Raw genomic sequence first — 64,094 nt, 5'->3', positions numbered from 1 at the left:
TGGGCTGTAGTTTTCCCACCTCTGGTTTAGTATAACTCCCTGTGACTATGTGAACAAAGGAATCACTTATCGTGTTCCTCCAGCTCAAAGCAATTTCATAGCACTGTTGGTGTGTGAGCCTAACCCACTGGTGAGCACGTGTTACATGTCTCCCCCTATGCTTGACCCATGCAGGACAGGAGTCTCTTACAGCACCAGCTGGAGAGCCTTGGTTCTTTAGCTCAAACCACAGTGGCTCATGCTTTAGCTCTGCAAGTCCCCAGTTCAATTCCTGGTGGGCTGATCTAGAGGATGGCTGTCACATCGGTTCTGGGACCACAGGGCCAGGATGTGCATGTGTATCCCCTGCATTCTTTGCGAGCAAGGGTTTTGTGGAGCCAGGGGATGAATGTAGTCTCCAGATTCAATGGGTGCACTGTGCTAGGGAAGGGAGGGGGGCTGTGTGAGGGTTGGAGAGGGCTCTGTGGGGTTACTACCCTCCCTGCAGGAAATGGGGGAGGCTCAGTCCTGGATGCAACTGTGGGCTAATCCTAGTCCCACCTCCAGCTTTGTTGCTGGTTGGAGTGGTATCCTCAACCCCACTCCTCGTCTGGGCTCTTGGCCTGACAGGTCACCTCACGTCTGGCAGCAATGGGAGGATTCTGGGCCTTGCTGGGGCAGGCAAGTTACTCTCTCTGCACTATTGATAGTGAGTGCCAAACCTGAGTGGCATGGAGACTCTATTTGCTAGGTTGCAACCCGACCCACTGCAGGGCAAAACTTGAGTGGCATCACGTGTTCAGTGGGTGCAATTCAACCCCTGCTAAAGCTTCCTCTGCGTAGAGCTCTCCTTGTGATCCACCGCTCCACCCTGAATATACACAGGAGCGGTGAAAAGCAAAATAATCCATAAATTGTACCCAGGAAAGTCTAACAAGCTTAGAGCAAGAGGAAGACTATAGGAACCCTGTTCTTCATAGTCTAATGATTGCTTAGCCATGCAGCATGGAGATCATTCAGTCTCCAAGCAACTGAGCACAGTTTGCCATGACCCAAAAATCCACCTCTGCTTGAAGTCAATAGCATTCCACAGGACGCAGGGGAGGCAAAAGCCAGACCAACAGCTCTGCAACCTTTGCAAGGAACTGATTAAGCACGGAGTGGGCAATATAAAATATTATCTTTGGATATTTCTTTCCACCATAAGAGGCTAGTCACATTATGTGTGTCTAACAAACACTCAGTGCCTACGCCCGATTACAAAACGCAAAGTACAACTGTAGGTTTAATTATTCAGCTAGAATGAATGATGACAGATTAAAGAACAGAGCACATGCTGCAGTGGACTCGTGTTAAATAAGAACAGGTGATCCATACCAGCTCGCTTTAAATTTCCTATATAGCCCTGTCTTTGCCATTGTTGTTCTAACTTTCCCGTCTAGAGGTGTGAATGCTGTACATCCACATGTACCCAAACTGTCATGCAATATAACCATTGTTTGCTTTGAAATGGATATTATTCCTCTGTGGTCATGCTTGCAACGAAAAGGGGTTTGTAACTGACTCACCTGCTGCAGTACCTGGCCATCCTGTTTTTCTGGTCAGTGGACACAACTCAGGGGATGCAGTCTGAGGGGTTTATTACAAATCTGCTGCTCACATGAAGAGAGGAAACAAATCCAAAGTGGCTACATTAGAGATGGAGGCAGAGAAGAGATTCATTTTAATTAGGCTTCCTCCTCGCACTGTCACTTGCCTTCTTCTCTTCTTCGAATGCATGTGGGACAGAAATAAATAATATCTAGTTCTTATATAGCACTTTTCATCTGGAGCTCTCAAAGTGCTTTACAAAGGAGTTCACTACCATTATCCCCATTTACCGGGGCGGGGGGGAGGAAGCTGAGGCACAGAGAGGAAATGACTAGAGCCCTGCAAACGTGCAGCTATCCGCTTTATAGCCACAGACCATGTTTGGGGATTACAGATCAGATGCGGATACAAATTTTGTAACCAAGAGGGCTCTAGAAAGGACTCTCTCAAGGGTACCCAGCATATAACGGAGGTGTCCTAACTGCCCCCTCCCCCCCGCCCCGACATGCTGCCTCCTGTGCATATGTAGCCGGCCCCCACCCCTTTGTGAGTTTGTTTACTAGGACTGGTTGACAGGTTTTTTTGCTGAAATTTTTTTGGGATGAAATATGTTCTTTTTGGACTAAACAGAAGTTTTTAAAGGAGGTTTCTGGTTTTGTCAATTTTTTTACCGAAAAAACTCCAAAATAGGCTCTCTCCAGTTGTCATTAAAAGGAAAAATTCAAGAACAAAAAAAACCACGAACAAAACTTTTCCCCCATGGGAAATAAGATACAAGTCCTGACCAGCTCTGGTATTTATAGTGGTGTTAACCAGGAGTGGTGATCTATTGATGTCAAGGGAGTTAAATTGGTGCAAGGTGAGAAGCAGAAACGTGGAGTAGGAATGGCCTGATTTTGAGGGCATTTTATCTAATTTTTTTTCTCACAACTTTTCAGAGAGGAAAAACTACTTACATCCGTGTTAGGAACCCAGGCCCAGATCTTCAAAAGGCATTTAGGTACCTAACTCCCACTGAAATCATTTCAATGGGAGTTAGGCACCTTAATACTTTTGAGGCTCTGGCCCCAAGTTCTTACAGTATCCCCACTTAAGCAGCAGCACAGTGCTATGAGGCTGTTAGCATCTCCATGCGTTTCAGTGAATGTTATGACCCTGGTCTTGCAAGGAATCTGTGTGGGCCTAGCCCTTTGCAGACATGAGGCCTGGGGGGCATGGGAGTACATTGCTCACACAGTTTTTCTTTTAATTCAAAATTGCTCATGCAAATTGAGTACTTTAAAAGTTGCCCGATCAGAGTGTGGTGCACACTGTCCCCAGGGCAGGGACACGGCGGCACAAGCAGTGAGGGTGCAAGCTTCTACTACGCCGTCTTAGCAACATGCCTAAACCTGGACCTAGACTGGCCACTTCTAATATTGAGATAGCAGCTCATCTCATTATAACAACAGACCTGAGCTGCATCTGAAGTGATGAACAAAACCCATTACCTCCACTCTGAGCAACCCAGTGCCTTGAAAAACAACCACCTCACAACTCACAGCTTATCGGTAAGGGTTAAGATTTTGTCATGGTTATTGTTAGTAAAAGTCAGGGACAGGTCATGGGCAATAAACAAACATTCATGGAAGCCTGTGACCTATCCCTGACTTTTGCTAAAATAACTGTGACAAAATGGGACTGAGGGGGAGATGAGAGCCCGAGCCCTGCTGTAGGAGGGGAAAGGGGTGGGGGGGACAGCTTTCACTGTGACTGACAACTCTGGGTTTCCACTGCAGTGTCTTGGAGCTCCAGGTCCTCTCACCCACCGTGTCGACTGAGAGCTGTGGGGGCCCCTGCCAGCTCCAGCCCTGCTTGCCCAGGGCTGAAGCAGAAAATGTCACAGATTCCGTGATTGCGAGACCTGTGTGACATAATCTTATCCTTACTTATTAGGCCTGGTCTACGCTGGTGCCAATATATAGGGTATGTGTAGCTACATGGCACAGTGTGGTGTGTAGCTACATGTGGCAGTGAAAGGCTCCCACTGCCTCCCCTCTACCAGAGACTTCCCCCACTGCTGGAGCCTTTTCCTGTAGCAGAGAAAGGTTCCAGCAGTGATGAGGCAATGGGACACACTACACTGCTAAAAACAGCAGTGGAGACAGGGGGGCACTGCTTGGGTGTGTAGAGAGCCGGGTAGGGTACCTACCCTAAGGTTCCGGAGTATCTTTACTCACCTAACCAGTGCCCCACCGTCTACACTGCTATTTATACCACTGAAAGGGTGTGTGCTGTGTATATACTGTACAAATTGCCATAAATGTAGACATAGCCTTAGACATGCGACTACTCCTGGGAATCACTTTCATTTAGAAATAATTTGATTAACATCGTTTGTGCTGTGTCCTTCTTCCCCATTTTTTACTACTCTTGTACTTTAAATTAGGAGTTCATCTGTTCTGGCTTATTTCCCATCTTACAATCTTCCATGCTATTAGTTGTTTGCTGAAGAAATGATTAGGACATTTCAAAAATCACGACTATAATTTCACGTATACAATGAACACTGGCACCAGATGTGACTCAAGATTCAGAGATCTTCCGGGAAGTATTCCCAGAAGTTTGGATTAAAATAAAATCAATAAATTCCCCTAGAAACATTACATAAAACCCAGATTATTTCTAAACAGGATGGTCCTAAGGGTGGTACATGTGGAACTCTTTGTAGAAGGGACCTCATGGTATCAGATATTAATATAAATTTGATTTTAAAACTACCTGGTAAATCACAGTAGAAAGGGATTCATTCCACCAGGGATGCAACAGAGTCAACTCTAGTCTTTTACACTTTAGAGTCATCGTGGACTGTGGACTGGGTAACTTGCAGATTAATTGATACTGAGCCATTCACTTCTCTATGACAACAGCAGGGAAGGTATAAATTCCAAGGGTGAAATTCTGATCCCATTGTAGTCAATGGCAAAACTCCTTTTAACATCAAAAGGGCCAAGATTTCACTCTTAGGCTACCAGGCCACAACAGCTCAGCCACTGAGAAAACTATTTGACAGAGGAGGGATAGCTCAGTGGTTTGAGCATTGGCCTGCTAAACTCAGGGTTGTGAGTTCAATCCTTCAGGGGGCCATTTAGTTTTCGGGGGTTGGACTAGATGACCTCCTGAGGTCCCTTCCAACCCTGAGATTCTATGATTCTATAAGAGAGAGAATTTTGGGCCAGAGTCTCAGCTGAAATATACTGCGCTAGCTCCACTGAAGTCAGTTGGCCCTTCCTACTCCACTGTCTAAAATATGGGGGTCCAGGAGAAATATTTCCTCATGTTTTCAGAAATAAACATTTTTCCATGAAAATGCATTGAAGAAAAATGAGGTCTGCAACCTAGGAGGAAGGAAAACACCAGCTGAGATAGCATTACACTATTCAGCCCGGTAAAACAGCCTTGGACAGTTACCAGCCAAGGAACAAAATCTACTAGTATGATTTAGGAGAATACAATCTGGTTAGGAGTTTTCATTAGTTTTACTTACCCGTCCAAAAAGTTTACTCACTCGTGGCAAGGAGAATTGTGCAAAGATGTGCTATGAAACAGCCTGGCCCCAAATCAAGAAATAGACAATGACAAATGGACACAGGGACAAATGCAAATAGGCAAGTTGGTGGAGCCCCATCACGGGCACATCCTTATGTTTCGTACAAGTATCTACAGCTTTCAGATAACCAGGGTTTCTGGCTTTCAAGCTTTGGTAACATTTTTATAGCTGGCCATGCCAAATAAGGTATAACCGAATAGAATTGAATACAGCCTGGGCTGGTGACAAATGAACATTTTGTTACTCTTACAGGTGCTTGGCAGCCCATGCTGAATGAGCTGGTGGTCTCAGTCCGGTGGACGACTGTCCATTCTATTAAAAAAGAAACCCCACCACAATTAGCAGTGAGAGAGGCCAAGGACTGAATGGATATTTCAATTCCTCCCTCAATCTGAAGGATGGTCTCTCAGGCCTAAGGTCAACACTTCTGTGAGGTGATGGAAGGCAGCTTGAATACCTGCACCTGCTCTGAGGGTCCGACATCTTTCATCACCACGCTGTCAATGGCTCACTAAAGTCATGGAGGGACAAACCCCACTTGAGTCAACAGCAAAAGTCTGAAACGATGTCAAAGGCAACAGGAACTAACCGAAGGTGGTAGGAAGGAAAAAAGAATAAGGAGATGGAGCCAATCCTCCTGAACTGAGAACTTGGATGGGGAGAACAAACCAATTAGCCATCTCCATATTGTGCAGTTACTGGTTTTGCAGGGAAAGGCAAGGGAGATTCCAAGAGCTACTTGGAATCCAAGGGCTGCTTTACATACACTTGGAAAGAGGCATGCAGCACCTATGTCTGTTCCTCTAAATAAATCAGTGCAGGTTTGTCTTAAAAAAACCCAAGCCCGTTCCTTCCATTTGTAAATTACTTTAATTTAAATATTTTGAGGTTAACAAAATACCTTTTGAATCAGACATGCCCCCAAAATACAAAAACAGAAACAGAACCTCCTCACAGAGGGTAACCCCCCGCCCGTTCTTTCGACATTGGAGTTTATGGACTGTGAGCTGGCTGCCCTCCAGGGTCTGACACAAGGTCTGGAGTGCGGAGAGCAGCTGGAATTCATTTTCTTTCTTCAAATCGATGCACTCTCATGTGAAGCTGCGTTTTGGCATCTCCGTTTAAGAGAGAGTTCAGTGCAAAAGGAACTAATCCGAGCCGGGTTTCTTTCCGACCCAGTGCTCACTGAGGGAAAAAAAAAAAAAAAGTCCTTCCCCTTCCCCCACACATACACACTCGACTGACTGTACCAAACAAAGGGTCATTCACGGCTGCTAGAAGTGGGTCACATGGAGAAATGTTTGCAGATAAAACCAACACTTTAAACCCCCCCCCACACTTTTTAAAACAAACACCAAGGAGCTGGGGATTGTTGACCTCTGAGAGTCCTGGTCCTGGATATTCCCTCCTCCTCGCCACGCTTGCAATCCACTCTGCACCGCACGCAAACCAGGCCAAGCTCTAGCAGTTTGGCCGCCGCTCAAGTATGTCAGCGAGTCCAACCCCCCCTTGGCAAGTTCCTCGGTGTAAGGTCCACTGTTAGAAGCGTTACGGTGCAGTTAGGTGGTACAGTGCATCTCGTTAGTGCTTTTTTAGTTCACATTAGGTCAGGCGGGGGTGCCAAGAGCCCCCAGGTCACAAAATCACACACTGCAGTTTGTGGGAGCCGGTCGCTCTGTCTCCTCGCCATTTGGTCTTCTTCTTCTTCTGGCTTTTCTCTGGGATCTGTTGCCTGTTTGGAGGAAAGAAAGAAGCAAACCTAGTGAACCATCCCTACTGTTTAGACTTATGGGTAGATAGACGAGGATCTCTAGAGCGCTAGGAATCAGTCAGAAGAGGCCCCACTCACTGACCCCTACAACAGGTGAACCTCTCTTCTTCCCTCCTGCACAAGGAGACACGGGGCCAAAAGAAAGAAAGAACAAAAGGGACAGGACTCTGTCGGTGAGAATTTAAATAGCTGCGCTGTTAAAAAAGCCAGCACCCTGGCACAGCTCCTACTTACGCTGCCATAAAGAGAGAGCGAGCGAGAATTTGTTCAGGAACAAACTGTTTTTCCTGGGCTCAGACCAGCAGGCGCTGCATTTATCCAGGGCTCCCTCGCCGTGTTTCTGACCAGTTTCTTAGACTGCTAGTTCTTTGAGTCAGGGACAGTGTCCTCCTGGGTGCATGAGCAGCACCGAACCCACGGTAGGCCCTCCTGGTACTCGAGAATAGTAATCATGCACCAGATCACTGCCAGCTGCCCCATTAGCGTTAAGGAGCTGAAGTTAATGAAGTTAGGAGTGAAGAACAGCCATCCATCTGGGATGGGGGGAAGGGAAGCCTCTGCAGCAGCAGCTGCTAGGAAGAAGGAAGGGAAGTATTGTGGCTACAGCAAAGGTTACAAAAGGGGGCTAGGGTGACGTTGCCATGGCAGTGGATTGCAGAGCCACATTTGCGAGGAGATTTGCTGTTCTTACTCCTTCTGCTAGAGGGAGTGTGACCGCTACTCACCCTGCCCCCACCAGATGATTTACCATGGTGAGTAGTTAGCTAGTGTTCAAGGCATAGGGGAGAGGAGCATGCACAACATATTAATGCTAATGGGAGTTATAATGGCTGAAGTGAGAAGGCAATATACTGGGTCCTGGTTAAAACACAACCCTTCCGTCTGCCCCTAATGGCAGGCTGGGCCCCCGTCATCTGGTAAATATGGTTACCCTAGAAGCAGCAAAGAATCCTATGGCACCTTATAGACTAACAGATGTTTTTGCAGCATGAGCTTTCGTGGGTGAATACCCACTTCTTCGGATGCAAGATTCTTTGCTGCTTCTACAGAACCAGACTAACACGGCTACCCCTCTGATGGTTACCCTAGTGTTCTGACATGCTGCATTATAGCTTACTCCACCACTGGGGAAACTGAGTTCTGAGCAAGAGACTACAGAGAAACAGAAATCAGGGGAGAACGAAAGCCTGTTAAAGATTTACATCTGGCTGGAATTTCCCCCTAGACAAATGAACTGATTTGGAATCAATTAGCACTGGGTTTTTTTAAACCTGCTGTTCAAATGGGTTCTGCCCTGGGCTGATAAATAAAACATTTTCCAATCTAAAGTGCTGAGTGGTTCAGAAGGAGAAAGTGCTCTGGGTCATCACCAGCCCTTAAGGAGGACACTCCAGGCAGCATGAAATCAAAGCAATCAGAAATGCACAGCTGGGATTCCCTCACTGCTGTATGCCACTGCAGCCCTCAATCACTTCATTCAGCAACTTCTGGGGGTGTTGGATGAGCAATATCTTTAATGCTCCTACAATTCCATTCGATTTACATTTCTGTGTCACTGAGGGCCTCCCAAATTCTCTAGGTTACACACTATCCAGAGTCACGTCATTTAGAAAAGGGGACTGGCTGCTAAACAGTGCCAGATCCTCAGCTGGTATAAACGGACATAGCTCTGTCAACCACTAGATAGTTTTCCCTTAACACTAATGGGAGTTTACACCAGCTGAAGATCTCATCCAGAGTTGCAGAATAAATAGGAGAAGGGAAGGCTGCGTAGTTAAATGCAGGACTAGGAGTCAGTGGGTTTGATTGCACAGACTGGCTGTGTGTCCTTGGCAACTCACAAAGGGCCGAACCATAGTCTCAGGAATAAATCAAATCTGTGTGTTGGGGATCTCCTTTAACCATCTCCTCAGCTTGTTGCATACTGAGGGCTGAACAGAAAGGACGAGCTGACCACACCAGATATGGGACGCAGCCAGTGTTGCCAACTCTTGTGATTTGATCGTGAGCCTTGAGATATTTGGTGTTTCTTTCCCCCTCAAAGCCCCAGCTCCTGGAGTTCTGTTACTTATGTGAGAATCTTAGCTTGGATTTGTTTTTAAAAATGCTACTAGCTCTTATGGTTGCAGAGAAAAGCATAAAAATGAGATCCTGAAGGGCTCAAAGGCTAGAAAGCAAAAAAATTCATTCAAAAACCAAACACACAAAAATATTAAGCCAATCTTATGATGTGTGGAGCCTGATTCATGATTTTGGAATGCTTGAGGTTGCCAGTACTGCATAGCTAAAGATAAGTGATTGGTCCTTGACTTCTTCCCCTCACCTCCTACCACAGACTATTGAGATAAAATATTGAAAGACATGTTTAGTGAGTTCTTTCCAGACAGGTAAATCTTCAGAGAACGGACCAAACCTAAATCTATTGTTTAGAAGTATTATTGTAACATTAGCAGCATTATACAAAGCTGATTTCTGGAAGATGATCCCAGAGACAGAGAATTACCCCCTGCCCTGTGTTACAGTGGAAGAATGCTCCACGGCGAATTTACAGCAGAACAGAGGGCAGATCAGGAAGATCCTGATAGATCTACCTACCAGTTAGCTGCTGGTACCACCAACTATATGGATTGCCCCAGGCTCCTTCCAGCCAATCCCAGCACTTGGAAGAAAAATTGGGAATCAACCAAAGGCAGCTCTACTCAGAAGGTGCACAACCATTGGCTGACAGTTGCCACGGTATCCATCAGAGTATGACTCATGCCCCAGGTCCTGTCAAGAGCTAGCCCCTTACGTTCGTGAAGCAATTTGGAGATAGGTGCAGAGCATTAGGAAGTTTTAAATGACATTTTCCTGACTACAGCTGAGCTAACAATTTGTGATAAAAAATTTAACAGATGATTTTATCCTATTTCTGATTGTGGCTAATCCTTGATAGTCTTTCAACAGTCTTCTCAAAACAGTTCAGCAAAATGTAGTTAGTTTCAATTGGCCAGCTAAGTCATGTGGCATCATTTCTATTCTTTAATTGAATGAATGCACACTTTTTTTTTTTTGATACTGAAGGCAACAAGACTGAACAGGTGTCTAATTTGGCTGGTGGAACCTTTATAACAACTACTGATGCACACGAAGGAAAGAACCCAAACATGACTGTAAGGCTCTGGGGTCCATTTGGAGGGCTGGCATATACAGAATATACATTTTCAAATTTAACTTGCTAACTGAGAACATTTGACCTGGAGTCACTGAGAAACAATATATAGGGAGACCCACCACACCAATTATTTTGTAGTGATTTTTCAGAATAGCATTGGATAGTGATAAGAGCTCAATGTAATAAATACTAATGCTTAGCCTACTAATTACATGGTACAGAATAGTTCAGAAAACATCCAGGGACATTGCCAACATATATCTGTAACCCTCCAATAATTATCCGCCCACACCCTCCGTCTGCCAGCTTGACAGGATTTTGGAAGAGTGGGTAGTACCATCTGCTTTCGATGGATGCTGACTCGAAGCTGTGGTAAGATAAACACTAACAGAGAGGCACCTGTGCATAAATGCCTAACAAGTTTCATTGCTGGAGAAGCCAGTTCTTCCACCTCATATGGAAAAACTATAGGTTCACCTGATAGCATTAGTTATTAACCTAATAGGTTTCTTTGACAGAGTAACAAGCCTTGTGGTTGGGGGGTAGAAGAGGTAGATGTGGTATAACTTGACTTTGGTAAGGCTTTTGATTCTGTTTTGCATGACCTTCTCATAAACAAACTATGGAAATACAACCTAGATGGAGCTACTACAATGTGGGTGCATAACTCATTGGAAAACTGTTACCAGTGGTTATCAATGGTTCGCAATCAACCTGGAAGGGCATATTAAGTGGGGTCCCAGAGGGATCGGTTCTGGGTCCAGGTCTGTTCAATATCTTCATCAATGATTTAGAGGATGGCATAGAGTGTACACTTATAAAGTTACGTACGATACCAAGCTGGGAGGGGTTGCAAGTGCTTTGGAGGATAGGATTAAAATTCAAAATCGTCTGGAGAAACTAGTGAAATGGTCTGAAGTAAATAGGATGAAATTCAATAAAGGACAAACACAAAGTACTCCACTTAGGAAGGAACAATAAGTTGTACGCATACAAAATGGGAAATGACTGCCTAGAAAGGAATACTGCGGAAAGGGACCTGGGGGTCACAGTGGATCACAAGCTAAATATAAGTCAACATGTAACACTGTTGCAAAAAAAAAAAAAAAAAAAAAAAAAAAAGCCAACATCATTCTCGGATGTATTAGCAGGAGTACTGTAGGCAAGACACGAGAAGGAATTTTTCTGCTCTACTCCGCACTGATTAGGTCTCAGCTGGAGTATTGTGTCCAGTTTTGTGCACCACATTTCAGGAAGGATGTGGACAAATTGGAGAAGGTCCAGAGAAGAGCAACAAACATGATTAAAGGTCTGGAAAATATGACCTATGAGGGAAAATTGAAAAAACTGGTTTATTTAATCTGGAGAAGAGTAGACTGAGATAACAGTTTTCAAGTACATAAAAAGTTATTACAAGGAGGAGGGGGAAGAATTGTTCTTCTTAACCTCTGAGGACAGGACAAGAAGCAATGGGCTTAAATTGCAGCAAGGGCAGTTGAGGTTGGACAAACACCTGTTAGGAAAATGTCTACACAATACTTAGTTCTGCCTTGAGTGAACTAGATGACCTCTCAAGATCCCTTCCAATCCTACGATTATAGAAGAAAACTGTTTGCAGAAATACAGGTCACTGACATAGGAAAAAAAACCACACTCAAACCTAAGGCCTTTAAAGATTCTGCAAGTGGCACAATTGGTGTCATAAAAAGAAGACAGAGACCAAATATTTTACAGAAGTTATCAGTGTTGGAGGTGGAAAACATACAAAGGTCCATATTCCAGATTGAGCAACTGAAGAACAGGGGTGAAATCCTGGTGGAATTTTGCCCAGGATTTCACCCAGAGTGAAACTGATTTGTCAAAGGCCACAGATGGAGTTTGTGACAAGACTGGAAACAAAACCCTGCTCTCCAAGATGGAAGACCCATGGCTTATCCAGTAGATCTCATTGTTTCTCATACAAAGTGGGTTACATTTCACTACTTAGTGGGTAGAAAAAGTGAAATGTCACCTTCAGAATAGAAAATAGCCAATTCCTTCAAGTTTTGGCCACAAGAAAACCACCAGACGTAATCAAAATGACAGTGTAATGGAAATCCAAACAGTGCCATCCTCATTCACAGACTTACACTGATTCAGGAAGTCAGCAAACAAAAGCAGGGTGCAAATAGCTTTAAGACTCTTCTGTACAGTACAATAGTTTATCTGCCTCTACAGTAATTTTGCTCAGCAAATGCCAGATGCTGTTATCTGTATCGTGTTTTGGACTATAAGTGAAATGGGGGCCTTCATGACAGTTGAAGGTCCCCCTGCACTTCTCAGAGTAGGTGCATTCTTACCAAAACCCTAGTGTTTTTGTCTGTTTGTGATTAAATTCTACCTAATGAAAATTCATCCTGGAGTTTCAGTTGGGTTACTCACCTCCCCTACTTAAAAAGCTGCTGTTTGACATGCATGTGTGCTGCCAAACAGAAACAAAACACCCCAAAGCCCCCTGCCACAACAAAAGGTGGCTGCATTTCAGTGATGGTATATAATACACACACACACACACACACACCCTGTATTTTTATATTACAGCCCTCATGAGGTCAACTGAAACCAATGATATACACAAATGTGTGTCAGATTCCAGTGGATTAGGTCATATACAGGACTAAACGCTGCTTGCAGACCAGTCAGTCTGTAACTCTGGTGTTCATATCTTTGAGGTTCTACTGTAATATTATTCACGCCACTGTCTAAAGTACTTTGGAGTACTGCCCTATAAGCAATGCTATGTATTAAATACAATGGGACCCTGGTTATCTAACTGGGAGGGGCCAGATCAGATAACCGAAAATCCAGATAAACCAGAGAATGGGTGGCAGGGCTCTGGCTGTCAGCCCTGGAGACTGGGACTCCTGCTGTTAACTTATATTACTTCAAAATTAAAAAACTCTCTCTGTGTTGGAAGTCACATCTTAAACTGGGTGAAAGATGTAGTGGAGTTATGGAAATCAAAAGATTCCAAGCCTTAAAACAAGAAGGATACGTGGGAGAACCATGAGCAAAATTTCAAAGACAGGTGTGAGCCACACTCTAAAGATTACTGGCATCAAAACAGAGGTCAGAGTTAAGGATGTCTGGATGTGACCCGTGATGTATGTGGAAGATTGGGTAGGGGAAACGAACAGTATGTCTGTGATTATCTGCAGGAGAAGGTTATACATGTAGATATACTGTTTTAAATTTTATTTTCTGATTTTTGCTCTGGTGTTCCATCTGACTTTCAGGAATACAATATTACGCCAGATACATAGTGTCAATTGGTATAACTCCATGGACTTCAATGGAGTTATGCTGATTTACATTAGCGGAGGATCTGGCCCACAGTTTTCGTATGCCAATACTGCATGTTGTTATTGATCACTAACGTAGTGTCTGGATATATTGTAGGTGAATCCACTAGATTTTTAATATGCAGTTAGATCTCAAAATGTTTAGCACTGACAATGAAGATTTTATACATTAAAAGATAATTACATTTTGATAGCGACAAAGAGTCCTGTGGCACCTTATAGACTAACAGAAGTATTGGAGCATAAGCTTTCGTGGGTGAATGCCCGTGTCTGACTCTTTGTCGCTTTTTACAGATCCAGGCCAACACAGCTACCCTTCTGATACTTGACACATTTTGATAGTTGTGTGCAGGTATGGAACAAGCAGCCCTAATAAAGAATAAAAGATCAGGCTCTTGGTTCCATGTGTTATAATGATTCATGAGCCTCCTGACAATGGAGGTTAATAGATGGCTGAGTAAAGTGTTTTATGGCTTACCTGATTACTCTAACAAGATCATGGAAGGCTTTATCAACATTCAGAGGTGGGTCCTTCGCACTAGTTTCTATGTACGGGATCTGAAAGACAAAAGCCCAGCATAATAAATACTAGTGACATCTTACATGTGGACAATGAACCTATCTCAAGTGACAACCCAAAGGACTAGATGGAAAACAGAGAGTTGTCCTAGAATGACTAATGCAGAAAGACTGTACTGAATATATTTGGGGACACTTTCAGGTAGTCTCTTAGAACAACAAACTCTTTAATAAGGGTGTTCTCAACCACGGAATTCCTTGCCCCATTGAAGTCAATGGGAGCTTTGCCACTGGTTTTAATGGAGCCAAGATTTCACCTTACATATAGACATCACTTCACTCACCACTGAAATGAGCAAAGGGTGGAATGTAGCCTCTGGCTTTGGCTACACTTACACTTAAAAGCGCTGCCGCGGCAGCGCTTTTAAGCGCTAAGTGTAGTCAAAGCGCCAGCGCTGGGAGAAAGCTCTCCCAGCGCTGTCTGTACTCCACCTCCCTGTGGGGAATAACGGACAGCGCTGGGAGCCTTTGACCACACTGGCGCTTTGCAGCGCCGCAATTTGCAGCGCTGGAGAGGGTGTGTTTTCACACCCTGCTGCAGCGCTGCAAATTTGTAAGTGTAGCCAAGCCCTTCGTGTAACAACGTACAGCTGTGCTACACTGGAGTTTGGGGCACAAAGTGAAAGTTATATTCAAATGAAACTGCCAGGAGAAAGGCAGGTAAGTGAAATGTTGCTATGATATCAAGGTTAATTGGCAGAAAGGACACAAAAACACTACAAAAGATCACCCCATCCTATAAAATGTGCAACATACAAAACAGCTGGAAGCATAAAGTTCTAGATTTTGGGGGGGGTAGGGGGAGAAAGAGTAATTGCAGAGTTTATTAGGAGAGATATTCTTTTTCCCTGAGATGTACTTGAGGACATGAAGACCACACAAACAAAGACAAACTATCTACCATGCCTGCCAGAAGTTTGTTGGAGATTGCTGAAAAACTAACACCTGCCAAAGATTACTTCCTTGCTACACTGCATTTTAAGGTCCTTGAATGAAGATTTCTAGAGTTACCTTTCAGGCTTAGAAAACCTGTTCAGCTGACAGAGAAGGTCATTTTCTATTGGCAGCCAAATGGACTTTTGTGGTCACTTGTAGCGTACATACCTAGCAAAGAGCCATATTTGTAACCCTGGCTTCTGAGACTGAATGTGAAAATTCTGCATTTGCACATACAGCACCTTCCACACCACTGAAACTGAGCACAGCACAGGAGCTGTGTGTTCTGTTCTTGTTTAGGTTGACTGGCTCTCTGCTCTTCCACAAAAGCTTCTTTACAGGGGTGGGAATAAATATACCCTGAATAATTCACATTATGTTGTCTTTAAAAGTCCATTGGGGTGCGGCAAGTTCCATTAAGTCTTTTCCATGACTGTAGGCATTTAGAAGTGATTAACCTAGAATAATGGTGATTATAATCTTACTTGGGAGCCATTTCTGGAGCCAAACTGCAGTAAGGATAACAGGGAACTGAGATATTGGGTCTGATTTATATGGGTTTTACACTCATGTAATTCCATTATCATTAATGGACTTACTCCTGGTTGACAACCGTCCGAGATCAGAATCAGGCCCTGTGTATCTCTAACTACCTTTTCTGCATTTTTATTTGGAGTGCATTCTGCCCATTTTACACGCACATTTCACCCACCTGCAAATAACTTGCATTACATGACTTTATGATCATGTGTGCAGTGTAGCTGTAGCCATGAGGGTCCCAAGATATTAGAGAGGTCAGGTGGGTGGGTGAGGTAATATCTTTTATTGCACCAACTTCTGCCCGTGAGAGAGACCGGCTTTTGAGAAGTGTGTGTGTGTGTGTGTGTGTGTGTGTGTGTCCTTTTCCAGACCTGAAGAGCTTGTCTCTCTCGCCAACAGTAATTGGTCCAATAAAAGATATTACCTCACCCACCTTATCTCTCTAATGACTTTCTTATCATCAAACTCTGCAATAGTATGGTGTACAAAACTGGCCCCACTGGAAGTAACCTCTCTCTCTGCTACTTTCTTTGCCTTTTATTTGAAAATGTAATTGCAAGTATTTAATTATAAGATAAGTGATCCAATTAAACTCCAAATGCGGAATGAATCCCATTCTGAATGCCTGTAATGGAACTTAAAAGCAGTGCAACTGCCAGAACAACATGCAAACAAAGAAACACCCACAAACTTACGTTATGTTTAGTTGCCATTTCTCTTCCTTGTTCCCGAGTGATTTTCCGCAAATGCATTAGATCAACTTTGTTGGCCACCAATATCATTGGAAAAGACTCTCTGCAAGAAAGCAATAGGAGGAGACTTTCAGTGTAAAGTGTTCAGCGTAAGCTTCCTTTTCAAAGACTACCACCATCTAGCATTTTCAGCTAGAAAGATGCAGCATGTAGGCATTTAGCAGATTAGTTATAATTAGGCTTGGAAGGATTAGATTTTTAAAATCAGTAAATATTGGTAAACATAGATTTCATTGTACACACAAACTGATGAAAAACACTTCATCTGTATATTTTGATCATCATCAATGAAAAACACTGCCTGAGAATTTATTAGAGCCAAAATCCAGGGATTTAGATTTTTGGATTACACACATAACAAATGGACTAGTGAATGAATAGCGAAAAAACAGATATGATTTGCTGATTTAAGAATATTTACTTTGTACCTTTTGATATGTGATATTGACAATTTGTGTTAACTTTTGAATCTCAATGTCTACGGTCATTAAATAATTATCAGCCCCTCCACCCCCTAATTTCCTGCAACTGTTAAAATTGAAAATCAATTAAAAACAAGAAAAAATGCTTAAAACCCAAAACTTCATGGAATTGTGAAAATTGATAATCTTAAAAAAAATAAGCTTAAAAATAAACATCAATATTATCTTTTGAAATTATAAAAGATAAAAATCAAATTCTGCCAAGCCTAGTTATAATTACTAGCAGGATCAAGCAATCATACATTATCACAAAAGCAGGACTATTTATACATTACCTAGGCAAGATATTTTCCTTGGTAGTTAGTACATTACAAGTTGTACACATAAACAGCTGATGTGCCTGTAAGTGATCAAAGCTGCTGTTTTCTTATAGTTTAAGAATAAGCTCCACCATGATCCAAGATTCCTATCAGTTACACAACTTCAGTACTTAACTAATATTGGTCCATACGCATGGCAGAAAATTAGTGTAGGCATCCAAAGACTTTGTGATCAAGAGAAAATGGGCAGATTTCCAACGTTTCTCATTATGGCTTCTGATTAGTTTAACTCAAGCCATGTCTCAGAACTATGCTCGCAAATGAGAACTGGAGGGAAATGATGCAATGTCCATATGGCAACATTATTTTGGGGGGACAGAGGAGCATACTGGGAATATTTTCGTGGCTGAGAACAAATTGGTTTCGATACACAGTTATTGCGAGGTACCAAAAATATGCTGAAGGCCTATTTGGAATATTCCCTGTTCAGGAGCTGGTGGACTACAGGAACAATACTATTACCTAGTGCCTCCTGCCTCTAAAAATACAAGGGAATGAACTACTATCCCTAAGTATCAAAAGTTGCCTAACTTTACAATAATTGCTCTAGTCTAAGTAACAGTCTACAGACACTTCAATGGCTTCTATGACAAAAACTGGGCTAAATCCTGACCTGGTGTAAATCAGCATAGATCCACTGAAGTCAATGGAACTATGCCAGCGTACATCAACTGAGGATCTGGCCATGTGTCTTTAAGGTCCTGCCCCCCAAAACAATCATGATTGGTCATTAATGCTAGTATTCTACTGAGCAAGACTCTCCCATGAATTTTTACCCACCAGGCCCTATGTACATCCAATGGAGTGGAGTACTGAATAGGGTTTAACTCGTTTTGAAACTGCTAAATAAGATGAAATGGTTTTTACTATTTTACTGTAAAACAATTGATTTTCCACAACTCTAATTTCTTCTTGGAAAAAAAATATTGTGGGCAGCATTTTTTCCTTTACTTTCTAAAATTATGATTTCTATATTTCTTGCAATGACAGAGCCATAATATTGGCCATGACAAGTAGCAAGCCTCACTTATTTGTATAAAACTTTTGACTGGAGTTACTTTAAGTTCAAATGAGTTTGCAGCATCTGTTTCCATGTCTTTTTTTTCCCCACTGAGACAGAGAAGGACTCCGTCTTTTCTCTGATATACTGCTTCATAACTGTGGCTGGAGATACACTGAACACAGGATTTTGAATTTCCATTTACTCTTACAGTTAATGATGATAATATGGATTTAATTAAATGTCTGAGCGATAATGGATCTTGATTCTATGTCTATTCTGGGGTAAATGCTTTGCTGTCTTCAGTGATCCATTCTTCTCTGGTTGGTAGCATAGTGGTAGAAACAGACTAAATTTGGACAGTATGTAATTTGCCTTGTTTACGTCAGAAATAAAACTCTGGACATTGTTCCCTGTAGTGAGTTGTATGATTGCTAGTTGAACAGGGCAAATGCAGCTATTGACTACACAACAGATAAATGTACTGAAAAAAAGCACTGTCTTTTAAACAACTCGTCCAAAGAAGGAAACCTCTTGGATTTCAAATCTCCAAAAATAAATGCTTAAGGGGGACATATGATTGGTAAGATGAAAAAACAGCCCAATTCTGTTCTCAGTTACATTGGTATGAATCTGGAGTAACTATCGAGCTCAGTTCAGAATTCAGTGCCATGTAGTATGAAAAACGCTTTACCCAGGCTGCTAAAAGAGCATTGGCTAATTAAAATGATTCCAGCTTTTAAATCAGCTAACTTTACTTTTTATCATCATTTGAACTGTTTGTTTACTTTATGCACTTCACTCAGGTTGAGCTGGAAAAGGAAAACATTCTTCTTTCTAGTCAATTTCACTTCCCAGTTCTCATACATAAGCTGTTGGGTTTGAGTTAACAACATGGCCGAAAGGGCGGGGGGAAGAGAGGAAAGTTTCATATCAAAACCAAAAGGGTGACCCATTTTCACTGAATGTAATTAGATAAAACGCATGTCTATTCATAACAGGTTATAGAACCCTGTCTTGTTCTCTCTCTCAACTTACAAAGACTTCATTGTGGACCTAGCTTAGGCTCAGGTTTTAAGAGAACGTGGTAGATATGGAGAAAATCCCACTTCTATATTTAGGAAGCAAATGAAACAATTGCTATTTATGTTCATCTAGATGCAGTAAAAGGATAGCTTTTCCTTCATTTCCCACTCTTGGGGGCTGTGTGTTGGACACTTCAGTGGAAAAGCATTCCAGCAGTAAACCTCTCATAAGTCCACCCCTCCTTTTGGGGAGCTATTCAGAGCCAAAAAGCCAGCAACAAAGACTGACTCCCTCTGGCAACTTCTCTTGAGGGCTCCCTGGATTAAAAAAAATTAGGAATGGAAAAATTAAGTGCTTTAAAGCTGCAGGGATGTATGATCTAAATTCACACTCCACGCAGTGAAAATGGAAAACACTTATGTGGTAGGATGGAGAAGAGTGAATTATTAACAAGACCCTGTGAGCTTCCTCTTTGATCTTTCTGAAGTATTGGCTTACCACTGGTTTAGCGCACTAATACTGCCTTTTCTCTTTTATTCACAAATGTTAGACAACTGAACTATCCACCCCATGTAAATCTTCCATCAACCATTCATTCCCAGAGACCTAAATGCAAGTACACAGAGATGCTGTTCAAATAATAATAATAATAATAATAATAATTCCACCTAGCTCTCAGTGCTTTCCATCTATAGATCACAAAGCACTTGGCAAAGGGGGGTTAAGTGACTTTACCCCATTTTATGGATCTGGAAACTGAGGCATAGAGTGGGGAAGTTACTTGCCCATGGCCAGTGGCAGAGCTAGGACTAGAACCCAGGTCTCATGAATCCCAGTGCAGTGCTCTACCTGCTGGATCATAATGTCTCCAAAGCAGCAAGGGCTCGCGTTAAGGGAGCTTTTCCCTCCAGTGCACTCACCTGTCTTTGACTCGGAGAATCAGTTGGTGGAACCTGTCCACGTGTTCAAAGCTGGCTTTGTCCGTGACTGAATAGACTATAAGGAACCCGTCCCCCGTCCGCATGTATTGCTCCCGCATAGCGCTGAACTCCTCTTGTCCTGCAGTGTCTAGAACTAGTATAGGGGAGGAGGGGAGAAGATTGTTAGTCATTCTGCTGGCATTGCCGTCACTACATTACATCTTTCTTCACGTTCCTACCTTCACTGAGATGACTGTCGGGATCCGACAGGTGCCATTCAAGGCTACTGGTTTGCTTCCTTGGTTAAATCAAGTAGAAGGTTTGGTTGGGGGACCACAGAACATTACTAGCCACACAAGCTAGTCAAGTGAGAAGTGCTATCACTCCGCGCACCCCCAATCATTGTGCCATTGCTAGTCCAACCTTCATTGTGCCATTTCCTTCGCTACACCTACCACCCCTACACAGGATTAGATGGCTTCCACCTTCCTCCAAAGCAACAAGCATCAGTTGCTGCCAAGAGCAGGATACTGAATTAGGTGCATCAGCCCTCTGACAGGTCATGGCTAACATCCTCAATTTCTGCCTTGCCAATCTCACTGTTCCCCCCAAACAGGAGACTAGGTAGACAGCAGTTCAGATGACTCGGCAACTTCATTAACCAGCTGACCACATGGAGCTGGGTCACACTTTGGAATAATTACTTTTTGTTTACAGTCCTCGTCCAAGACCAAAAATTATTTTGCACAGTTCTTTGCTCCCGGCCAAAGGAGGAGAGCCACAGGGCCATTCTTAAATATATTACCCTAAAGCCACTAGCTGGCTAGGAAAGACGGTCAAGTTTTAAGTGACCTCCTTGTCGGCGGTTCAGTCTGCAGTCTAGTCAGGCTTCTGTAAGCGTGCTTATATCCTGCATCTGTCAGTGATGCAGCTTAGCAATCTGTCACCCGTACCACACCCCACCAGACCACCACCATCAGAGTAGCAACCATGCTGGGCAGTGACTGCTGTGCTCCGGCTCCACGCAGGCTCCAATGGGTTAGTCTCCTCTTACTGTCTCTAATTCATTCTGTCATACCACTCTATGCAGCTGGGGTCCCAGTAAGCTACGTCAGGAGCCGGAGCAGGGGGAAACGACAGCTGTATTCTAGATAAACACTGAACGTAGATACTTAAGGGGTGTGGCGATTCTCCATCACAGGGTTAAATCAATCAGGTTTTAAGTTTTGGGGTGGGGTGGGGGGGGAAGTATCCTATGAGGGCATATTGAGAAGGATCTTGGAAAAGTTTCATTTTAGTTTAGCACAGTATGCAGGGATCATCTGTAAGGGGGAGAAATGTAGGGCTAGAAGGAACCTAAGGAAATCATCTAGCCCATCCCTCTGTGCTGAGGCAGGATTAAGAATACCTAGACCATCCCTGACATGTGTTTGTTTTACGAGTTCTTAAAAAACCTCCAACAAGGGGGATTTCACACTCCGCCTAAGTAATCTGTTCCAGTACTTTAACCATCCTTATAATTAGAAAGTTGTTCCTAATATCCAACCTAAATCTCCCTTGTTACAAACCCTCAACTTCTTGCTCTATCTATGGTGAGCTATGAGTGTCGCTCACATAATCGATATACCCTAAGAACGCTGGAGGAACGGAGCCATGAGCATCAACCTTAGTCTTGTCTTTCTTCAGTCATTCTACATCACCTGTTTCACAGTGAAATACTGGAGATTCTTAATGTTTTATTACCAGTGCTGAAGGCTTAGTTTGCCAATCAAACCCACCTGTGCAGGGGAACAAGGGTGGAAGGAAGGCATGAGAAGAAACACAGGAAGTCATGGAGGTCAAGGGCTTAATAGGATTCTACAAGAGACTGGAGATTTATTAAGACTGGCCAGAGTTACAGGTAATAAACATTTCAGAAGGGATATAAAAACGTCGTGATAGTTTGTGCTTCAGGGCCCAAGTCAATTAGAGATCAGGATGAGGGGGGTGGGTTATCTCATGTTGGCTTACTGCAGGATTCCTACATCCTTCCTCCAATGCAGCCTGTGCTGGCCCCTCTCAGAGGCAGCCTAGGGGACCTCAGGTCTGACGCATTCCTATGGGTTCAGCCAGCCAAATCTGCACACATAGGTTTGCTTCCGTAGGCAGCGGGAATGCCCCAAAATGGTGACCTTTGAAGTCATGGAGCATGAGAGGAAGCAGACGGGTAGCAACTAACATGGTATCCTCCAAGCAGAAATGAGAGCACTATACAAAGTGGGATATTGGCTATTCAAATGAGTAGGGAAGGTACCGAGTTAGAAAAGTAAAGCGGAGAGCTGGGGCAACTAGACACGTTGCCTATCAGAGTTTGCTGCCCCATACGCACCAGAAAAGGAGGCATCGGGCCATAAGCAATCTACTGACTAGACTGAGGGTGCTTGACATAGGGTTCTCTTGTTGTGCAGGTTTGTGACCCTAACAAGGCACTCCTTGTTTGCGTCAGATGTTGAGGCTGCCTTGGTTTCTAGAGGATAAGCACCCTGGAACTGCTTCAGTCCGGGTGGTACCTGCAGAGTCAGCCATGCCAACCTGCCAAACATAACACCTGTAGAAGTGTGCTCTGCTATCTGCCCCTGTGCATTAGGCCTTCATATTAAGGAAAAGTGATTGGTCAAAGCACAAGCTTTTGGAGATCATAGGTATTGTGTTGAGAGAACTTCTAAAACCTCACATCACGGGGCCTACCTGCTCCCAGCCCCAGCATGCAGGCCCTTTACTACTCCCAAATTATCTGTCTAATACAGCTGCCCCTGAAACTGAAGGACTCATTCCTGATCCACATAAGGAAAGAAAACCTGGAACTAGTAAACATCTCCTCCCCCTCCTCTAGAACCTTGGATGGGTGCAGGCTTGTCCTTTAGTGCAAATTACAGTGAGAGACAACCTGGGCTACTTTATGTCTCACCAATTTCCATGCCTTGGGCTGAAGCGCATGGAGCCAAGAAAATGGGTACGGGAGGAAGAGGATGGGAGAAGCTTCATCCCTCCACACATTCCTTGTACCCATGAACAAAGACCAGCTACAATTGGATGGAGGTGTGGGGGCAGACTCCACACAGAGAAGGCGATGCCACAGTCCCAATCCCATACCAGCCAGTATCTCTGGTGGGGCAGGGACAAGCTGTACCCTGGAGCCATCCTCCACTGTACTCCCTCCCCTAGAGTCCTTGGGAGAATTCTGGCTGAGTCAGCTAGAATCCCTTCCCCAGGGCTCTTACTGCAGCATGGCCCTCCATCCAATGGGCTGCAGCTTCAATCTGTAACCTCAGATCAAAGGCTTGCCACATCCTATGGTTTTTCCTGCGGAATTCCTCAGCCCTTCTGGTGTTTGCTGTGCCCTGTCTGTCTTGTTCACGACTTACGGAGTACGCGGTCCAGGCAGGGATGCCTGGTGTCTGTCTCACTCTCTATTGCAGCACACCATACTGCAGACTAGCCTGGTTAGAGAAATATTTTCCTTGCTCTCCAACAGCTCAAGCCTTCCATGAGACACAAACTTTTCTACAACCTCCCCTCCGGAGCTCCCTCTCCTCCCTCCTTAGTTATGGAATCAGCGAGCATTACGGTCTCCAGTTACTACTCCCTTGGGGCAGCATGGAACACCAGACTCTGACATCATGGGGGTGGGCTCCTGCCTCACTTGGACCTTTGCCACCATTGACAGCGTTGCCGAGTCAGCAGCTTCTATTTAAGGGCTTTTGGTCACGGTGTTCATAGAACGCAAGTGAGCATTCCAATTGTAAAACAGCATCTGGCACCAGATCAAAGCATTTTGGGGCTCTGCACACCATGGAACTGGAGGCCTCCTCCATCTTTACTCAACTTGGCCCAGACAACTCCCCTGTCATGACAGAGGGGCAGCCAGGCCAAACCTGAGCAGTACTGTGACCCCGTGCACCAGATCGCAACACCACTCACTCAAATTTGGCCCGGCCACCCCTCGGGACAAATTTGAGTGAGTGGTGTTATGACCTAATGCACAGGGGCATAGTGCTGCTCAGGTGTGGCCTGTCGTAGTGCCACCCTCCCAAACCTGATGGTCGGGGCCCCTGCTGAGAGTGTACATTGGTTAAGCCAGGCCAGGACACAAACTATAAAACAGAAAGGGATGAAGGTTCAGTACATCTTAGATTGTGTGAATAGTTAAGGGTCATGTAATTGAATGGCAAGAGCCTCAGTTTAATTTCTAGCAGATTCCTTTAGAATATAAGTGTTCAGTGCTATGTAAACTGGGAGAGATGATATACCAGGTACCCATATGTTCTAGATATAATTTACACCCCTTCTCACATGTTTTTCCAACATTGATGGGTCCAGTAACAGGAACTGCTGAAGTACAAAAATCTGAATAGGAGGTAGCAATTATAGAACACTTTTTTGAAGACCAGAAAGTCTTGTACGAGCAGGATTCTCTCTCACTGGCGTAGTTTCTTCCCAGGGGAATCTGTCCTTACAGCCATGACAATGTCCTTTACTCTTGCAAGAGGCGTGAAGCAGAGATTCCTCAGGCTTAGCTGTTTTGGGCTCTGCTTCTGAGCTTGTGCTCAGAGGCCATCGTACAGAGGGGTCTCCCCAGCCTGCATCTGACTGGTGTCCATGAAGTGTTTCCACAGGTGAAACTCTTGTCCCTTATAGGTTCAGGGAGAGGAGAAGTAACAAATGCTGCATTTGGCAGTGCTGGGCACCTTCTCAAGGCCGTGCTGGCATTAGTTGCAGATGGAAAAGGAGTATGGGTAGGACAAACAGTCATTGAACGCCAGGATTCTGGGCATAGTCCTTCTCCAAGGCGGGGGAAGACTCAAACGAACTAGACTATAAAAAACACTGAAACTACTTAAAACGCTAAGAATAGTAAAACTACATACAACTATATTTGCCGATTCTGAAGATTGCTATAGACACAGAAGAGTCTGACTCAGGCTACATGCTGATCAGAAGGAAGTATAGAGGCGTTGATTTGCACCTCCACTTATGCACTCTGTACAGAGCATTGTGGGGAGGGATAGCTCAGTGGTCTGAGCACTGGCCTGCTAAACCCAGGATTGTGAGCTCAATCCTTGAGGGGGCCCCTTAGGGATCTGGGGCCCTTCCAGTTCTATCAGATAGGCATATCTCCACTATGAGTTAGAAATCTGTGGTCTCAGGTACATGCAGCACATACGCACTCATAGTGGAATACACATAGGTATCAGCACTTGAAGAAGAAAGTTTCCTCCCATTTTACCTATGGTTAAAGTGAGGCACAGAGTGGTTAAAAACAATCCTTCAAGGCCCAGGTTGCTCACCATCTCCTTGGCAACACTTGGTATGTTGCAGGATTAGCGCCTCAGTGAATCCGTAATAGAACTTGGAAATGGAACCCAGGAACAGTCTTGTTGCCAAGAACCTGCTCTTACCAATATACATGGCTTTCAACAGATCATTAAAAGCCAACTTTCTGAAGCGCTGTCTACTGGGCTACCATCCATCTTTTAAAAAGGCAGAGCATTGCCTGACTGGGCCTCAGTTCCCTATATATAAACCAAGGCTAACAGCACTTCCCTGTCTCACATGTGTCGTGGCCATAAAAACCATTAAAGACGGTGAGGTAACAACATACTATGGCTACTCAGAGACTAATCCAATACAAAAATGATTTTTTGAACACTCATTTTGTTTTTGAGTTAAACATTTCCTTACAGCACTGTATTATGCTGGAGAACCCGAAGGAAAAATAGACAAAAAGCAAATACCAATTCTGTTTTTAGAAGAAGGACATTGTCAAGTTAAAAAACATTAAGAAAAAAAATCTTTAACAATATGACAAAACTCCTTAGATTACTGAAAACTTACTTGTCCACAGTGTATGCTTTCCCCAGCACCCTGCATTCCTCTTAGTTCAGACAATAAAAATTTTGGACCTGTCAGTTTCATTCACATCTTGTCTATTTCTCCTTCAGGGTTTTCCCATGCTTACAATTCCCTTGCAGCATTGTGTTGTGTTAAGTGTAAATCTAAAACAAAATGACTATTAGAAAAATTAAAGCATTTTTAGTAATAGATTTTACACAACTTTTTGGTGTAGTTTAAGTGTTGTGGGTTTTTTTTCCCCACTTAAAGTTTTGGGCACAAAATATACTCCCACCACCCACATTTTTTTGCTTCTGATTAACGACATACTTTGTTTAGAGGCAAAGGACTCAAGCCTACAACTCATACTCTTATCAATGGTCCTTACTGATTCAAATATCCCCATTGACCTTAATGGGGCTTATCCGGAGGCACTGAGGTCAATAGTGCTATTCTTCCAAGTAAGAGTTTGCTTAGGCTGTGGTTTTCAGATGAGCCTAAGGGATTTATGATTTCAATGGAAATTGAGTACTTAAGTTCTTCTCAAATTCCCAGTCTCGGTGTTGCATAAGGCCAGTCTACCCAGTCTGGACAGAAATAAGAAGTAGAGATACACCGATTACAGGATTTCTTCTCTTTTAAATCTGCAGTTAAGATTTTCTCTCATTTGGCAACACATATTGCTGACATTGAAGTCACAACATTGACCTGGACACCAGGGGGCAGTGATTTCCCCCACCTCATCTAGTGAGAATTGAAATCTGACTCAAGATACGCAAAGAAGAACTTCCTGCTGAGTAACTCAGTTCTAACAGGCTTGGTGAATGGGGAAGCAAGGGGGTATATCAAGCAAGGGAAGCTTTCGGGTGAATAGCGAGAAGAGAGATTACTCAATGGTGACACCCATTCGGCAGGCGAGCAGTCACTCAGTGGAGTGGTGGAATCCCCACTAAATGGAGCAATCACACATCAGCTGTGGAATAGACTAGAGGCCTGATCCTGGCCTACAAAGACCGATGCATGTGCTTACTTTAACTTACCTAAGAAGCCCTATTGACTTCAATACAGCTACTTTGCGTGAGTGAAGTTATGCATAAGCATTAGTCTTTGCAGGCTTTGGGTCAAGCAAATGGGTGGTTTCCATCCCTAAGCTTGTATGGCTCCATTTTAATCAGCTCAGCTGGTAGATATCCCTATGACAGAGCCTTCTGAATCGCAGCAGGTGCTGGGTTTAATACTTGGCTGCAGCAACTGCAAGATACACACAAGTTCATCCCTGGAGTAGTTCAGGGACTTTAGTGGAATTACACTAGGAATTAATTTAGCCCAGTGAATCTAGGCTCCAAATGGAGCGAAATATATTGTATCCACGATTTGGTCCATTAGCCAGAGAACGTGGACCTGGTTGAGCTTTTTGGAGCATATGCCCACAGGCATAACTACCATTAATATCTCTGTGGGAAGGATGTGGTAAACACATGCAGAGTTGATGGTAAGTAACACTTATATTTAATATTATTCAGTGTTCCTTATTTGGTGTAAACTAAAGTTAGATCTGACCCAGACAACCAGATCTGAACCCTCTGGAGGTGTGTAGGGGTGTGGGGGTGGGGGTGGGGGAAAGAGTTCAGGTCTGGATCTGAATGCCACATCTTGGGCCCATCTCCAGTGAAAACTAGCTCACTGTACCAGTTTTCACGATGGATTTGCCTTTGGCCTAGTCAGCTTTCTATGGCTCCCATCCTGCTCTTATCATGTGATAGTTTTCTGCAGGGGAAAGCCATGCAATGAGGAAACACTTGGGCCTTTATGAGCCTCTGCATTGTGCTCTAACTAAACACACAGATGTTGTAACATGGAAAAACACAAGTACTTGAATTCTTGCCCTTTCTTTAGGGGAAAGAAAAGGGCCTTTACGAAGAGGAGAAGCCCTTTAAAGAACAGCTTCCATTTCAACAAACAGAGTAAAGAGCCGATTAGTAAAAAAGGGCCTTTTCTCTGACAAATAGGCAAGAATTCAAAGCCTTGCGTTTTCCATGTTGCAACATTGACATTTTCCTGGCAGAAAGACAAAAATAAAATAAGCCTCTTAGAAGGTCACAAGCCCCCAAAGCAATAAAAGAAGCAGCTTAAGCTAAAATTTAGCTCATTCAGTGAAACTACCTGATTAAAAAACAACCACCACCAGGCAAGACTGAAGGAGCCTGAAGACACCCCTAACCCTTCACCTTCTGGTCAGACAATTCCCAAGCTTCTTTAGTGGAAAAGCAGACAGTCAAATGCAAGTGGTCTTAGAACCAGCAGCAACATCCTGCCTCACAGTGAGAAATGCTCAGGATCTCTCTGTTCTGCTTTACACACACACACGAGAACTGTCTGCAATTATTTCAAGGGTTTAAACACAGGATGGAGTGGGATTATGTAGGGCCTGATCCAAGTCTATTGGAGTCTTTCCATTGACTTGATGGGTTTGGATCCAGCTCCTAGTTTAGTATGCACAAAGATATAACTAGGAGCAAAGGCATGAACTAAAAAGAAAAAAACTGAATATCAGGAAAAATCTTCCTTCTAGTAAGTGCTGCTAGAAAGATTGGAATAACCTCGTGTCAGGGTTCCCTCCCCACTCTAAACTCTAGGGTACAGATGTGGGGACCTGCACGAACGACCCCCTAAGCTTATTTGTACCAGCTTAGGTTAAAAACTTCCAAGGCACAAATTCCTTCCTTGCCCTTGGTATCGCTGCCACCACCAAGTTATTTAAACAAACATTCCAGGGAGGGCCACTTGGAGCCATACTGCCCCCAAAATATCCCCCCAAACCTGTACACCCCCTTTCTTGGGGAGGCTTGAGAATAAATATTCTAACCAATTGGTTACAAAGTGAGCACAGATCAACCCCCCCATGGTCTTTAGGACACTGAAAAACAATCAGGTTCTTAAAATAAGTTTATTTAAAAAAAAACAAAACAAAACACAACCATAAAAGAATCCCCTCTGTAAAATCAGGATGGAAGATAACAAAAAGATTCCAAACACAAGAGGATTTCCCCTCTAGGGGAAACTTTAAAGTTACAAAAACAGGGATAAACCTCCCTCTTAGCACAGGGAAGATTCACAAGCTAAAACAAAAGATAATCTAATGTATTTCCTTGTTATTACTTACTATTTCTGTAATATTAGATGCTTAGTTCAGATATGGCTTAGGGAGATGTATTTTCCCTGCCCTGGCTCCTCATTGACCCAGAGAGAACAAACACACACAAAAACAAAAAACCTCCCCCCACAGATTTGAAAGCATCTTATCCCCTTATTGGTGCTTTTGGTCAGGTGCCAACCAGGTTATCTGAGCTTCTTAACCTTTTACAGGTAAAGGAGAGATTAACCCTTTGCAGGGTAAGGAGGGATTTTATGCTACCCTTGGCTGTATGTTTATGACACCTTGTAACTGGGAGGTCCCAAAAGGTGAGGCACTTAAAACTAGACTGCACAAACTACCAGAGAATGCAGGGGTCACCACGCACTGGCCCCCAGGGAATGGGTCACTTTCACTAACTGGTTTAGCAATCAGGAGACCGAGCACAGACTTGGAGTTTATGTGGGTCTTCAGAAACAAACCACACACGTGTGTAACAGTAATGCCCAGGAAAAAAGGCATACCGCAGCTTCTGCACCCAAAACGTGTAGGCAACAGTTACCAGCTTCGCCTCCTTACCCCAGTCTGAAATTTTACAGAGGATCGGATCCTCAGCTGGTGGAATTCAGTGTAGATCCAAAGTCAATACAGTTACACTGCTTTACACCAGCTGAGAATCTAGCCCAGGGAGCCTACAAAGAGTGCAGAGAAGTCAATCATGACAAGTTGGGTCCAGCAATGTGCCAACCAAACCTTCATCTTGTCAGCGAAACAAGGCTGTTTTGGATTCCCCCATTTCCCTGAGTGTGGCTTGAGCCCCTAGGAATTTTAGCCTTGTGAAAGCATTCCATGGTGGCTCCACATACAGAATAATAATTCCAGATTGGCATTTAACAGTCATATAAAAATAAATCCTCTGCTGGTTACTAATTCAGCCTGTGTACAGAAAGAGGGGTAAGAAAATTGGTGATTGAAACTCACTTAAAGATACAGCTATTCAAATTAGATTAACTCAGGGAGCTATTTAATTCTAACCTGCAACATGTGCCTGTACACTATGTGTGATTGCCTCTAACCCAGTACGATATGGCCACTTTGACCTCACAGGACAGCAGGAAATAATGAAAATAGCTGAGTGCAGAGACAATGGAGCCTGCTCTCATAAAACATCCCTAAGGAGACAGCATCCTATAATTCCCAGTTAGCACTTGCCTTTAGGGGCACGTCCCTTATTTAATAAAGCACTCTATAGCATTCACCAGCAACGTGCCCCAAATGCTGCAGGGACAGTCCAGCTTGCAGGACTGGTTAGGACCATTAATAATTATCTTTGCACTTTTGTAGCAGTATCTTTCATACAATCCTCTTAAGGTGCCTCGTTACTACTAAGTCTCACAATACCTCCTTGAGGTAGGGAAATACTATTGTCCCCTCTTTATAATTAGAGAAAACAGATACAGAGAATAAGTGACCTGAACAAGCTCAGAGCGCAAATCCCGCCCCGTAGATGGGTCTGAAAAATGAAATAAAAGCAAACTGCATTTAAACCTAGTTCAAGTGAGAAGGAGTAAAGAAATTATATAGCCCAAATAAAAACGTTCCATCATGTTGCCAGCTTCTGTTACACAAGAAGGGCAAGTGTAGGTCTTGTTTTGGTTAGCACAAAGCATTTTACAGGGCAGTACTGGAACATTATTACAGCTCATGGACAGTATAGAGGCTTGGAGGGGAACTCCAAAGAAGGTGGACTGTGTTTTTGGTACAAAGTCGTCAAATGCCTACCCATTCCAGCTTGTGTGTTATATTTACTTCTGCATCACTAGATGCTTATAAAGCCCCCGCATCGTATGTCTTCACTTGGCAATCACATCCTCCACGGCCAGTCCTAATCCTTTTTTACAAGCACTGGAGGGGGTGGCGGGAAGGGGGAAGTCACCCCGTGAAGGATTGAACTGCAAATGAAGTATAATTAAAGGAAGGCAGATGAGTTTGAAGGGTAGCGTGATGCATCTTTATACTTCTGTCATGCTTCTCCCCGACTGTATTGCTTTAACCACTCATGCTAAAAAGTATGTACATAGCATGAAAGCAGCTGTCTAAGGATTTGTATTATTCTGTGATACTAGTACCTGATCAAAAGCCCAGATAACTCAATGGAAAAAAAAAAAAAAAGACACCCATTGACCTTAATGGGCTTTGCCACAGGTCCTTAAGGAACAGTGTCAAAGGAAACAGGTAAGAGACACCCTTTAATTTTCTCTCAAGGGGAATGGCAAGGGCCACATGCAGTTTCAAACAAGAACGTCCTTTTTTTCCCCACTAGCTGGCCTCAGGGGTGTACGGTGAGTTTCTAATGCTGGATGAATAAAGGAAAAGATAGAGGCTGCTGCAGTTTTACCTTTGAGCAGTAGGACAGCAGTGGCATGAGGATTCTAAAGCCAAGCGGGATTCCCAGAATGCAGTTCCAGGTTATGGCTGAATTAAATTCCGGATGTGATGAGGTGTGTGGAGAAGAGCTAGTCAAAATGGTTTATTCAAAGCTTTTTTTTCCTGAGGGGTGAAAAATGGCTTTTTATTGAAACAGAATGTTCTGTGAGAAAAACTTCCATTTGTTGACAGCAGAAAAAAGTTGATTCTTTGGAACTTTTTGGTGTTTTTGATGAAAACCCCCAAAAAGTATAAAAAAAAAAAAGATTGTTTTCTTGGAATTTTTTTCTGCTGAAAACAAAATACATGGTTTTGACCAGCCCTAGTGTGGAGCAGCTGTTATTGTGATGTAAGAATGCATGGCGTGGCTGCAGAGCAAAGGTCACTTGTCACTTTAGAAGGCAGGGTTCTGGACAAAGGAGGCAAATCAGACAGTGGCAGGCTACAGTTAACAGCAGGATCTGGCTTGTATCTGATGTAATACTGGAATAAAATAATTAGTTAAATAAAAGCTCACAGGGCGGGGGAGGGAAGCAATAAAGCAAACATCACAATACAGATTTATGCCCTGAACCTGCAAACACTCACACATGCTTAAAGTTAAGGATGAGTGATTTTAAAGCACATTAGTAGTCAGTTAAGCACCTACATGTTTTCAGGATTGAGGCCTTGAATCAAGATTTATAGCCTTCCTTTAAATACTTTAGGCACTGCTTTTCTTCTCTAAAAGGTAACCATAACATCTTAGTATGCAACTGAATTCTCAGTAAAATAATTTTGATCCAAAAAAAATTAAGAATTTTTGAAGATTTAAAAAAAGCTCCTTTTAAAAAGATACTGGTGGCTTCCCCTCCCTCTTATTTTTCTGCCTGGCTGTAGTTTAAAAAATGACAGTTGCCACAAATGCCAAACGTCACATATCCAAAGCCCCAGAACATCTTGAGCACTACCATAAAAAAAAAAAAAAAGCATTCCAGGCTAAAGTTATGTTTTTGGGTTGACTACGCGCTTATGAGAAACTGGACACATGCTTTGAGGCTGGTTCATGATATTGGAACTCAGGAGTCTGCGGGGGTGTTCATACATGTGATTTGTGGACTGAATGATTATGTCTTAATGGTTCATAGATTTAGATCCCAATGCCAGAAGGGACCACTGTGATGATCTAGTCTCATCTTCTGTATAACAGAGGATATAGAATGACCAAAATAATTCCTAGAGCAGATCTTTTAGAAAAACATCCAATCTTGTTTTAAAAAAATTGCCAGTGATGGAGAATCCACCATGACTCTTGGTGAAGTCTTCCAGTAGTTAATTACCCTCACTCTTCAAAATATTACACCTTATTTCCAGTCTGAATTTGTCTAGCTTCAACTTTCAGCCATTGCAACATTTTATATCTTTTGCTGCTCTACTGAAGAGGCCATTATTAAATATTTGTTCCCCATGCTGGTACTTACAAGTCACCTCTTAACCTTCTCTTTGTTAAACTAGATTGAGCCCCTTGAGTCTACCACAGTAAGGCAGGTTTTCTAATTTTTTAATCATTCTTGGGACTCTTCTTTAAACCATCTCCAATTTATCAACAATCTTCTTGAACCGTGAACAGCAAAAAGTATTCCAGCAGAGGTTGCACCAGTGCTAAATACGGAGGTGAAAGAATCTCTATTCCTACTCAAATTTTTCCCTGTTTAATGCATCCCAGGATTGCATTACCCCTTTTGGCCACACCGTTGCACTTGGACCTCATGTTCAGTGGATTATTCCACCACGACTTCCAAATTTTTTTCCCCCCCCCAGAGTCACTGGTTCCCAGGATAGTCCCCCATTCTGTAAGTATGGCCTGCATTTTTTGTTCCTAGAGGTGTACTCTTACATTTAGTTGTATTAAAACATGTATTGATTGCTCACACCCAGCTAACCAAGAGATCCAGATTGCTCTGTATCAGTGATCCGTCCACTTCATTATTTATCATCCCCTGGCTTTTGTGTTATCTGCAAATGTGATCAGTGATGATTTTATGTTCTCTTCCAGGTCACTGATATATATGTCAAAATAGTATAGGGCCAAGAGTTAGTCCCTGTGGGATCCCACTAGTATCACTGAGCAGGTATGTTGATTTCCCAGTTACATTTTGAGATCTACTAGCCAACTTTTAATCCATTTAATGTGTGCCATGTTAGTTTTATATGGCTCTAGTTTTTTTAAAAATCAAAATGTCATGCAATACCAAGTCAAACACCTTATAGAAGTATATTACAGCAACACTATTATCGTTATCAATGCAACTTGTAATCGCATTTAAAAAAAAAATCAAGTTAGTTTGACAGGATCTATTTTCCAGAACCATGTGACTAGCATTAATTATATTACCTTCCTTTAATTCTTCATTAATTGAGTTCCATATCAGCCACTTCATTATCTTGCCTGGGACCAATGTCGGACTGATAGGCCTATAAATTATCTGGGTCAGCCCGTTTTACCCTTTTTAAAAATTGGCACAGCACTAGCTTTCTTCCAATCGTGTGGAACTTCCCTAGCGCCCCAAGACTTATTGAAAAAAAAAATCACCATTAACTGTCCAATGAGCTCTTCAGCCAGCTCTTTTCAAACTCTTGGATGCAAATTATCTGGACCTGCTGATTTAAGAATGTCTGTCTTTAGTAGCTGCTGTTTAATATCATCCTGAGATATTAGTGGACTGGAAAGAACATTATCCTCACAATATGAAATGACTACATCATCTTTTCCCCTCCAAATACATACAGAAATATTTATTGAATACTTCAGACTTTTCTGCATTACTATTGACCAATACCATTTTCAGGCTGATTTTTTTGCTTTTTAGTGATTGCGTTGAAATGCTGGGGGGGGGGGGGGGGAAGAAAGAGAGTGAATTTGCTTAACTTATCACAGAAACCATAGTGAAGCACACAGTTTATATCATCCAACTACAAGTATACATCTGTATTAATATTGGATATAGTACATTGTAAATAAAACCATCTCAAGCGTTTGATTCTGACAGTGAACAATTTCCCTTAGAGCTTCTGATCAACTTGTTTTCTTTTTAAAAAAAAATGGATATGTTGCAATTTTAGCCAGTTCAGTTTATTTTTCTTGCATGAACAAGAACGGACGCACAAGTGATCGGTCCTCAGTTACAAGCACCACCACACAGCAGACAGGCATCTGACTGGTACGTTAAAAGGTGGACTTAAATGTAACCCATCACAGAACCAATTCCTGCACACGATGGGATGCAATTGGTACCACAGTTCTTTAATTATTGGAGGATGAAATCTTCTGCAGTGGATATTTTAATTTTAGTCCTCACCTCAGGTATCCATTTACTATTATTACAGCATACACCACTTAGGCAGGACGTCACCCCAGAGAATCAATTTAACCCCAAATGATATTTAATAGCAATGACAGCTTAACAACGGGCACTATAATTCTGCTTAATGTGGATGCCTTCAGATGACTCAGGTGTATATCAGTCTATGTTCATATTCCAGGTCCCTCACTTGCCAGGGCAAATTTCACACTCACATACCTGAGGCAAGAGGTTTTTCCACACACTGATTATAACAGGTGATCAGGAATTACGGGGGCCACAGAAAGGGAAAGATTGCCCACCAGGGCATCACAATGAAGAGAATTTACTATTTGCAAAATGATTTGTACAAGAACTGATGTGGCACATAAATAGGGCCATTAAACATAGTGCATCCCCCCATATAAACTTCCCTGGTAATGCACAGGTTTTTATGAACCTGCATGAAATGATACAGCAGAGTACTGTAGCTTTACAAGAAGCCAGTTGCCTAGCACGTACAAATAGCTCATAAGGTGGTTTGCGGTATAATTACAAACAAACAGCCTAAATTGGAATAGAAGATGCTTGTAAACCCAACAAGATATAGAAAAGGTCAGTACACAGATGTGCTTGGGTACTGTCAGAATGGACAGATCCAAGTGGAAGTAGGTTACTCACCATCAAGAATTGCCCACTGGCCATCTATTTCCGTGTGTTTCAGGTAGGAATCTTCAATGGTTGGGTCATAGTCTGGCACAAAAATCTTCTGGAAAAACTGAATGGTGAGAGCGCTCTTCCCCACGCCACCATCCCCAACCACCACCAGTTTATATGTGGGCAGGTTTTCACTTGGAACAGCACTCGTAGCCATGTTTCCAGTGGGTCAGACCTGAAGGAGAAAGAGAGGCTGACTCATACCGTGCATTATCAATAACAAGACAGCTACCTGGATACCAGTTTCCATGAGGAGTGACAGCTGGGATTCCTTCCATTAAACTCGCTCTAAACTGGTTGAGGGAGAAGGTGGACCATGACCTTGCATCTTCCTTGCTCCCTTTCCAGCATCCTGGAGAAGAGCAGGAGTGAGCAGTTTCTGTACGCCATAGGGACTGCTATTACAAGCAGCTGCCCTCAGGGACTGTGGGAAGCGTGAGGGCGGATGCTTGTTAATCCCCACTGGTTTCCAAGAAGCCATTCACAATCTGGGCTCTTATTAGGATTTCAGTGCTGGCTGGACAGCGCTGAAGGACAAAGTCCTTTTAGCAACAGGACTGGCAGAGCGCAGTGGCAATGCAAACTCTTCCCCCTTTTACCCCGCACATACCAGCACGTCTCAACCTTGACCTAGATGGACCACTGCTATGGGAGGGAAGGTGGCCACATTTCCACGGCTTATTCCCTTTCTACAGAGTCTGTCACACAAAGCTCCCACCCACAGCTCCCTCTCCACTAGCAGCTAGCCTGAGACAATGAAATCATCTGCACACAAGGTCAAAACAGCTGCTAAGTTACAAATGATTCTTCAGTCACTATCAACTCTTGTTGCACTTGAACCAGTGACCGTAATCCATTAGGAATCCCGAGCCATCAGTTCCTTGAGCGTGTCATATTACATACATCATACATCCAAGAGACAGTTATAGTTTGGGCCTTGTCTGCTAAACGCCAGGCAACACCCATAATAGGGTGTGATGGATGATGCAGCAGGTTAGAGTTCAAATCCTGGTTCAGCTGACATATGAAAAGGCACTTAGCAGGCTTGTCCTCTCTCACTATAAAGTTTAGAATAGCTTGCACAGGAGAATCCAGGGTAGCAATGCAGGATTCAAGTTCACTGTGAGGAAGGCTATCACCTTCAATTCTAAAGGATTCCCTGGTCCTTCTTGCAGGCTAGGGGGCTCTGTCAGCAAAAGAGCCAATCTGGCACAATGTAGGCTAGGACTTGCCACTCTTTGGCAGCAGCCTGCTATGCAGCACTCTGTATTTGGTTATAGTTGTGTTTGCTTCTGAATTCTAAGAAATAATCTAAGAGTGTTATGTCGCAACCTTCCAGGAAGAGTATTTATATTTTGCTTTTAACTCTGTGTGTATGCACATAGGAGCATTGCTACCACAACACAAGGCAGCACATGCCACAAGGAAAGAACCAGCAGCTTTCTAGAGGCTACACAGATTTCGGCAAGCCCACTTCTAGCTAGTGCTAGTTCTAGCAGGGTTGTCTGGCAGTAGACGAGAGCTCATATGACCGGGTGGAACAGCTGCTGCATTCCCCAGGGGGCAGACACCAATTAGGTACTGTACTTCCCTGGGGTACAGGCTTCCCCAGAGCTCTCCACTGGGAAGGAGAGATTTTTGCACTGGTCACCACTCAGCTGGAATATGCCATTAAAGCACTTGCCTTTTAGTTACTCAGGGCCAAATCCCAGAGACCTTAACTCACTTTTCATTCCGTCCTTGCATATGCAAAAAACCTCCCAATGCCTTCTGTTGGAGATTTAGCTGAGGGAGTTAACACGGAGCTAGGACCACAGGGATTGACCCTCACTGCATATTTGATCTGAGCAGGAGGAAATGTTTTGCATGGTGACCAATGAATAAGAGGCAGCCCCAGAATCCTTTGCTGATTCCACAACAGGAAAGTGCAAATGACTGGCATGTCAGAATGTACAACGTGCTCAGCAGTCCAGTACAGGATATGGGACAGAAAGCCTCTGGTTCCTATGAAATGCCAACAGTGACTTCCACTCGAGACAAGTTCAGTGCAGCTTCTGTTGGATGGCCTTTGAACCATGAATAAGACTTGGGAGTCCCTGCTCTTCTTCCTCTGCTATAAAGCACTAGAGCCTACTCTTTCCCAGTCACTCACCCTCTACCTCTTCCAGCTAGAGATACATTTTGTCTAATTTTTCAGTGGCACATTTCCCTGCTCCTTGTGCTCCATGTGTTCTAGAATGTAGGATAGTGACCTCAGAGTTGTACACAAAGTGTAGCAGCAATGACATGCCTAGAAAGCATAAGGACAATGCAACCAAAAAGATTCGCTGTGCTGTGACATGTGGGTTTTTGTCAAAATAAAAAACAAAACATGAGGGAACATGCATCAGTGCTTTTCAGAATCCAGTTCTCATTACTCTTCTCTGATCATCACACAGAGACTAAACTTTTGAGCAGGGGCGGCTCTATGTATTTTGCCACCCCAAGCACGGCAGTCAGGTGGCTTTCGGCAGCATGCCTGTGGGAGGTCCGCCGGTCCCGTGCTTTTGGCGTACCCGCCGCTGAATTGCCACCGAAGCTGTGGGACTGGCAGACCTCCCACAGGCATGCTGCCGAAGGCAGCCTGACTGCCGCCCTCATGGCGACCAGCAGGCCGCCCCTCGCCCCAGGCACGTGCTTGCTGCGCTGCTGCCTGGAGCCGCCCCTGCTGTTGAGAAGTAGAACACAAGTTTGGATATTTCATTCCCAATTACAGTCACTGCTAAATGCTGAGATGTGATTTTCCAAATGGGGATTTTTTTCCCATATAATATACACCATAGAGAACAACTTGAGCCTGTAGTACTTTTGCAAATGCGGGACTAAATTCAGGTTACACAAATTCAGATCCAGGTTTTGTAAGGAGCTGAATTCCTTGAATTCCCATCAGAATCACACACTAGAAATCTCTCCTTATACTCCTAGAATTGATCACTGAACTTTCATTTATGTTTTCTTTCAAGAGAAAGCATAAAAGGAGGAGAAATATTACAGTGTTGCCATAGGAATGGGACATTGAGACTACACAGACTGCAAGGTAAAAAGACAAGTGGTTCTGTCTCACCTGAGCTGAGACGAGGGTTGACGTTCTATAGGAAAGAGAAATATTGGGGACACCTGCCAGTATTAATGAACAGTCATAGGTAATTAGATATTTAGAGAAACATCCCTACTTTCAGAATGGAATTGCAGAAACTCCTCCATAATAACTGAGACAAGCAGCAACATCTGAATTGGGGGGGGGGGGGAGAAGAGGGTACCTAGGTATTTATATGGTGTCCATCACAAAGTCTATGTGACATGCTCAGATAACTTAGTGAATTTATCCTCACAACATTCCTGCAAGGTAGGGAAGTGTCATTCCCAATTTACAGATGGGAATCTGAGGCATAAAAAGATTAAATGACTTGCCTAGGGAGTGCACGCACACACACACACACTTTGTCAGAGCTAGCAAATGAACCCTTATCTCCTGGATCATGGTCTCCTTAACCACAAGCTCATCATATACATGAGTGATGTGCCTCAAAACTTTCAGCCAAGCAACCAAGCATATCAATATAACTGCTTGCTTTTGCATGTTGCAGGTCAAATCCTCCTTTTCTTTGTACCCAGTGCAATCCCATAAAAGCCGGCTAAACCCTTTTCTTGAACACTCCAAAGGGCAAAGACCTTGGGTGAAGACCAGACTCACTCAAGTAAATGGCAAAACTCCCACTGACTTCAACAGGCCAGGCTTTCACCTCTTTTCCAGGTGCTTCACAGTATATGCAGATTAGTCCTCGTAAATGTTTCTGGACAAGCTGCTTGAAAGCCAAGCTGTCATTCATCTGGTAGCAGAGGCCACAAGTGAGAATGAATATATGCAACTTGCTGACCTCACCATAAACCACAAGCTATTTCTCGGTAGACAGAGTTACATTTTCAGTACTAAGCCCTTCAACTTTCTCAGAAATCCCAACCTTGACCCCCATGAAATATTTTCAAAAAGTACAATGATAATAATTAGTCCACAGTGTAAATTTCAACTATAGCTCTTGTGCACATTAGAAGAACTAGTGAGGAACTGGCAACACTGAATAGCGTAATCCCCCAACTGGAGTTGGCCAACTGTGGACTGAGCTTCAAAGGGGTCCTACCCAAGGCACTTCAGCAATAGTGGCTACCAGAACCCTCAGACACCATTTCCCAGCATGCACTGAGTCAGTGGTAGGCACAGAATAGACTAGAAACTCCTGCTAAGGCCAACCGGGAGACTTCTGCATGGGGTGAGATGAACAAGAGTTTGCTGGGCCAGTGATGAGCCAGTGCCAGGAGATGGCCTGACTTGGAAACAAAGGCTGGTTTTGAGCTTTGAGTTTGGGAGCTCAGAGAGAAGCAGAACAGCTCAGGGAGTCTCCAATTAATTCTGTCAAAGGGAGTCTTTGCACGGCTATGGGATCCAGTGCACGGGTCAGGCAGTTCCAGCACAGCACAGACGAGCATCCAGAGTAGCAAAGATCTAACCAGCACTAGCTACTGAGGGCCATCTGAGACCTCCACAGGACTGCAGACTAGGGACCCAGGAGAGGACCCTGCTCCATCCAGGGATGAAGATACTATAAGGAGACTTAAGGTGGCCAATGTTCACAGCGCTGCAGCCCTCATCTCCATACACATCTCCAGTATGTCATTTACCAGGGAAGGAGCTGGGGATTGAGAAGAGTTGAGTGCTGGGAGGTGGAAAATTGTTGATGTTTATAAATGTATAAGTTACCCGTAACCCTTTCCCTCCCCAGATCCTATTTTCCTGCTCCCAATAAAGTCTCCCCCCCATTTGTTATATTATGTTGGGGTGTGTCACCTCTTTTGCAGGGGTTTGTGCTGTGTACTTTATTGTTTTGCACATTCTGGATTTTATCCTCCTTGCCAGTTAGTAGCATTATTCACTTTCCCAAGAGAAAAACACTCCTTGTGCGTAGGCACAGGGAGGAGTCACTAGGCATCACAAAAAACAACCCAAGATCAGGGGAGAAGCCACTACTAGCAGCAAGAAAGACGGAGAAGGCTTGAGCCAAACCTCGGGGGCGGAGCATCTCCATCCCAGTTACAGAGAAGCAGCAGAAAATTGAATTGAAAATTCAGACATTAAATTAGTTTGTTCAGAGCAAACACACCCCAACAGGAATCTTTTAAATCATATCAGCCCAGTGTGGATGAAAGTGGACCTAAAAGGCAGAATTACTTAAATATTTCTAATGATTTTCCTATAGTGTACACAAGCTTGCAATAAAGAGGCCAGCTTCTAAATAAACATGCCTTCCGTTAAAGTCCGAGCTAAAGCCTTACATGGTACTTGGACAGAATGTTCCTCATGGCACAGGGGTGGGCAAACTATGGCCCGGGGGCTGCATCCGGCCCTCCAGATGTTTTAATCTGGCCCTTGAGCTCCTGCTGGGGAGTAGGGTCCAGGGCTTTCCTTGCTCCGGCGCTCCAGCCGGGGAGCAGGGTCAGTGGCTTGCCCCACTGCACGTGTGCTGTGGCTCCGCGTGGCTCCTGGAAGCAGCGGCATGTCCCTTAAGTGTAGGAGCTAGACAGGGGACTCCGCATGTTGTTCCTGCCCCAAGCGCTGCCTCCGCAGCTCCCATTGGCTGGGAACCACAGCCAACGGGAACTGCAGGGGTGGCACTTGCAGATGGGGCAGCATGGAGAGCTGCCTGGCCGCACCGCTGCGTAGGAGCCGGAGGGTGGACATGCTGCTGCTTCTGGGAGCTACTTGAAGCAAGTGCCACCTGGAGACTGCACCCCAACCCCCGCCCCAGCCCTGATTCCCCTCCTGCACCCCCAACCCCTCATCCTGCAAGCTGGGATCAAGGCTCATTTTGCTAAGCAATGTACAAACACCACAAAAATTACAGTGCCATCTTGAAGAGGTTACCATCTACATAGGCAAATAGGTCAAACCTTAAACCAGAACGCTTGATGCCTATTGGAAAGTGCACCAGGATGCACAGAAGTTGAACATTAGCAGATCATGTTACTATGTCAAATACACGACATTCAGGCTGACTTACTTGCTTGTGTTTGGTAAAAAAAATACAGGTAGAGTGTGCAGACTGGGAAGGAAGGGGGAGACATGAGGCACTGCAAGGAAGAAAGAATCTGCAGTTGGTGTGACAGAAGTATGAAGCATGCACAATTTTTTTCTTTACTGTCTGAATTCAAAGCAGCATGTGATAGTAAACTGAGTGGTGATAATCTTATAATACAGTAATTTATTCCAGAGGATCCAAAAGCACTTTACAAATGATGAGCCAGATCCTCAGCTAGTGTAAGTCAGTCTACCTCAGCTCTGATTCTGGTTTCACAGAGTTGGCATCTAAAGTCAAGATCAAAACCAAGCCCCTCGTCTTGCTGTTAAAGTGACTGCAATTAAAGATCCAGACTTCGACAGAGAAGCTCTGCATGACAATGAATTTACAGTATCCATAGTAACATGCAATGTTGGAATTGCTTAATCCAGTTATGAAACTTTGAGAAAACTGCAGCTGGTCTCCATGGTGTCCAACCAGTTCACTTCCTTCCTTCAGCTTCTCGCTGAAACGACACCCACGGCAGGGAACTCATTGCTTGAGCAGTGCCACAGCAGGGTGTTTGAGTTGGGCTTATTTATAGCTGGAAACTATATGTAAATCTCAATGGTGTTTTTATAGGAATTGAGATTGAGCTGCCTGTGGCCAAGGAATTTATTGACTATTGACTTCCTTTGATTTGTAGAAAGCTGCTGTCACATGCTCTTGGTGAACAATTTCACTAAAGAGACATTCCTCCACAGCTCCAAATTGGACCAGTATCAACAGCAAAGTCCTGCCAACTCCTGCAGACGTCATGACTAATAACTCTTCCCCTACCCACACCTCACCCGTACCAACTCCTTAACTCAACGCTTCCACAGAACCCTAACAGGCAAGTTTTGCAGCATGTCCCAAAGGCCAGAACTCTGGCTGCATTGGATTGAGGAGAAAGTAAATTCCAAAGTTTGGGGTGCTTTTGCACCAGCACATCGCCTCCTGTTCTATGCAGTTAGCTGAAGCACTTGAGATTATCTTCACCAGATGTAGCAGTCACCACCTGACGCACCAAGAGAGGACAACCAGGAACTCAACTATTTGGGTCTTTATAGATCACAACCAACACTTTGACTCATACCCAAAAAGGAACTGGGAGCTAGTGCAGACTACTGAACACAGGAGAAGCTACGTCATGAGAGTTAGGCCAGTCAAGATTAGGCAGACTCCAAGAACTACCTTTTTGTCAGTTTGAACCTTCTAGGTCAGTTTGCCTCTTCAGATACATGTGAAATAACTGCCAACACGTAGTTACAAAAGTAGGGCAATTGACAAATGGCTGAGAACTGGGTTTCACTTGTACTATGGGTCTGCTGCTCAACCAGAGCCCCAACAGAACCTCACACAGATCTAGAGCAAAAGGTGGGCATTCTATGCTAACTGCCTGAAAGAGAGATGTTAGGTGTGATTACTGGTACAGGCAACTGATATCAAAACTCCTCCAGAAGTAGAGCTACTGGAGGCCTTCAGCATCAGAGTGAAGATTAATGCTCGTAGATTTCTTAGTGAGAATATCCTGTCAGGTGCTGAATGCCCTTAACTCCCATTGGCTTCCATGGGACTTGATGGAGCTCAGTTCTTGGCAAGACCAGGCAGGTGAACTGCAGGCATTTCCTTTTGGAGCAGGGATCCAAGCAGAATTGGGATGTGCCTCTCATGGCTTCTATTAATTTAGAGGTCTCCCCCAGCAGGAACCAAATCAGGCTTTAAAAGTAAAATTATCTCCCATCAATAAAGGTCTTCAGTGGAACAGATTTAAAACCTTGGGCTGAATTCAAACACAATTGTTGGGATGGAACCGCAGCTCCCAGGCCTATTGCCACCTGAGGAAGTGGCCTGCCCTTTCATGTCCTCATACAGGGCTGAGAGTTTTATACCCTGGCTCTGGGGGACAGAACCCCATCCACTTTCTGTGCCAGCTAGACCTTTCTACCTCAGGTTGAACAAAAGATCACAACACCTCTCAGATTGACTGTAAGAGAAGACACACCGGGGGTGTAATGGGTTTGAGATTCACGCAAAAGGCAGCTGCTGCCTGATGAGCACTTAGTAGTTATTTCAGGAAACACAAAATTATAGCCTGAATAATAAACCCCCCACCCCCCGCAAAGTCACTGAAAATTACTCGAGTAGGCGTTTCTCTCTCCGGCTCCCCTCTTTCCACTGCAAATTCTTAAGTGACAACAGGCAGCTGGAGCCCCTACTAAAGCACGGAGCTGTAACAAATGGCTGCATCTCTCTTGGCCAAACTGGATCTGAATGCTCAGATTTATTTACTTAAACGAGGGTGTCTTTTGGCACAGGTCCAATACAGAGCAGCAAGCATCAGTCACCTTACTGACAAGCATCAACGGATATTACTCTTCCCTCAAGCTCAGCGTCTTTAATCCTCAGCACTTTTCTCTTTGAGCTGTAGTTCTTCTCAAAATGCAAAAGAAAATCTGGGTCTAGGCAGACCTTTCCAGAAACTGGGGACAAAACAGGCCAACATTTTTATACGTGGGTGTCCACATTTTTAGGCAATTAACTCACAGCTTTGGCTCATCTCTTTAAAAAAAAGAAAAAAAAAAGAAGCCAGCAACTTTCTAGGAATGTAGCTGGTGGCACTGGAGGGCTAAGCCAAAAGTACTATCTCAGCATAAAATTGGTCTTTGTTATAACTAAATGACTTATTTGGGATTGTTTCTACTAGAAGTTGTTCTGAACTCTGCATCAGAGATAAAGGAAAAATTCGCTGTACGTTACAGCAGACAGGGGTTTGAGGAAAATGGATCTCTCTCTTACTCTTAATTCCCCTTCACTCCTTGTGCATTTAGCTACAACATGGAAAATCGCTTCCCTTACTAATTTATTTCTGATCAAAAGCCCTATCGGAAGTGTAAAGGGATGACAGAAAGCCCAGTTTTGCTCTTAAACTCTTTACCACTGAAGCCAGAGATGCCTGTATTATGTTATCATGGAAATACTGAAGCTGAACTAAACATTCTGTAGAAAGAAATTAGATATCTGAGATGTTCACCGGCCCTGCCCATACAGAGATAATAGAAAGAACAAATCTGCACAGGAGGAAATGCCTCGGAATTCCAATGACTGCCCTTCCTGTTAAGTACAATCCCTGGAAATTGGCAACTTCCCGCTTACACATCAGAGCTCACTGACACGCCAATAAACCCCCCAGAATCCACCACTGTTGGCTACTTCGTCTAGTCTTTTAAATAAATCCAGGAGACGCTAAAGCAGGGGTTCCAAAACTTGGTTCATGGCTTGTTCAGGGTAAGCCCCTGGCAAGCCGCGAGACGCTTGGTTTACCTGAGTGTCCGCAGGTACAGCCAGTCGCAGCTCCCAGTAGCCGTGGTTCATCGTTCCCGGCCAAAGGGAGCTGCGGGAAGTGCTGGCCTGGCCTGTGCCGCTTCCCTCGATAACCTGCACACCTGGAAGAGGAGGTGGAAGGGTTTGACAGCTGGGGGGGGGAGAGTGGGTATCTCAGATGGAGATGATGAGGGGATAAGAAAGTCTTGCAAGGAATACAGTAGGTGCTGGAATTCTGATTTCCCGTGGAAAGGGTGGGGTAGGAAGGAGAGGGAGCAGGGAGCGGTGTTTCCAATGGGTCTCAGTAACAGACTCTGCCCATATGGATCTGACAGGTTTCTTTGCATAAATATGCTTTTCCCTGCCAGAAGTGCAGGTACTGTATAATGCCCCATATTCCCAATCTCCACTTCAGCTCTCCCTTCCCCTACCTAAGGTGTATGTGAGGAGACAAGAGTCCATTAACCTCACAAGACAGCAGACATGGACAAAATGCCGAGGTATTTGCTCCTTTAGGCCCTGATCCAAAACTAATTTTAAGTCAAAGGGAGTCTTCCCACTGGACTTCAAAAATCAGGCCCTCAGGTTGCATGAAGCGATAGGCACCACTAGGGCTAGCAAAACGAGCCCTTTTCTTGTCAGAGATTGAATGACTCGCTGCAGATCTCAAAAACTGAGCAAAACCCCAAACCAGGATCATTTTAGCCCTTCTGAAGTTTAATTGCTAGCAAAAGCCTCTGAAGGCCAAAAGTGCCAGGTCAGTACTGAAAATGGCACCCATGCCATTCTGAGTAACAGTGGCTAGCAACTGCGCATGCCAACTGCCTGTGTTCAACGGAAGATGCACTTTTCATGCTGACCTTACATTCTCTCCCATTCTATATTTATATAATCCCCAAATACCATAGGGACTTCGTTATACATAAGCGTATCCTAAAGGCTCTGAATTAAATCCTAGCCCCACTCACATCAATGGCAGTTTTGCCATTAACATCAACTGAGCCGGGATTTTACCCTCAGTTTTTTGCAGTGCCATGTAGATCATCAAAACTTTTGCCTCCATTGGCCTTTCCTCTGCAGCTGTCCTGTGACTGAGGTGTGAATCTGGGGGAGATTGGTAGAATTATAGCCAGGAAAGGGGTAAATCCAAGCCAGCTTTTTGCAGTCAACAGGGAACAACCAGCAGTGACAGAAACAAGCCAGTGACCGACTGGTAAGAGGGCAACAGACATGATCGCCTTCTCATGGCAGAGGATGTGTGTGGAAGAACCTAACTGGTGTTAGCCAGCTCTGCAGGGAGTGGAAGAGTGGAGACAGAGGTTGTGGGTGGGGGAATTCACAGATCCCAGTGAGGGGTGGGTAAACACACTTTGTTTTACAAAATTTTTTAAATTGCATGTTTATTATCCAGAACATAGATACCTTCCCTGGATGGGCTGTCAACACCCCCCGGCCCAGCCTTCCTTTTCCCCTGGCTACATACCCAGGTGGAGGTGTTCCTCATAAAGTGACCTGTGGCAGGACCTGCTGGATTTGACTTTGACTGCATTGTTTACCTACCACTGTTCAGCTCCTCAGTGGCCCTTTGCTGTGTGGTCTCACAGATATTGTGTAGTGCTCAGGAGGGTCTAGACTGGGACCTGTGTCCACTTTGGGCAGGTCCCACACCCCAGGATGGACAGTCACAGTAAAGATACAAGCCTGTTTTACCCAGAATGCCCTCCCCTTGCATCTTAACGGTGCATTTGGCTTTGCACTCCTGCTCCACATGCTCGAAGTACCTAACTGAACTGTCTTTTACACTTCTGCAGAATTATTGCTGTACAGCTTAAGGAGTGACATGGGCCCTTTTCACACCCATTTTGCACTCTCTTTCACAGCCGCAAAGAGTTAACAGCAGTTGCGCAGCACAGTGCTCACTTCCCCCTTGGACGATGGGTTCATATTAGAGATGGCTGAACCGTGTGGAGTCTAAGCTTTTCTGAGGCAGTTGGATTTTTTTGGGCGGTGGGGGAGGGGGATTGCGAAACTAGTTCCAAACCCGTCAACCTGTTGGTACACATCTTCTCTAAAGCTGATTCAACACAACACACTTTCTAGCCCCAGTGAATGCTGCTGTCTATATTAAAAGGGACATAGTGGGATTGTACAACAAGGCATAGGGTGAAAAATTCTTGTGTGTGCAAGTGCTTATACACACACAAGAATTTTTCACCCTATGCCTTGTTGTACAATCCCACTGACTTGTTCTGCATTCTCCTCACTCTCTACTCTGTTTAAGCTTCACAGGGCTGCTTACCGGCTGCAGGGCCACCTAGAATTCCTGTACCACCAGGTGCAATGCTGCTCCCTTCCCTCACGCTACATCAGGGTCTATAAGGAGGGGCCACTTATGTCAAGTGTGCAGAGCTCCTGAACGAAGGTGATTATAGAATCATAGATCAGACGTGCAGAGACCTCAGGAGGTCATCTAGTCCAGGGGTCCCCAACCTTTTTAGGTCCAGGGACCGGTTTCGTTTGCCGGACCCTCCGCAGGCGTGCCTGCGGGAGGTCCAGCTGAGCCGCGGGACGAGCGCTCCCTCCGCAGTCGTGCCTGCGGGAGGTCCGCTGCTCCCGGGGCTCAGCTGGAGCTTCCGCAGGCACGCCTGCGGGAGGTCCACCGGCTCCAGTGGAGCTTCCGCAGGCGTGCCTGCGGAAGCTCCAGCTGAGCCCCGGGAGCAGCGGACCTCCCGCAGGCACGACTGCGGAGGGAGCGCTCGTCCCGCGGCTCAGCTGGACCTCCCGCAGGCATGCCTGCGGAAGCTCCACTGGGTCGGTTCGCGGCCCGGTTTCTAAGAGGCCGCGGACCGGTACCGGGCCGCGGACCGGGGGTTGGGGACCCCTGATCTAGTCCATCCCCCTGCTCAAAGCAGGACCAACCCCAACTAAACCATCCCTGCCAGGGCTTTGTCAAGCCAGGCCTTAAAAACCTCTAAGGAAGGAGATTCCACCACCTCCCTAGGTAACCCATTCCAGTACTTCACCACCCTCCAAGTAAAATAATGTTTCCTAATATCCAACCTAGATCTCCCCTACTGCAACTTGAGACCATTGCTCCTTGTTCTGTCATCTATCACCATTGAGAACAGCCTAGTTCCATCCTCTTTGGAACCCCCCCTTCAGGTAGTTGAAGGATGCTACCAGATTTCCCCTCAATCTTCCCTGAAGGGGAATGGGGAAGGAGGGTTGGAATGGGGAGTGGGGAGGGACATGAATGGCATAACCCTTTGACAGATGGATCCTGGAGACTATTTCAGAGGCGATATTCTCCCAACTGCTGTGAAAGAGGGCCAGGAACTGCTGAAGGGGCATGACAGGTGTGTAGATGGCAGCTGATGTTGCAAGGTATAATTGGTCAGGCCCTCGACCAACTCATCAAAAGTGCTTAGAAGAGGCGCTCTGAGAGGTTGCGGATTCGGGTGTGGACTGCTTCTGCTTTTGAGCCCTGGTCCTCTCACGCTGCTGCTTGTAAGAGCACGGAGATGGTGGGTATCGAGGAGGCTGTGACTTGTGGTGGGGCTGAGAGGTACATCTTCTCTTCAGTCCTGCAGTGTGGATTCCTAGGCTATGAGCCTCATCTTTTACAGTCCCCCTGCCCCACACCTTGCACTGCTGGGCAGTGTGAGAGTTTGAACAGGAGGCAGAATCAGGGCCGCCCAGAAGAGGGGGGGTAAGTGGGGCAATTTTCCCAAGGCCCCAGGCCCCACAAGGGCCCCCACAAGAATATAGTATTCTATTGTATTACAACTTTTTTTTATGGAAGGGCCCCCCAAAATTGCTTTGCCCCAGGCCCCCTGAATCCTCTGAGCGGCCCTGGGCAGAATTGTCCCTAAACTTTGTGTAAACACAACTGGTGAGTGGGTTTGAAGTTAGATAGATAGATTCTGCCTATCTATAATTCAAATGTTGACTTTAAGACATGGTGGTTTCCCCATATTCTGAGAATACACATGGCTGTTTTCATGGCATTCGACTGCTGTGGTCTTCCATAGAGTTCCAAGTTCTATTTTCCAGGCATTTGCTCAACTCCTGTACTTTATGTCACATCAGTGTAGATGTTCCCCTACAGAATCCCAGCATCTAATCTGCAGTCACTCTTTCCCAGCTAAGCCCTGAAAACCGCAAGTGGCCTCTGTTATGTGCATTATGGCTACCATCTGGCTTCCATCCTTGCGCTCCCTTCCAGAGAGAGCAGGACCTCTTGATGGGGTAGCCATGCCTTGATGCTCAGCCATTTAAGAGGTGCTAATGCAACTGCAGCTTAACTGCCAAAATCACTAAGTAACGGAGTTTAAAATACATGGCTCAGGTCTTCCCTCTTGCCTTATGCACTAACCCCACTGGCACCTGCAATAAAAAACGTATAAATGCAGGAGTCTGTGTAGCAGAGAGGACAGTTTTTCCTTAGTTTGAATGACTGTTCTTAACAAACAAGGTCAATAATCGGGCATTGCAACATGTTTCTAATTATTTTATTACTTCTCGCTGTCTATGCTTTGCTAATGCATATTCTGAGTTTTCTATTTAAATGACTTATGGAACTGGGGAGACAAGGTGGGTGAACCAATATCTTTTATTGGACCAACTTCTATTGGCCAGAGAGACAAGCTTTTGAGTGCCACAGAGAGTTTGAAAGCTTGTCTCTTTCACAAACAGAAATTGAACCAATAAAAGATACTGCTTCATCTAAGTTGTCTCTCTAATATCCTGGGACAAACATGCCTATAAACAACAGTGCAAACAATTATGAAACTGGGGTGTCATGACACGACATGATAGAAGTCCAAGATTAATACACTTTAGAAATATGCATGATAGGTCTGATTTGTAGGGGATACAGTTTCAGTAAAGAGATACTCTATGAAAAAAAGAAAAGAAAAAACCCAAGAGTAGAAATCGTAAGTCACCACCACATCACTCCTCTTAAAGCTATCCATACGGTATGCTTCAACCAGAATTGCTCAAATCATTTGCCACATCTCACTACTTTTCCGTGAACACTTTCATTATAAGCTGTGGTTTGGCAGATATGGTTTTGACAGTCAGCGAGTGAGTTTAGACCGTTCCACTCAATGAATTACTTTGGGCATACATTATTCTTAAGGCAATAAAGTCACCTAAGGCACTGACATTCCAGATTCAAACCAGAACACGTGGGAGTCTAGAAACAGCAGCACAGCTCCAACTGGCATCACTTCACAGAGATTTTCTTAAAGCTGTAAGCAAAAAAATAAAAATCAATCTCATCTGAAGAACCCCTCCGTTCTCACAGCCACTGAGCATCTTTCACACCAAACAGTCTAATTCTTCTGCTTTTGCCCCATAAGTGAGTCCATGGTGTGGTTGTCCAATTAGTTTAATACACTACAAAAATAACATCTCCAGCATCAGATGCTTGTCTCAGAAGTGCTCAGCCCACTCCAGACCCTGCATACCAGAGAGGAAGCCTCACGTCTAATCATCTGATGAGGTTCAACAAGGACAAGTGCAGAGACCTGCACTTAGGAAGGAAGAATCCCATTCACCGCTACAGGCTGGGGACCGACTGGCTAAGCAGCAGTTCTGCAGAAAACCACCTTGGGATTACAGTGGATGAGAAGCTGGATATGAGTCAGCAGTGTGCCCTTGTAGGAGCATTACCAGCAGATCAAGGGAAGTGATTATTCCCCTCTATTGGCACTGGTGAGGCTATACCTGGAGTACTGCATCCAGTTTTGGTCCCCCCACTACTGAAGAGATGTGGACAAATTGGAGAGAGTCCAGTGGAGGGCAACAAAAATGATTAGGGGGCTGGGGCACATGACTTATGAGGGAACTGGGGTTATTTAGTCTGCAGAATCGAAGAGTGAGGTGGGATTTGATAGCAGCCTTCAACTACCTGAAGGGGGGGGGTTCCAAAGAGGATGGAGCTAGGCTGTTCTCAGTGGTGGCAGATGACAGAATAAGGAGCAATGGTCTCAAGTTGTCGTGTGGGAGGTCTAGGTTGGAGATTAGGAAACACTTTCACTAGGGAAAAAATATTGGATTTTAATAGCTGTGTCAGGGACCTTTCTAGGAAGGTCAGAAGATCTGTAGTTAAAGCACCAATATAAGAACTGTTTAAGAAGGACACAGTCATCCTGATTTGGTCCTTGCCACATTTACTTGCCTTAGAAGGCAGTGGCATCATTGGAGTATTCTACACATAGTATATTATCCATATACACAACTCCCAGCCATGCTGCATGGAATTCACCTTCATTTAACCAAAGGTATGAGACGTTTCCTAAACAACTGGCAGCATCACTTTGGATCAATGCATCAAGTAGAACTGGACACAATAAAAATAGGATTTTTTTATGCAGCATTCCTATTGGCTTCCTTCTGACATTCAGTGATCTTATCCAAGGAATCAAAGGTGGATGGGTATCCCAAAATACTAAAGTCTTCCAAAAAAAAGTCACTCAGATCCTTGCCTTTTGATGAGGCATCATACTTAAGAATGGCCATACTGGGTCAGACTAAAGGTCCATATAGCTCAGTATCCTGTCTTCCAACAGTGGCCAATGCCAGGTGCCCCAGAGGGAATGAACAGAACAGGTAATCATCAAGTGATCCATTCTCTGTCGCCCATTTTCCACTTCTGGCAAACAGAGCCTAGGGACACCATCCCTGCCCATCCTGGCTAATACCCATCAATGGACCTAACCTCCATGAACTTACCTAGTCCTTTTTTGAACCCTGTTATAGTCTTGGCCTTCACAAAAGAGGGGAGGGATAGCTCAGTGGTTTGAGCATTGGCCTACTAAACCCAGGGTTGTGAGTTCAATCCTTGAGGAGGCCACTTAAGGATCTGGGGGAAAAATTGGTCCTGCTAGTGAAGGCAGGGGGCTGGACTCGATGACCTTTTGAGGTCCCTTCCAGTTCTAGGAGATTGGTATATCTCCAATTATTACCTTTATTACCTAACATCCTCTGGCAAAGAATTCCACAGACTGACTGTGTTGTGTGAAAAAATACTTCCTTTTGTTTGTTTTAAACTTGCTGCCTGTTCATTTCATTTGGTGACTCCTAGTTTTTGTGTTATGAAAACTTGCTGAACAAGCTGGTATTCCTCTTCTAAACAAACTTCATTGCTTTAATTCTCATGAGTTTTAAGTACTTGTGGTGAACTCCTCAGTGGAATGTTTCACTGAACCATATTTAGACTTTGTCTTCATACACCTTTATTTTTATGCAGTTTCTCCATAGGATAACTAACACATTAGCTATCCCACTGTAAAATCCTAGCAGAGAAAAAGCATCTGTAGTTTTGTTATGAGGTAGATTAGGCAAGGACAACCATGTGCTGGTGTATAATGTGTCCTAGCTATCAAAAAAAAAAAAAAAAAAAAAAAAAAAAAGTAAAGGTCCCTTGTCTCCACTAGGATTTTACAGTGGGATAGCTAATATGGTAACATCTCACTAGGAAAGAAAAAGCAAACACTTTTTTGCAGTGATGTATCTTGGCTTCCATCATTTGGCCTGAGGTGTCTCTCCAGGTAAGGATCCTACTGTGCTTTGTATTCTTTCTGAGCTAAATCCTGAGGTCAACAAGAGTTTTGACACTGAATTCAATAGAACTCCAAATTTTCTCTCCTCAAGGACTCCCACTGCACCCACAGACTGTGTGTGTGTGGGCGCGCGCACACGCTTTGACAAGGTCTCAAGGACACAGCCAAGATCTGCCTCAGTCTCGATCTTATCAGTTGAAAGAACTATAAACAGTGCTTTTTTTTACCTTGACCATGTGAGCCGTAATATAACATAATCAGGTTTGACAACATCTTGACAAGTTTCTGGATATATAATTCTTTCTATTAAAAAGGCACAGAAGCATAATAGGTGATGGTACAGATTCCAGCTGCCTTTTATAAACCTAAAATCAGGGCTGCTAAGGGACAAGATTATTTCCTGCCACAGCATGTTTCAGTTTAACCACTGCAACCCTCAGCATTTTTGGGTCCATGTTCTTTTACCACATGCAAGCATTGCCTGAATTCAGTATACACCCAGTCTTAAGGAAGGGGAAAATGACAGTTCAGTCAGTCAGTTTTGCCCACTGTGCCAACTTCCCCATATTTAAAATTAGAAGCTTTTTAGTTCATTGGCTTCTAAACAGTGTTTAGTGCACAGTAACCCAGGGATAATTTGCTGTAATTCATAATCATCTCATTAGCCAGTTTCCCATAGTCTCAGTCACAGCTATCAGAAAGTATTTTTAAAATTGTATCAAAAGGTGACTTTCAAATCAGATGTGTTATAAACGTATAGGGGTTCTGGTCATAGACTGTGGCACCAGTCAGCCTCTCTGTGCCTCAGTTTCCCCATTTGTAAAATGAGGATAATGATCCTGACCGCCTTCGTAAAACGCTTTGAGACCTACTGATGAGAAGCATTACATCAGAACTGTGCATTATTATTTAATATTATAGTCACACTTCATAACCCCAACCCTCAAACAACTCCAGTGGCTCCCCATTCATTTAAAGATCCTGGTCAACACTAGCAATTTTGAGGGGAAATTTTAATGTACAACCCCCATCCCTCCAACTCTTGGTTTTAAAAGCCTTTCCAAGATTGCTTACTCTGACTACCTCATCTTTTTCTCCACTGTTCATCTGGGCTCTTCATCTGTCTTTGTAAGTCTCCCCAAGCTCATTTCATCTGGCACAGTCATGCTTCATCTACCTCATAGATTTTAAAGGCCACAAGGGACCATTATGGTCATCTTGTCTGACCTCCTGCATGACACATGCCAGAGAATTCCACACTCAGTGATTTCTACAGTGGGAGGAATTATTCTTCCCAAGTCATAAGGGAACAGACCCTTCATCCAGTCTAAATCCAAAACATTTTCTCCTTTGCTTTTACATCCTAATGTTTCTCTCCCTTTGTTATTTGCCTCCAAGTCTGCAGAGCATATTGCGATACGGACACCCTACAAAATAAGTCTGCTTTGCTTTTCTCATCAAGGGTATGTCTACACAGCAGCTGGGAGGTGGAATTCCCAGCACAGACAGAGACACAGATGCTAGCTTTGCTCATGCTAGTGCATGAAAAATAGCAATGTAGCTGCAGTGGCTCTGGCTAGCTGCCTGAGTGTGTATCTAGGACTTTGGAAGAGGTTATACTGGGGCAGCTAGACTGAGACACCCTGTCTGCCACTGCGGCCATGCTGCTATTTTTAGTGTACCCTAGCTGGCAATACCCCCTTCCCCTCACAATCTGCTACAAAGCCATAATCCCAAGAGCAGACTTTGTCTTGTGGGTCTAAATGATCTTAAATTCTGCATCACGTCATGTTATTTTACTTTCACCATTTTAAAATATAGGGAAAATGGGTTGTCAGGCACATTAATGAGAGAATAGGCAGAAACTGCTCTGCTATTTAATCATTCAAATCCCAAACACAAACGGTTTTGCAAGACTGCAAGAAGAAGCTACACAGACTCAGACTTAAGGCCAGAAGGGACCATCATAATCATCTAGTCTGACCTCCCAAACATTGCAGGCCACAGAACCTCCCCTCTCCTGGGGTCTCAGAGCCTGGGCACCAGCCAGAGCCAGAACATCTACACTGCTAATTTATAGCCCTGCAGCCCAAGCCAGCTGACCCAGCCTCGGAAACTTGGTGCCATGGGTTTTTTAACCGTAGTGTAGACATGATCTTAGTGTCTCTGTCTCAGTTCCCTAGCTATAAAAAGTAGGACAGTAGCACTTCCCTATTTCACAAGGGTGTCGTGGGTATAAATCCATTAAAGATTGTGAAGTGCTCAGCTGTTATGGTAATGGAATCCAAGCAAGTACCTGAGATCAGTATTAAAGAAATCAAACCTTGTAAGAAAATTGAAGTCTTACCTATCCAAAACATGATTACGGAACTCTTGCAAGTATATCGATTTCCACTGATAACTGCATTTGGATTGATGATTGGAGAATTAACTGCTACTAAAACATAGATCTATTCTCAGACTATGGGAAGCCACAACACTGGTTCTCTTTGGAGAAATGCTTGATTTAGCTCTGTCTGCTATGCTGGCCGAGATATCAATCATCATGATAATTGTCTTTTCTAAGTAGCTTAAGAATGTTTCCATACATCTTCCAGTCAGGGTTATGGACAATTAACAATGAACAAGTTCCACTGCAGCTGTTTCAGCAAGTTAAAGAAGGGGCATTGCTTGCTTCTCAGACCTGTCTAGCAAGATTATCTATGGTAGCCATGTTTTTTAAAAAAGTCTGCAATTTTCAACCCTTTCAGCCATTATCTGGAAAGGGGCGCACCCAGGTTTATCTTGGAATAGAGAATTTAAAGAAATTAAGTCATAATAAATCTTCTGGGTAAATATTTTCAGAAGTACATAAGGCCCAGCTCCTCAAAGGGACTTAAGTCAATGGGAAATTGGTTTCAGTGATGCACTGATTTCAATAGGAGTTAGGCACCTAAATACCTTGTAAGATCCGCATCCAAGTGACTTTGAAGCCGGATTTCCCATTTCAAAATGGACTTAGGGTTTTCTTAGGGATTTGAGCCTAAACATAGGCATATGTTTTTGAACATGCTATCCTTTACAATAATTAAGCAATCAAGGTTTTTAAAAAAAAAAATGAGATTGTTATTTCTATCATCATAGACTAAAACAAGCAGTTGATAAATGAGTTTTTAACTCAGGAACCTATTCTCTTCTTACTTCCATTGGAGTAAATCAGGAGTTATACTACTGAAGTTTGTTACATCAATATAACTCTGAGATTAGAATTGGACACATACAACAGGTCAGATTCTCAGTGTAGCAGAATTTGACTTCTCCCTCATTCAGTGTAAATTAGTGCAATCCCTTTTACTTCAATGGAACTACACCAGTTTACACCAGCTGAGGATCTGATCCATCATGCTTTAATCAGAGAGATTCCAATTACCAGTTAATCTGATAAAGAGACAGAGGATCCATAAACACCTCAGCCGTGCTCTTTACTTAGTTTGAGACTAAACGAGTCTAGTCTGTATTTGGCAAGGAGAACCTCAGTTTACGTCTGGCTGCTGCAGGAAGAGCTATCAGTGATCCAGCAGGAGACATTTTTCTATGGTTGTGAAAATCCTGGGCCCCCTCCATCCCCATCTCTTTGTTAACCTGAAGTACCAACATGAACATATTTGGAAGTGAGCTGCTGCATGACAGACTATGTGTCCAGACTCTGTAGCAATAAAAAGGCTTCTATGATGAAAAATCATATTCATTGTATTAAGTTACACCTCAACTATTTGGAAAGAATTTAAAACAGACCTTTCAGGGTTTCGATGGTCACCAGCATTCTTATTTACAGAGCAAAAGCTGAACTTGCAGGCCAGTTAGGGTATGTCGACACTATGAAATTAGGTCAATTTTATATAATTCGATTTTATACAGTCTATTGCATATGTCCTCACTAAGCACATTAAGTCGGCAGAGTGCGTCCTCACTACCGCGGCTAGCATCGACTTACAGAGCGGTGCACTGTGGGTAGCTATCCCATAGTTCCTGCAGTCTCCGCTGCCCATGGAATTCTGGGTTAAGCTCCCAATGCCTGATGGGGTAAAAACTTTGTCGCGGGTGGTTTTGGGTACATGTCATCAGGCCCCCCTCCCTCCTTCTGTGAAAGGAATGGCAGACAATCATTTCACGCCTTTTTTCCGGGGTCCCATCTTCCAGACCCGCTCAGCCTGCCAGGATGATTGGAACCCCAGGCAGGCAGTGGGGGCTGGTGGACAGAGCCCCAGACTGGCAGCAGGCTGAGCGGCTCAGCCCGCTGCCGGTCTGGGGCTCCATCCGCCGGCTCCCGCCAGCCGGGGTCCCGCTCAGCCCTGCTCAGCTGGCAGACCTCGGTGAGGTCGACCAGAGGAGCCTGGACAGACATGGCTATCCTCCTCTGAGTTCACCACACTGGCCAAACAGGAAATGAAATTCAAAAGTTCCCGGGGCTTTTCCTGTGTACCTGGCTAGTGCATCTGAGTTCAAAGTGCTGTCCAGAGCAGTCACAATGGAGCACTCTGGGATAGCTGGGATAGATTGGAGGCCAATACCATCGAATTGAGTCCACACTACCCCAAATTCAACCCGGCGATGTCGATTTCAGCACGAATCCCCTCGTTGGGGAGAAGTACAGAAATCGATTTAAAGAGCCCCTTAAGTCAACAAAAATGGCTTCGTCGTGTGGATGGGTGCAGGGTTAAATCAATCTAATGCTGCTAAATTTGACCTAAACACGTAGTGTAGACCAGGGCATAGAGTCAGGCCATTTGTATCCCCAAAACCAGAGCTGGAGTGAGCAGGCTACACAGGCATTGCATTTCCTGGGAAGCCAGCACAGTGCAGAGCTGCATCACAGGGAGCTACTTAGAAAACTTCAATTCGAAGTCAACGAGCTAAGCTCTGTGGTTCGTAATCAAGCAGTGGAGACAACGGCAATGGAAATCAAGGATGGCAGATTTTGGACACAAGTTACCAAGGGACTAGTTTTCAGAAGTGCTGAGCAGCCACAATACAAGGGGAATTCTCTCCTGGCCATTTCTGTCGGGTGTAAAGTGGACACAGACTGGAGAAACCAGCCCCAAGAGTTTTGCTGCTGCTGCAGAGAGCAGAGGCTCAACACCATTTTGAAGGAAATGCTATAGTAAAAGCTATTCTGTGATTGATCTACCTTGGGTACGTAACGTATATGGCCCTGTTTACTGTAGTATCTGAGCACCTCACAATCTAATGTATTTATCTTCACAGCACCCCTGTGAGGTAGGGAAGTGCTGTTATTCCCATTATACAGATGAAGAAATGAGCACAGCAAGGCTAAAGCCCAGATTTTTAAAAGGTATTTAGGTGTTGCTCCACTCAGCGTGGCAATGCCTAACTGATTTATGAGCCTACATTTCATGTTCAAGTGTCTAAACCTCTTTTGAAAATGAGAGTTGGGTGTTGCCATACTGAGGGTGGCAATGCCCAAGTGCCTTTAAAAATCTGTGCCTAAGTAAGTTGTCCCAGGTCACCCAGGAAGTCTGATGGAGTAGGGAATTGAGCACAGGTCTCTCACCTATTAGGATGGTTCCCTAACCACTGGACCATCTTTCCTCAACTGAAACTGCTGCCAGCTCAATACACGTGAATGACTTGCCATCACTTACTGAAAAGTGAAATTACACACAAACGCAGCCAATATGAAACCAGATTACCCATAAAAAAAACCAGTAAGCTATTTAAAAAAATAAAAATAAATCAAGCTTTCCCCCAGCTCCCTCAACAGTTCTCACTGGATTTCATCATCACCTGGCAGCGGACAGCTAGACAGTTGTATTCCCATGCAGATTTTCCCTCCACATCACTCCCTCACCAATATTTGCCCCTACGGAGTGACCACTTCATTGGATTCTAAAACAGCTAATCAGAGAGCCGTAAATCTTAAAACCAAACAGGAATTATTTTGGGGCAGTTCTCTGGCCTGTGTTATGCAGGAGTCGAACTAGATGATCACAACGGTCCCTTCTGGCCTTTGTATCTATCAATCTGTTGCTCCCTTCTGTTTGGAAAGATCTGTACAGCCAAGCTTATTGTAAAAGCTGCTGAAGCCAATGGAGTTACTCTGGATTTACATTGACGTACCCAAGCAGAATTGACCCACTGAGATGTTGGCTGCTTCTGTCTCAATCTTGGATTTTCCCCTTAGCTGTGTTTTTCCTCTAGCTAGTCTGTGGTGGTGACATTTGAGGATGGCAGCATGGTTATGTTCTCTCCTCCCAAGGATCTTCTCTGTTCTCAACTGCAGTAGCAGCAAGAAGTGCCATCGCCCCTAAGCTGAGCAGCGTACGTTCCACCCATCTGCCGATTTCATGCCAGTTCTGTTTTCAGTTAGTTTGAATTCTCCAAATCCCCTGTGATCTATATTTCATTAACTTTTCAGTGCCTCAGACACTGAGAATAACAACTTGGATTTTTAAAAGGCCACTTTCAAGGTATGTTTCCATAAGTTTTAAGATCATTTCTCTTTCTTGGCCCTGTTTATAATAACCTCCTGGAGACTTGAAAATGAATTCCTTATCAGAGTCTCTTTCCCACTGCCCCCTATACACTTTGTCATTACAGAGCAGCTTCTGAAGACACTTGTCTCATGTCATTGTTATTATGGTCTCACTAATGTTATTTGTATTACAGTTGTGTCAAGAGGCCCCACTGTACTAGGGGCTGCATGTATACATAGGAAAAGAGAATCCCTTCCTCCCTGCAATCAAAATAGACAAGACAGAGAAAGATGTACCATGCAAGCAGAAGCTGGGGAAATAAGGCACAGAGAAATCAAACGAGTTAGCCAAGGTCACAGTGAAAGTCTGTGGCAGAGGAAGGAAGTGGGCCCAAGTCTCCTGAGTCATAATCCAGAGCTTTAATCACAAAACACAGCTTTCCTCCCGAGACCCACCCTTCTTTCTTCAGGATGGCAGAGTTCTTGGGTGCAAGAAAGCAGGCTAGACTGGAGAGAAGGTCCAACTGTTGGAGAGTTTCTCCTTGTTTCCCAGTGGCTGGAACCAGTGGAGCAAACCTCACACAAGCGGGCTAGACCAATTAGATAAAATCCACAGAACATCACATCCTGAGGAAAGTTGGGCCCTTTTAAGAGGACGGCTGGGCCTGTGGTTAAAACACTGAATTATGACTCAGGAGACTTGGTTTCACTTCCTGCCTTATTTAGCATGAAATCCATCCCTATGCACTGAGCCCATGCAAAGGCACTATTTTGAGAGTTTAGGTGATGCCTAGGGCCTTGTGTGACCCCCCCACTATAGGGAGGTAGGAAAATAAAAGAAAGCAAAGGAAAGAAGAAAAGAAAAGGACAGACACAGCAAACACCACAAGTTCCCTCACCACCCTCACAAAGACCTCCAAATGGACTGTGCAAACAGAATGATCAGCGGAGCAGAGTGTAAGCCCTGCTAGGCATGACAGGGACTCCTCAGATCACCCCAGAATACTCTGTGGTTTGAAATAGCTGTGAAAGCGATCCCCGGTGTAAAAAACCATCTCTGTATTTTGTGCCAGAAAGTGCCAGGGAATCTAGGGCAAGATGCCAGTTATGATGATTCATTACACTCATTTGCACTACATTCATTTGGACTTACATCAATTGCTTCAGTGCCAGTTCCAGCACTAGTGCAGGTATGGGGCAGCAGTCCTGCCAGTTTGGAAGAGTAAAACATCTTCTCCTTCAGGTTTTATTTTAAAAACCATTCATCTCTCTCCCCTCCCTCCACCCCCAAAATGTCAATTTATCTTTTTCAGTGCCAAGAGGAAAAAAAATCTCTTTTGGTTGCACTGCCAGTTTTTCTCCCTGCTTTTGCTAGGTTCAGTCCCTGTTTAAAAACAAAACAAAACACCCTGTGAAAAAGGAAAGCTTTGTTTTTTAATTACTTTTGTCAAAATCTTGAGCTTATGAAAATCCCCACCAAATGCTCCAATAAATATAAACTGCCTTTCATATCATTCCAGAAAAATGGGCACTGTTGACTTCAGTGCAGTCACGCCCGAGATGAATTTAGCCCATTTTGCATAGTCAGGCTATACATGGTATTTTGTGGGATGCACTGGAGCGAAGGAAGAAGAAATTCAAATAATTAAGGGAAGAGTTATGAATAATAGCTGGTGCTGAACAGGTGTGTGTCTGTCTGTCTGTCCCTCCCATTTTTGCACCATTATTTAGATGGATATTGTCAGCTTTAGGTTTTGGGAACCGAGTAATGGAGAAGGGCTCTCAACAAAAAGCTGGATTCCTATTAAACAGCATGGGCTCGATTTTTTTTGAAAATTATATATATATTTTTTATTTCCTCTGCAAAAGGTCTTTTCATCCAAAGAGTCTTTCTATCAAGGAACAAATTGATTGAGGCCTGCTTTTGCAATGGTGTCTCCTGTGCAAAATGGGCTTCAGGTTCGAGGCAACACAGAGGGGGAGTGTGCTTCCAAATACACATAAAAAAAATAAACAGCGAAAACTGATTATTGCAATCCCAGGCCCCAACCCTGCAATCAGATTGGTGTGGACAGCTCCTTGCTCCCATGCAGGGTCCCATTGACTTCAGTGGCACACTCTGCAAATACAAACATTCAGATCTGACCGCAAGAGTGTAGCATTAATTGTTACTCGTAGCTATTGTATCAACAATATTTTCCAGATCAGACAAATATGATTTTCCTGTTGATGGTGCCCCTTAAAAGTTGCAATAAGCCTGGTATTAAAACTGTAACCTTAAATGAGACCCAGTATAGCAATGGCCAAGATACTTAATATTAGGTAACCAAAGTTGAAGATTTTGGCCAACTGACTTTACACAGAGTAATGCTCCAGGATTAATGTTATTTATTTGCATTGCGGCAGTTCCTTGAGGGCTCAGCCAGGGTCTCATTGTGCTACAGACTGTATACACAAAAGCTTACAGTCTAAAGTTTACATCTTTCACCCTGGAACTGTTAGAAATATATATATAAAATCATTAACGTAACACTGACGGTTAATAAATCAGACTTATTCTGCTGCACGGCATGACCTGGTGATTAGAGCACAGGATGGGGAGTTCTAATTCCAGCACTGATCTTTCCTGCCTCATCTTGAGATGTTGAGGCAACTTCTCTGTGCCTCAGTTTCTCAGTCTGTAAAATGGGGATTTACTACTTTTGCAAAGTAGAGCTCTTGATGGAAAGTAGTACAAAGTATCGTTACTAATTCACAACACCAATGGTCACAGATACAAGTTGAAGTAGTTGGGGAGTTTTCGCCACAAGTTTATAGAACTTTGTCCCAAGGCAAATAAGAGCCAATTAGTTGTCTTATTAAATATATTTCACATTGTCTTTGGTAACAAAATGTTTCCATTACCTCTAAGACAGAAGCTTCTCTATCTACAGATCCAGTTAGAAGTCTAGCAAACTACTCTGGGCTCTAGAACCAAAATACAAAATGAAAGGCTCCACTTCCCAGGCAGCTTTCAAATATATACTATAGTCCAAAACCAGCTTAACACAAGACAACGAAGCAGGGAATTTTAGAGATCTAGACATCTACATGCCATTAAAGTTAATAATACATAGGCATCCAAACCTCCTAGGCAGCTTTGAAAAAATGTAAGCCTGAACTTGCTGGTTCACTCTTGTGAGAGAGCGAGAGAGACACTTAATAAAAGAAGGTATTTAATTTACAGATTATCACTAAGAATCTCCCCCCCTGCCCCTCTATACTTTGGGCACTATCTTTGAATTTTCTTTACAGATAATCAGACCCACTTTTTTTCTCTCTTTTTAAAAAGGCGATCATGTCAATGGAAAACAGAAAGTAGCAAATGTTCAGTGGTGTTGGAACAATTTGTATAGTTGGGGTGTTGAGAGCCATTGAACTAAACTGTAAACCCTGTATATGATAGAAACCACTTCAAGCCAGAGGGTGCTGCCACACCCCAGCAGCCCTAGTTCCAGCACCCCTGAAATATTTTTGAGAAGGTGACCCTTGAAGTTGCTGCCTACAAAACCACTATTGTGGAGAAGTCATTTCTTTCTGACACTGACTGTAGAAAAAGAGAAAGTGACATGGCCCAGAAGTGGGTATTCACCCAGGAAAGCTCATGCTGCAAAACGTCTGTTAGCCTATAAGGTGCCACAGGATTCCTTGCTGTTTCTACAGAACCAGACTAACACGGCTACCCCTCTGATACTCTCTCCACAGAGGAGTCTATGAAACGTGGCTCATACCAAATCAAGGGAAAAATGTCCATAGTGACCATATCTTGCTGGGAGTAAGAGAAAATAACGGAGGGTGCCACACGCTACAGCAAAGTTTGAGCTAGAACGTACTGGGTGTTTTAGAAAGAAAAAGCATCTTTAGACAGTTAAGAAACATTTCGTGTTTTGTCTCCCAACAGAGCTGTAATGCTTCACTGTCCTATCAAACCTCAGCTCACTTCTCTTTTTAAAAAGAAAGTGTTTTAACCCCCCCCCCCCCACAGAACTGCAAGGGGAACTTCAACTTTTTTTTTTTTTGCTTCTAAACAGCAAGTTTGTTTATGACACGTTTCAAACACAACTACACACACACACCCCCCTCTCTTCAGGCTCAATACAGGAGTGGATCACAACAGATCTGCCCATTTCACAGTCCCACATGGAGAAGTATTCAAAGAAAGCTACACACGCCAGCCCCCCTGCCTTCCAACGCGAGGTAAAGAAGCACAAGCAGCTGTCAGTTCAGTCTGCACAAGCCCAGCTGACAACCCAAGCCTCCTGTAATAATGAAAGTGCTTACAGGATTCAAGTGCAACACTCAATGATCACAGTTCATTACACTCACCAGGCAGACCCAAGTCTTGTCCTGTCCCAGGGAAAGTGCCCTGTCTGGATCCAGCGGCTCCTTTCCCTCCTACAGTAGCCCCATGCCTTTGGAGACCCAGCAGTGCCTGAGAAGTGAGGAGCCTCAGACCCCCACCACCATCCCTTTCAGTCTAATTGCCCCCAGCTGCCCTTAAAGCTGCAGCAGCCTCTCTGCAGGCAGATTTACACCCCAACCATTCTTTATATTGCAAGATCTGCGGCTAAAAATAGAACGGCTCTAAAGGGGGAGGCTGGGTGGGTTAGTTTCTAATTAGGCGGGCAAAATATCAGCCGTTTGGGGTCTTTTGGAAAGAGGCGGGGTGCTCCAGAGCCGCCAGCCCTTCCCCACGGGGGCCAGTCTAGCCCTGAGGGGCGAAGTTGCTCTTTAAATCTGGATCAGAAAAAGCAATGGACCCTCCCTTTGACAAATGGACTAGTCCGCCTAGTGTACTCCAATGAGTTGGCTTTAAGGTGGACTGAGGGGTGGGAAATTTGGCAGTGGGACCTTAAGGCGTTTCTGGAGTGTGAGACCATTTCATTAGTCATCCAGAATCCAGACAGAGCTATTTACACACGGGCTTGTTCACTGGTTTTGTCACATAAATGAAGCGAATGGATTTTGTTAGCCCTAAGAATTTTCTACCTCGTCCAGCACAAAAGAAATGATTATTGGTTGAGCACCGTCTGAAACATCACTCTGAATTCACAGCAGGATTTGCATTTCCAGGATTGAACAGTGGCTGGTTCATCAGAACAAGATCGTG

General features: G+C 44.1%; 1 protein-coding gene across 1 annotated transcript; it reads right to left on the bottom strand.

The window, feature by feature from the left end:
* Positions 1–6,009: 6,009 nt before the first annotated feature.
* On the bottom strand, positions 6,010–63,646 carry MRAS (muscle RAS oncogene homolog). The gene is made up of 6 exons (XM_045031795.1): positions 63,311–63,646; positions 35,412–35,622; positions 19,980–20,133; positions 16,175–16,274; positions 13,903–13,982; positions 6,010–6,890 (listed from the first exon to the last, which is right to left on the bottom strand). Exons 2-6 carry the CDS (start codon positions 35,602–35,604, stop codon positions 6,794–6,796), a joined length of 624 nt encoding a protein of 207 aa, XP_044887730.1. The 5' UTR covers positions 35,605–35,622; positions 63,311–63,646; the 3' UTR covers positions 6,010–6,793.
* Between the last annotated feature and the right edge of the window lie 448 nt (positions 63,647–64,094).

The sequence above is a fragment of the Mauremys mutica genome, chromosome 10 (assembly GCF_020497125.1).
Source record: "Mauremys mutica isolate MM-2020 ecotype Southern chromosome 10, ASM2049712v1, whole genome shotgun sequence".
In the NCBI taxonomy this organism is placed as follows: domain Eukaryota; kingdom Metazoa; phylum Chordata; order Testudines; family Geoemydidae; genus Mauremys; species Mauremys mutica.
This window is presented reverse-complemented; position numbering and strand designations above follow the sequence as displayed.

What these genes read in the sequence shown, in the direction of transcription:
- MRAS (XM_045031795.1), bottom strand. Translation starts at nt 35,604, where the DNA reads ATGGCTACGAGTGCTGTTCCAAGTGAAAACCTGCCCACATATAAACTG. An exon ending in AAATGGCAACTAAACATAAC is followed by an intron (nt 13,983 to 16,174) that starts GTAAGTTTGTGG and finishes TTTGTCTTTCAG; the next exon opens with ATCCCGTACATAGAAACTAG. An exon ending in GATCTTGTTAGAGTAATCAG is followed by an intron (nt 6,891 to 13,902) that starts GTAAGCCATAAA and finishes TCCTCCAAACAG; the next exon opens with GCAACAGATCCCAGAGAAAA.